A 51,352-nucleotide genomic window follows, 5' to 3' on the forward strand; every position below is an offset into this window, starting at 1 on the left:
CAACTTGCACAAGTCAATCAACGTGATACACCACATTAACAAAATGAAGAATAAAAATCACATGATCATCTCAATAGACACAGAGAAAACATTTGACAAGATTCAGTATCCATTTATGATAAAAACTCTAAATAAAACGGGTATAGAAGGAAAGTACCTCAACATAATAAAGGTCACACATGACAAACCCACAGCCGACACCATACTCAATGGTGAAAAACTGAAAGCCATCCCTCTGAGAATAGGAACAAGAGAAGGATGCCTGCTCTCACCACTCTTCTTCAACATTGTATTGGAAGTCCAGCCAGAACAATTAGGCAAGAAAAAGAAATAGAGTCATCCAAAAAGAAAGGAAGAAGTAAAACAGTCACCATTTATGGATGACATAATTTTATATATAGAAATGATATCAAACCTGAAGTCAGTTTGCTCACCCGTTGTGCAGCAAGCCAATCTCTGACACAGGGTGTAGTGGAAGAAAGGAGGAATTTTATTATTGCACAGCACTGAGCAAGGAGAGAGGGCAGCTAACTCTGAAATCCCAAACTCCCCAAAAAGTTAAAAGGAGGGGGTTTTATTTGGGGTTTTAGGTAGGGGAGGGGGAGCATATGGCCTTGCTGGTCGGAACTTTCCCACCAGCCTGTCTTTGGCCTTGAGACTATTTGCAGAGAGGAGCGAGCCCATGACCTTGCTGGTCAGCAGCTTTCCCATCAGCCTGTGTCTCTTTGCAGGGAGGAGATAATGAACCTAGGTGCTTGTCCTTGGTGGTGTCTGTCTCCATGGAGGACAGTGGATTCTGGAGGGAGGAAGCCAGAGAGCAAGCAGGGAATGAGTGTTTTGGTTTTAACCCCATATATGCTGGGTTTAATGTAGGGAAACTGATATCAGGGTCAGTATCAGAAAACCTAAAGAATCCACAAAAAAACCATTAGAAATAATAAACACAGTAAACTTGAAGGGTACAAAATCAACATACAAAAATCAGTTGCATTTCTATGCACTAACAACAAACTAAAAGAAAGATAAAGAAAACAATCCCATTTACAATTACAACAAAAATAATAAAATACCTAGGAATAAATTTAACCAAGGCGGTGAGAGACCTGTACACTGAAAACTATAACACATTGCTGAGTGAAATTGAAGAAGACACAAAGAAATGGAAAGGTATTCCATCCTCAAGAATTGGAGGAATTAACATAGTTAAAACGTCCATATTACCAAAAGCAATCTAAAGATTCAATGCTATCCCTATTGAAATCCCAATGACATTTTTCATGGAAATAGAACAAAGAATCCTAAAATTTATATGGAACAACAAAGAACCCTAAATACCCACTCTTAAACTTGGGCAATTTATTGCTTATGTAGACACAGAAAAAGACTAAAATCAAACTCCCTATGATCCTTGTCCTGGACACCAAAAAGGACGACACCGATACAAAGGGTCTGGGTGACTGCAATGCAAGTTGTGGGATACCCCATTGCTGAGGAGTCGGTCCTAGACTGCAGCTAAGCAGTTTAATATTCTGCTGCTCTATTGATTTGTTGTTGTTATTGTTTTGCTGCTCTATTCTGAGGGGAGTAGTGAGGTGGGCAGAAAGCCCCATACTTCACCAGAACCTGGACGGTGATGATAAACTGTCTCAAAACAGCCTCCCAAGGTCTAACATAAGGAGGCAAATGGGAGATAGCCTGGCAACAATTCCTTACTGGCCTCCCATCCTCTCATATTCTGCGAGAATCATAAGGCATTCTGCCAAGACTCAGATAAGCTGTATTTCAAACCTTTGCCTGCATGGGTACATGCAAGGTGGCCATGTTGGCATGGTGGAGCCATTCCCTACAACTCTACCCCCTGACTTTTCAGTATCCAGCTAAGAATTCTCAGGATCATAGGCTACCCCATTAGATACACTAATTGTACAGACAGGGGCTTGGACCAAATATGTTCTATTGTCTTAAGCAATATAGTGACAACAACTGTGACTTGCACTAGGCCTAATCTGGAGCCAAGTCAGCTAAATATGTTCTGGCTGTCATCGGGATCAACCTTACAGAGCCATATTACCTTCTTTCTAGGGTGGGAAATGCGTTGCTCTGCTTTCCCTGATTCATTGATCCAAGTGTGGCAAGAAGTGTTGGCAACTGCACATACAGTCCCTGTACTGGCCAGCAGGAAGTCCAGGGCAATACAACTGTCTTTTTACACTCACGCTAGAGAGTTTAGAACAATCAATAGTCTGAAAAACAAGAAAAGAATCCAGAACAGGCTAAAGAAAATCATATCGGTGTCCAAACATGTAAGCTTTTTCTGTCATTTCAAGTGAAGGCTGCTCCTTTCTGAAGTCAGCAGCTGTTGGAAAGTTTGTGATTAAGATGATTGGTTGGTCAACAGTTAAGTTGAGGTGATGGTGGCAGTTTGGGGTAAGTTGGCCCAATGCCAGGCAGGGATAAGAGCTGAGAGAGACTAACGGTCTCTCCCTCTACTGTGACCTCAGAGGGTCTAAAGTGTTCTCTACCCAAGTCAGGGGTGTTCCTCCTCTTCCACAGCCGTATGACTGGCACCCACCAGTCTGCAGCAATCACTTCATTCTTTTTCCAGTCTTCCACATGTCCTACTGACACCATATGGCATAAGTCATCCCTAGGTGCCTCAGCAGGTTCTTTCAACACCTTGTACCATCCTAGAACCTCTTCCACTCCCTGATGTGTGGGCCATGCCAGCACCACCTTAGGAGTCTTCACTTCTTAATCATGATCATTATCATTAATATCCATAATTGCTAATTCCATGAAGTACAACCAGGGAACAAAAGAGGTAGTAGGTTAGAGGTCCCCAACCCCCTGTTCTCCAGGGGTAGGTGTGGGAAGAAAAAAGGTACACTGAGAAGTTAGTTATGTGGATTGTGGTTCTTACAGCCAGTCTGGGCCTCTTCCCTCCTCTCCAACCTTATAATTAAACATTTTATTTAAATGGAAAGTACCATTTTGGAGGAATTATCACATTTACAGCCTAAACTGTCTATCTTAACTGTGTGCTCCACTGGGAGCTAAGTCTTGGTTGTACAATTATCTTTTCCAGTTTCTCTTCTAAGAGTCCATTCCATCTTTCAATGGCACTTGCTGTTTGGGTATGATATGGGGCATGAAGGGTCCAATGAATATCCCACGTAGCTGCCTGCTGCTGCATATTTTTTGTTATAAGGTGGCACTATTGTCTGATTGGATATATTCAGGGAATCCAAACAGAAAACAACACAGTCCATCTAAGAGCCGTTGAACAGTATGGCCCCCATCTGCTGTATCGACAGGGATGGCAGTGCCATACCCTAAAAAGGTGTCTACTGCAGTCAATGCCCAGCAGTACTTGAGTGGTGGGTAGAGAGCCTATATGGTCGATTTTCCAGGACTGGCCACGTCTGGTACCCCCGGCGATGTGTCCCAGAGTTCTCTTTGCTATTCAGCTGCAAAGCTGACAGCATGGGCATATTTGCCAGGCTTTCTTGACCCCTTGTGCTGGAATCATTGTCTCATTTGGGGGCTCAGTCCTGAATTATAGATGGATTATCATGCCCTGTGTGATGGTGTATCCAGGCGGCTATGGTCCTTAACCCGAGTCCTTATCTGAACATCTCATAGATTCCATTGATGTTCATCCTTTTAAGGTCTCTTTCCATGGGCAGCCACATGGTTACAAACAGGGGATGTGGAGTCTTGTACAATCTGCTACCATGATGCTTCATCCCCACACAGGCTGAAACTTGCCATCCAGTTGTCCCACTGCCAGGCACCACACCACATTGCCAGTCCATTGGTGCCTGCCCAGAAGTCAGTGAAAATGTAACAAGGTGCATTTAGAGGAAGGGAAGCACCACAGCCTGCAGCTCCTCCTGTCAAGCAGAATTCTCTTTTCCACGCACAGTTCTAAGCAGTTTTCTTCGAGGCTGCACGGCAGCAGTGGCCCACTACATCCCGTCTGCCTTTAGCTGAGCTGATATGTTCATGAGTCAGACCCAGGAACACTCAGGAATCTTAGTGTACTGAAGCTCCCAAGAAGCCCACGGTGCTGGCAGACACTGCATCTGACATAGCTCCCTCTGGAGGCTGACTAGCCACTTAGCCATGTAGATGTGAGATGCCGTGAATGACCCGTTTGCTTCTTCCTGGCTATACCACTTCCACTTAATAATGGATGCTTGGTGTGCAATACCCACTTTGTGGTTTTCTTATTTCTAACTCATGATAGGGATGTCAGGGTGTAACACAACCTGCTGTTGCTTTGTTAGTCTCTCAGTATCAAGCGACCAATAACTAGCCAATAATTGTCTTTCAAATGGGGCATATTTGTTGTACTAGATTGACTAGTGGCTCCCCAAAATTCATGGGCACCTGGAACCAGTGCATGTGACTTATTTGGGAACACAGTCTTTGCAGATATAATCAAGTTGAGTTCAAACTGTATCAGGTGGGCCCTAAATGCACTATGACTGGTGTCTTCATAAAAAAGGGGAAACTTGGAAACAGAGACATGGCCACATGAGGAGAATGCCATATAATGACAGAGGCAGAGGTTGGAGTGATGTGTCTACAAGCCAAGGAATGCCAAGAATCGCCACCAACCACCAGAAACAAGGAAAAGGCAAAGAAGGCTCCTCGCCTAGCGCCTTCGGAGAAAGTATGGTCCTGCCCTGATTTCGGACTTCTAGTCTTTAGAACTGTGAGACAACAAATCTCTGTTGTTTTAAGCCACCTTGTTTGTGGTCCTTTGTTTTGGCAGTCCCAGGACAATAACATATTGGTTGATGGTGTCAGGTATGTGCTATGTCCAAAACCACCCGGGATGCCATTGCCTAGTGGTCACATCTTTTTGCAACAGGCTTGAGTCTGCATAACTGTCAGTCACTGACACTTGGAGCTCAAAAGTCTTGTTAGGGCTGACTGGCCAGAGTGGAGGGGTGGTCTGCACAGCTTGTTGGATAGTTCCTAGGGCCAGTTGTTGGTTAGTGCCCCTTTCAAGTGATCTTATGTAAAGAGTTCAGCCAGATCCTCATGTGAGGTATGAAGTGCCTTCAACACCCAAACAAGCCTGTCAGATGTTGTGCCTCATTTTTGTTTGTTGGAGGTTTTAAGGCCAATGTTTTTTCTTTAACAAGCTCAGGGCTTTTTCTCTGGGCATCATGAGCCAGTTGGTTCCCAAGAAGCTTACTTGAGTGGTTAGTCCCTGGATCTTGCTGCAATGTTAATCTTCCAGCCCTGGTTCAGATACTGACTCATCTTATGGAAAGCAGTCTATATGCTATCCTCAGCCCTTCCAATCAGGATATTGCTGTCGGTGTAACGGTACGAGGACACCTCTGGTAATATTTTAGCCTTTGCTAGGTCTCAGCCTATCCACAAGTGATGAAGTGTGGAAAGATAAGGCCGCCGGTGGCAACATGATAAAATAAAGGTAATTAGAAGCTTGTGAAGGCAAATTGGCTCTGATCTTCAGCATGCAACAGGATGCTGAGAAGGCATTAGCAATGTCCACCACTGCAAAATAGTCTCCTTCAGTCTGCATTATGGACTCCATGTTTGTTAAAAGTGGAATTGCATGTGCAAGAAAGTCTACCGCCACATTAAGCGTGTGGTAGTCCACAGTCAGGTGCCAAATAACATTGTCTTTTTCCACTGGCCACTGAAGGCTATCATGTGACATGGTTTCTTTAAGGACCGCTGCCTCCATTAGCTCCTTGATCAGTATAGTAACCTCTGACCTCTTCCACTCCCCCTGTGCCCCTTCCCCTGTATCCTATACTGCTTCACAGTAACTACATGACTATACTGGAGAAGACTAGGAGGCTCCCGGTTGTGTACCTGTGCCACTACCACTGATCCAAGAGTGGCATTTCCCCATTGGGAACATTGCTTATGAGCAAGAGAATTATTACCTATAATTAACACAATACATTCAGCAGTATCAATTACAACCACTTGAGTGGGTACTGCCCCAAAGACCCCACCTATAAAGTTATACCAATCCATTGTCCAATCTGAAAATTACTTCCAAGTCCAGTCCAAATAATTTTTTTGATCATGCCCAAGAGCAATTCCTGTCACCACAGAAACTTATGTTCCAATGTCCAAAAGGGCTTAAAACATTTGGCAACCTTGGTCACTGTCAAGTCCCCAACATACCTTGACCAGTGCCTGTGGCCCTGGGTCCCTCTTAGGGAAGGACAGATCTTTGCCTTTACTCCAGTCCTGTTCGTTCTCAAAGTGGGTAAGGTCTTGAAAGAGGGGCAATGTTGAAGGCAGGATCACACCAATCCAAACAGCACAGACCTCCGCCAGGGATTCTAGGTCCTCTGGCTCTTCTTTCTGTTTGTCCCCAGTAAATGCTAAAGCTGGCTGGGTAGCTTGTGCTGTTACAGAAGACAAACATGGACACATCAGGGAAATTCAAATTAAAACCACTACACGCCCCTCAGAAAGGTTAAAAGGAAAAGACATACAATATTAAGTGTGTTAGGATGCCGAGTGACAGGAGCTCTAATACATAGCTGGTGGAACTGCAAGTGGAAAACCACTTTGGAAAACTGGCAATATATCCCGAAGCTAAACATATGTATAACCTGACCCAGCAATTCCCCTCCTAAGAATATATGCAACCGAGATGCCCAAAAGACACAAACAAGAATGTTCCTAGAGCACTGTTCCTAGTAGCCCCAAGCTGAAAACAAGACAAATACCATCAACAATGAGAATAAACTAACGTTATCGATTAATCTCACCAACAGTAGATTTGGTGAAAGAAGTCAAAAGGGGGAAAAGGTGTAGATACAACATGATAACATTTAAAAAGTTCAAAATCAGGCACAACTAATCTCTGTTGTTGCAAGTCTGATGATGGATACCTTTACAGGAGACTGGTAGGGGACTTGTGAGGTGCTAATTACACGGGTTTGAAAATTTATTTACTCTAATGATTTGGGCACTTTTTTGTATGTTACATTCAAAAACAGTACTTTGAACACTTAAGTTTTTTATTTTAAAAAATCGTAAAAACTTTCTCAGGGACAGCAGCACCACCAAACCCCGAGGTCACAAACTGATGCAAACACCCTCATACCGGCAGGAGGGTCACCCCCATGCCCTTCTCCCCAACAGGCCTGGCTGCTGTCAGGGCCCTGGGATGCCTCTCCTTCAGGCTCCTCAGACTCCGCTCTATCATCCCTTCCGCCGGCCAGGTGTTCTGGTCTCCGCGACTCTGCGGCGGACGCACCGCAGCCACCCCTCGCCTGGGCCTGAGCGATCAAGGCCACCCGCTCGGCCCTATGGCGCTCCCAGGCCACACTACACGTCCCAGAAGACCCCGCGGCGGAAACAAACTTCCGGCTGGACCGCGAGAGGCGGTGCCACATCTCACAGCAGCGCCTGCGGCCGGTCGGAGGGATTCGCTGAAGTCGGTCGGGGACCTGCAGGTCGCGGGCTGGCAGCGCCGGAGGATGACCGTGCCGAGACGCGACAGGAGGCTTGGGTTGCCGGCTCTCTCGGGTCTTTCCTGTTCTGGACTACATTTCCCAGAAGCCTCCGGGTGTAACGTCACTTCCTTCTGGGTTGTCAGCGCTGTCGTGCTGGGACGAGTCGGGCATTGCGGCGCGGAAGGAGCGTGGCCTGCTGCTTTCTATCGCGACAGCCAGGAGCGGGCTGGACGCGGGGAAGCGGAGGGTGAGGCGTGTCTCCGCCCCGGGACGGAGGCCGGCGGTGTCTGGAACCGCGGGCCTTAGCACGCCAGCGTGTGTGTGTCTGTGTGTGTGACCACATGAGAAAGTGGCGATTGTCTCTCCAGCCGAGAGAGTGGTTGTGTGAAGCTGTGCGGATGCCCCTTCGTTTAACGATGTCGTTGATTGTCTTTCTGTGTCTGTCCCCTCCTCAACTGTGCCCAGCCGGGAACCGATACGGGGCGGGCACCGGTAGGGTGAGAAATGCTCACCCTGAGGCCATTTGTGGGTTCGAGGGTTTCTGGAAGCTTGTGGTTGTGAGGTCTCTGTGGCTGAGTGCCCCCTCTCCTTGTAGCTACGGGGACCCAGGTTCCCTGGAAATGGCCCCGTCCTATGTGGGAAGATAGAAAGGTGAGTCCCAGACTGAAGATTCCAGACAAAGAAACTTGTCTGCAGGTCACCGACCTGATCTCAGAATGAGAATTTTAGAGCCAGAAACAGCCCCCAGTTCGGGGGTCTGAGAAGAAAGGAGACAGAATCGAGGTAGTAAGGTTCCCGTCTCTCCCCTCGGGAATCCACCTGGGGAGCCCTTGGGGGTTCTCGACCTCCGCTCTGGTTCCCGGAGGGGCAGCTTTGCTCGAGTCTCTCTCTGAGCTTCCGCGGCAGGGCTACTTTAGCTCGAGGGGTGGGAGTAGAAGTTTGTTTCTAACAAGTCGCTCTGGGCTCAAAGAAAGGCTTGGTGTCTCGGGATTCTTTGTCCCTTACCAACTCGCGGCCTTCTCTTACGCGGGTGACCAGAGAGCAAAGGAGGAGCAGCTGTTGGACAACTGAGAGTTTTATCCAGGGTGAGTTGTTATTCTCTCTTCTGTCTCTGAAGTGCTTTCTGGTTATATTTCAAAATACTGTCAACATTTGCATCCTTTTAGTGATCTGGTGCTTGGGCCTTGCTGTTCCCAAGAATGATGGGAGCAGAAGGAATGGACCCAAAGACGCTCTTCCACTCCATCGCTGCCCTTTTGACCTGAGGTACACATACTCATCTGGCAAATATTTCAATTCCGTCTGTGTACTTAGTCTTTTTCCAAGATTTTTGAAAGAATAGAACACATCCCCCAGAGTGAAATTTGAAAGCCTTTATTTTTAGTATTTTCTTCTCAGTTTTATTGTTTAAGAGATAATCCTCTTAAGTATTTAAAAGGTTCAGAGGAGTAGACAGCAAATTCTCCCTCTCTCCTTGCTCATGTGGTTTTCCCACTTCGGTGTGTCTGGTTTCCTGAGTCCTTCCAGGGGAATTCTTTACATACGTTAGTACATGGAGGGTTTCTTCACTTTTTATGGCTGCATACTATACCATACTTCCATAATTTTTACAACTGACCCTTATTAATGAACTTTCAGGTGGCCGTCACTTCTGCTATTATAAACATGGTGGGATGAATATCCTCATATATATGTCATTTAGCCCATTGATGAGTTCCAGTAGCATGAATGCTCGTTTCTGGGCCAACTTATGTGTCGACATTAAATTTTAATAATTTTTGCTATATTGTCCCTCACAGAGGCCATACCATCACTTTTCTAACCAATATTTTCTGATTTTATGTTTTATTCAAAGTATTTTGCTGGTTGTTGGAAAGTTTAAGGAAATTATTAATATGCTCTATATTATAGAGCTTTCCAAACTGTAGGATTATTACCTGATTTTTTAAGTGTGGTAAAGTCAATTTACTGAGCCATGAGCAGCATTTTCATTAACTTTTTATTATAAAAAATTTGAACGTGTACAAAAATAGACAAAATAGCAATGAACCTCTATGTACCACTTTGCTCGGTTTCAATAATGATGGATTCAGGACCATTCTTGTTTACGCTATACCTCTATCTACCCCAGGATTATTCTGAAGCAAATACCAGACGTTACAGCATACCATCCATAAGTATTTCAGTATGTATATGAATGATAAAGAGTCTTTTAAAGAACTTAATCAGATACCATTATTCTCCCTAAAAAAATGAATAATACTTCCTTAATATCAGATACCAGTTAGTGTTTAGATTTTCCCACGGGGCAAATAACTTTTCTTTAATTTTAAATTTTTTTGAAACAAGGTCCAGATAAGATCCATGCATTGTGATTGGTTCATAAGTCTTAATAAAGTTGTTTAGAAATCTGTAGTTTCTCATTCTCATTCTTTCTCTTGCTCTTTCCTTGAATGAAATTGTTGCAGAAACTGAGTGGTTTGTCCTGCAGAGTTTCACACAGTCTGGTATCATTATCATGTTTCTGTATTTCCTGTAGTTTAAAGTTAGATCTAGAGGCTTGATCAAATTCAGGTGTCTTCCTTCCCTTTTTGGGGAGGGGGGCAAAATGACTTCATTGGTGGTAATGTATGCTTCCGTTAAGTATGTCATGTCTGCTTATCTCTTTCGTTATGTTTGCTGTTACTGTTTCATTAAGGATTGCTAAATAATTACATGCTAATTCATGAATTCTGTCTTCATTCCTTAACTGGAATACTTCTGTAAGTGAAAATTCCCTTCATCAACTCATTATCCTGAGGTACAGATTGTTCCAGGAAAGCAGGACACATTCGATCTCTTAACTTTTTAGTTTTCAAAATGAGGAAATAATGAACAATAATGAACTAATGATTTGCTAGCATCGTGTCCTGGGGACCAGTGATTTTTACTATCATTATAAACATTTGGATTTCGATGTGTTTGCGTGTTTCCGTCTATTGCAGTTGTTTTATACCTGTATACTTAAATTAGCATTGTTCCATATTTGACCAGTGGGAGTCTATTCAGGTTTGCTTACGGGTCCCTTTGACTTGATCCTAGCAGTCTTTGATAGCTTTCTCGGTTTTCGGTATAGCTTCTCAGTCAAGAGTTGACAAACTTTCTGCACAGGGCCAGATACTTAATATTTTAGGCTTTATGCTCACAGAGGCTCAGTTGTGACTACTCAACTTTGTTGTAGAGTGAAAGCAGCCACATATAATACATAAACAAATGGATGTGGCTGAGTTCCAGTAAAACTTTATTTCCAAAAGCAGGCAGTGGGCCTACCAAATAGGAGCAGTTTAAAAGCCAAAATTTGCTATCTAATTTAGTGGATGCTAATAGGGATGGTTTAGTTTTTATAAAGAATAGGTATAGGCTGCAATTTTTTTTTAATTGAGGTAACATTGGTTTATAACATTATATAAATTTCAGATGTATGTTGTTATAATTCAGTTTCTGTGTAAATTACATCATGTTTACCACCCAAAGACTAACTACCATCCATTATCCATGTGCCCAGTGACCCCTTTTGCCCTCCTCCCTCCCCGCTTCCCCTCTGTAACCACCAATCTAATCTCTGTATCTATGTGTTTTACTGTTGTTGTTTTATCGTCTATTTATGAGTGAGATCATATGGTATTTGACTTTCTCCCTATGACTTATTTCACTTAGCATAATACCCTCAAGGTGCATCCATGTTGTCACAGATGGTGAGATTTCATCCTTTTTTATGGCTGAGTAGTATTCTATTGTGTATATATACCACATCTTCTTTATCCATTCATCCCTTGGTGGGCACTTAACGTTGTTTCCAAGTCTTGGCTGTTGTGGATAATGCCACAATGAACGTAGGGGTGCATATATCTTTACACATTTGTGCTTTCATGTTCTTTGGATAAATACCCAGCAGTGGAGTAGCTGGATCATATGGTAGCTCTATTAATTTTTTGAGGAAACGCCGTACTGTTTTGCATAGTGGCTGCATCAGTTAGCACTCCCACCAGCAGTGTATGAGGGTTCCCTTTTCTCCACATCCTCTCCAACACTTGTTATTTCTTGTCTTGTTAATTATAGCCATTCTGATGAGTGTGAGGTGATATCTCATTGTAATTTTGATTTGCATTTCACTGGTAATTAGTGATGTTGAACATTTCTTCATGTGCCTGTTGGCTATCTGTATATCTTCTTTGGAAAAGTGTCTGTTCAGATCTTTTGCCCATTTTTTTAATTGTTGAGATGTAAGAATTCTTTATATATTTTGGATATTAACCCCTTATCAGATATATGGTTTGCAAATATCTTCTCCCAATTGTTAGGTTGGCTTTTCACTTTGTTGATGGTTTCCTTTGCTGTGCAGAAGCTTTTTAGTTTAATGTAGTGCCATTTGCTTATTTTTTCTATTGTTTCCCTTGCCTGGTCATACATGGTTTTTGGTGTTTTTTTGTTTTGTTTTGTTTTGGTTTGGTTTTTTTGCTGAGGAAGATTCACCTTAAGCTAACATCTGTTGCCAGTCTTCCTCTATTTTGTATGTGGGCTGCCACCACAGCATGGCCACTGACAAGTGGTGTAGGTCCATTCTCAGGAACCAAACATGGGCCACCGAAGTGAAGCGTGCTGAACTTAACCACTAGGCCACTGGAGCTGGCACAGAGACATGGTATTTGAAAGTATGCTGCTAAGAGCGATGTCAAAGAGCATACTGCCTATGTTTTCTTCTAGAAGTTTTATGATTTAAGGTCTTACATTCAAGTCTTTAATCTATTTTGAATTAATTTTTGTGTCTGGTGAAAGATAATGGTCTATTTTCATTCTTTTGCTTGTGGCTGTCCAGTTTTCCCAACACCATTTGTTGAAGAGACTTTCCTTTCTCCATTGTGTATTCTTGGCTCCCTTGTCGAAAATTAGCTGTCCATAGATGTTTGAGTTTATTTTTGGGCTCACAGTTCTGTTCTATTGATCTGTGTGTCTGTTTTTGTGCCAGTACTGTGCTGTTTTCATTACTATAGCTTTGTAAAGTATATTTTGGAATCAAAAAGTGTGATACTTCCAGCTTTGTTGTATATTCTCAGGATTCCTTTGGCTATTCAGGGTCTTTTGTTGTTCCATATAACTTTTAGAATTCTTTGTTCTATTTCTGTGGAAAATGTCATTGGAGCTTTGATAGGGATTGCATTGAATCTGTAGATTGCTTTAGGAAGTACGGACATTTTAACTATGTTAATTCTTCCAATCTAAGAGCATGGAATGTCTTTCCATTTCTTTGTGTCTTCTTTAATTTCTTTCAACAGTGTTTTATAGTTTTCAGTGTACAGGTCTTTCACCTCTTTGGTTAAATTCATTCCCAGGTATTTTATTCTTTTTGTTGCAGTTGTAAGTGGGATTATATTGTTTTTTGTTGTTGAGGAAGATTGTCCCTGAGCTAAGGTCTGTGCCAGTTTTCCTCTATTTTATATGTGGGATGCCACCACAACATGGCTTGATGAGTGGTGTCTAGGTCCGCACCTGGGATTTGAACTCACGAACCCTGGGCTGCCAAAGGGAGTGTGTGAACTCAACCACTATGCCACCAGGCCAGCCCTAGAGCTGTCCCTTTTTACTAATAATTTTCAGGAATTTAACCAAGGTGTCAGGGCTTTGCACTATGTGTGGGGCAGTGACCCATGCCTTTTTTTGTGAGCTCTTTTGTAAGTATTTGTATGTCCTTAATGAGTATGTGAAACGCATCTCCTCAAAGGAGGATGTCATCAATGTAATATCTTCCCTGTGCTCCTGGAAAAAAGTGGATCCAGTTAAGATCTTGCCTGTAAAGATCGGGTGTAATGGCGTGGCTACTGAGGTATCCATACATGGCCTGGTAAAGCTGTATCATTTTAGACCCTGATAAAGGAAATATTTAGGATGGGGATTTAGTAGACTGCCTCTGAAGGGGAGTTGAATTTTTAGACATGACGTCAAAATTGGATCAAGACAGCACTTGTGAAATATTTTATCACAGGCTTGTACTTCATGCCACACACAAAAATTTACTCAAAATGGACCACTGACCTAAACGTAAGAGCTAAAACTGTAAAACTCTTAGAAGAAAATGAAGGAGATCTCCATTACCTATATTAGGCAATGGTTTCTTTTATATGACCCCAAAAGCACAAGTGATCAAAGGAAAGAATACCTAAATTGGACCTCATCAAAATTAAAAGCTTTTGAGCTTCAAAGGACACCATCAAGAAAGTGAGAATATAACACACAAAATGAGACCCAAAATGTGCAAATCATATGATCATTAAGGGAACTGTATCTTAGGATATATGAGGAATTACTACAGCTCAACAATAAAAAGACAAATAATCAAATTTTATAAATGAGCAAAGAATTTGAATGCACATTTCTCCAAAGAAGATATACAGATGGCCAATAAGCACATAAAGATGTTCAAAATTATCAAGGAAACACAAATTAAAATTACAGTGACATACCATTTCAAATCTATTAGGATTATTGTAATCCAAAAGATGGCGAAGATGTGGAAAAATTGGAACTTTAATATATACGTGTTTGGTGGAATTGTCAGATGATGCAGCTGCTTTAGAACAGTTTCAGAGTTCCTTAAAATGTTAAACAGTTACCATACGACAGCGGTTCCAGTCCTAGGTATATATATCTAAGAGAAATGAAATGTATGCCTACACAAAAACATATACCTGAATGTTCTTAGTAGCATTATTCATAGTACCAAACGGTGAAAACAGAGCAAATGTCCCTCAGCTGATAATGGAAAAAAAAGGTGTTATATCCATACAATGGAACACACTTTTTAGCAATATAAAGGAATGAAGTACTGATCATGTTACAGCATGGATGGACCTTGAAACGTTGTGCTATGTGAAAGAAGCCAGTCACAGAAGACCACATATTGTATGATTTCATTTATACGAAATGTCTACCTAGAATAAGCAAACATAGATAGAAAATGTAGATTAGTGGTTGCCAGGGTCTGGGGAAACGAGAGTGGGAAGTAATTGCTAATGGGTATGGGATTTTGTTTTTGGGGTGATGAAAATATTTTACAATTAGCTAGTGGTGATTGGTTGCACATCTCTGTGAATATACTAAAAGCCACTCACTTGTACTTTTAAAAGGATGAATTAATAGAACATGAGTTATATGTCAATAAAACTGTTATAAGAAGAAACAAATAGGAGGAAGATGCTATAGCTGGTGGGGGCAGAGAATGCTGGTAGTGGTGGTTAAATTCACAGACCTATTTGCTGATCAAGTAAGAGTTAATGTGTATAAAGCGTCCGGCACATAGTGTGTGCTCTATGGAAATTATGTGTTGTACAGCCACTTTCTCAAGTCATCCCCAGCCTTACATTTAGAGGCAAAACGATATTAGGCAGGATAACTGGGAGATGCTGCCTCCAGAATTCCTGAATTCAGGTGAGGCTATGATTCAATACAATGGGCAGTTATTTTCTGTTAGAGGATGCTTTGGACTTATTCCTTGGTGACTTGATGAGTCTTGTGTGACTTCATGTGGCCTGGGTGAAGCCTGTGCTTTGGACTCACAATTCTTCTTGCACCTGGAGTGTGGGAATGAGCCAGGAAAGCACCTGAGGTGTTTAGTGTGTTGGGCCCAGGGGAAAGAGGCAGATCTTAGCTATGGGAAACATTTGTACCAGGAATTGGCCTACATGGGTACAGATCATTTCCAGGCCTGAGGGCCCCATCAGTGTCCTTGAGGTGGGTCCTGCGTGGATAAATTTGAATCAGGGTCCCCTAGGCCATGAAAGATGAACCACTCAGACTAGGTCAGAGAACCCCAACAACATCACAGGGATTGGGGACTGCTTTAGCTTGAAGGAATTCTTCTACATCTGTGTTTTTGGGATTTGGGAAGGGATGAGATTGTTTAGACCTGCAAATCTTCTCAGAATATATGTTGGGATATGGAAGTGAACAGGTGCCATGAAAAGGGGAGGAAATATTTATCTTAACTTAGCTGTTTAGAAATAGGCCTGTTCTCATGGTTTGCCGTTTCTTCCCAGGACTCTGCATTTCTCCACGAGAAGAAGCCGGAGGAAGACTCAAAAGTTGCAGTTCTAAGCCATGCCCCATGTGAGTTGGTGTTTCCTTTTCCTCTCATCAAGTAGTCTTGTTTTCTAGGATATGAATATTCAATATGCTTATCTCCACACACTCTCCCTCCCCAAGTATCTACTCTCCTTCTCACTCCCTTTCTAGGAAATGTGTTTGTGGAAAGAGTAGAACCTCTCCTGTCATAATGTGGTTTGATGAGATGGAACTACACGTGAAAAATTTGATCTTCCTCATTGACCTGAATTTTCTGGTTGATTAAGATGGAAATCGGTATTAGCATCAGAATGTGGTGAGATCTCCTGCTCTGTGAAGTATTTAAGATTGGAAATGTGATCAAATGCAGGATTGAGAACAGAGGGATAGAGGATCATGTCAGGGAATACCTCAGAGATGAATACCAATGACAAGGTCTATTTTGAATTTGAATAGTATGTGTAGGTCAACGGCCACATCCATGTGAGTGTGGCTCATCTTTTCATCAGCTTTCTCTTGCTCAGAATAATCAGAAGTGTGCAGTGAGCAATGATGAGTGGTAGCATGATTAGCTAGATGATTAAATGGTTGAGAATTTTAGAAACAGAATCGTGAAGGACATTATGAGGAGGAGTACAAACCACCACAAAGTAAGAGAGTGATTAGGATCAGACTATGGAACATTATGTAGACTATAAAAATGATGTCCATGAAAGGATTTCCCAGGATGTGGAAGAATATTATTGCTAAATTATTCTGAGACTTGACTTGGAAAGAAATTCTTAAATTGTATGTAGATCTTTTTTTCTTTTTCTAAGATAAACATTTTAAAAGATATTTTGCAATGTGCCCGTTAGGTTTATTTTTTCTTTCTTTTTTCTCCCTCCGTCTTTCCATTCCTGCCTTCTTCCTTCTCTTCCTTTCCTTCTGTTGTTTTCAATTCTTTCAAGAGAAAAGAGGAGGAAGGAACTTGTAATTGATTTGAGAATTTGCATGATTTTTTTTTGAAATTAAGAATTGAAAAATTGAAATTTTGAAGTTGAGAATTTACATGAGAATTTGCTTACACGCATTACTTCATTTAATCAGAACACTCCACTCACTTGCCTTTTGTTCATTCCCATAGCTGTTCTCAAGAGGCTGTGATAGAGTAATAGGAATGGTCAGGAACTCTTCAGGTGCTCTGCATTTGTCACACTCACTTCCTTTCCATTACCTCCCCACATTGCAAGCTTCCAGCTTCAACGTATTTGCTCACTGTTTTGGCCGCTTTATGTAATACTTCTCTCCTCCTCTCATAACTTCTGAAAAATATTGCTTTATTTTGCCGTTTCAGAGGTTGGTGTTGTTCAGGGATGTGGCTGTGGACTTCTCTCAGGAGGAGTGGGCGTGCCTGGACTCGGAACAGAAGGATCTGTACAGAGATGTGATGCTGGAGAACTACAGCAACCTGGTCTCACTCGGTAAGTTCGTCTGCTCCCAATCATTCGACTGCAGTTTTTGTGAAATTTGGGAAATGTTTCAATTGCCTAGCTGAATTTCAGACCACTAGTCCCAAATAAATTAATTGTGCCTTATAGACTTTAAAGTGCACAGCTCCACTGGGTAACTTTATCTCCTCTATTGGTCAGTTATCCTTCCTCTGAACCTCTCTGTAGTTGACCTTCTAGCTTGATGGAAAATCAACTCAGTTTTAATTCTGGATAAGCAGAGCGCAACCATATCCATTTCCATTCCTGTCAGCAGGATTTTCCAGTTCTAAGGCAGACATGCTGTCCTTATTGGAGCAAGGGAAAGAGCCCTGGAAGGTTGTGCAGGATGTGGCAAGAAGTCAGAGCTCAGGTGAGTAAGAGATGGTCAGGCAAGTGGAGGCCATTATGGGTAGAGTCAAATTGCTTAATAAATTGGCCACGCCTTTGAGTTATTAGCTGGAAAGTTCTCCACAAAGACCTAACCAAGGCCTGTGGGGTAAAAGCCTGAGCCATGGGGGGCAGAACTGGTTTAGTATCAGTGACCAAAGGAAGCCTCTTCTTCACCCCATTTACCACTTCCCTGCTTTTCTTTCATTTTCCCTTGTATTTTCGGACAGGGAATAGCCCTCCTTCTTTTCCAGTGATAACCATTTTACCTATATTTTTGATCCATTGAAACCTGTATAAGAGTCTTTATCCAACAGATATTTTTTAAATGCCCTCTATATTCTCAGTATTGAGAATGTAGTAGTGAACATGAAAAGTTCCCTATCCTGTTGATCTTTCCTGGCAGAAGAGATAGTAACAAATAGGAATATACAAGGAGTGGTAAATGTTACGAAGCAAAACAAAAGGCATAGAGAATAAAGGATGAGTTTGTGGAGGTGTTCTTATAGAGAGGGTGGTCAAGGATGGCTCTCTGAGGTGCTGACATGGGGGGAAAGCTATGAATAAAGTGCTGGAGTAAGCCATACAGATTCTGGGAGAAGAGCATTTAAGGCAGAGGGACTAGCAATTGCAAGGGGACTGAGGTAGGAATGAGTTAGATGCTTATGAGGATCAGCAGATAAACAAGTGTGGCTAGGGTGAGAGAGAGAGAACAGAAGTAGTTGAAAATGAGGTCAGAGGGGCGGTGAGGCTAGATCACGCGGGACTTGTAGGCTGTGATGAAGCATTGGTGTTACAGTTAAAGTGTGATGGGATGGTTGGATGATTTCCAGCAGCGGAGTGATGTGCTGAAACTTGTTCTTTTTGAAGAACACTCTGGATACTGTATAGAAATTAAACTGAGAGCAAGAGTGAAGCAGGAAAACCAGTTGGAAAGCCATTTTTTTAGTCCAGATTAGAGATAATGGTGGCTTGGATGAGGGCAGTAGAAGTGAAGGTGTCGTGAAGGGGTCAGATTCTGATCAGATTTTATAGGTAGAGCCTCTTGCTGATTAATTGGAAGTGGTATATGAAAAAAGAGAAATCCAGGACAACTTCTTATATTTATGCCTGAGCAACTGGATATCCTTTTGTTGGTTAGGGAAGACAAGTGTTCAAGAGTTGTGTTTTGGACATGATACTTTAGAGATATCTGTTAGAAATGGGAAGCAATAACGAAATGACCTAGGAAGAAATAATGTAAATAGTATTTAAACCTTAGGCTTGGAAGAAATCATTTATGAAGTTAGAGTAGTTAGAAAAGAGAAGGACTCTAATGTATCTGCAATTTGGCCAGAAAAAAGGAGAAGGTCCAGCAAAGGAGATGAGAAGGAATAGCCAGTGAGCTAGTAGGAAAATAAAGAAAATGTGATATCTCAGAAGCCAAGTTGAAAAAGTTATTTAAGAAGGGCAGGGTCTTTCATATCTGAGAACGTGAGTAAGTTGGGGACTGAGAATTGAGCATTGGCTTTGGTAATGAGGGAAAAGAAAGCTGTAGATTAGTTCAGATAGAAGAGAAGAGAGGAAAATGGGAGATAATGTAGCATAAGGTATGATCAGAAGAATGGGAGTTACATAGACCAGAGTTTCAGCTCCAGCTTTTGTCTTAAGGAAATTACTTTACCAGACTTGAGCCCCCTCATTTCCTCATAGTTTAAAAGGAAAAACACACTCAAGTGATAAGATTGTTGAGAAGATTTGGAATACTAAATGCAAGTACATTACATTAAGCTCTCAATAAGAGATAATTTTTATGGAATAAAAATTACTAGAAATGGGAAAATTGCATGTCTGCTGCATTTTGAAGTATGGACTGAAGATTTCAAAATAGAAGCTGGTAGAACAGCTCCAGTCAGAAAGCTAGACGACATCGTAGGGGCCACTCTCTGCTGTGACTGCCCAGCAATCAGATCCTTCCTGCTGATTCTTCTCCTAACTGAATATCTCTTGATTCTGTGTGCTCTCGCCACATCCCATAGTATTTCTCATCTGGCTACTACAGTAGCCTTCTAACTAGTCTTTACACAACAGACAGAAGAATGTTTTTTAAAAGTATAAACCAGATTGCATGATAAAATGCAAACTGGAAGGCCTTGCATTATCTGTCTTCTGCAGGCCTCTACACCCTGACCTTAGCCACAGTAGACTTCGTTCATTACCTCAGACACCTCTAGTATCTGTGTATCTGGTATCTGTGCCCTTCCGCCTTTGGCATTCGCCCTGGCTGCGTACCCTACTCCCCTGACTAACTGCAATGCTTCTTCAGGTCTAACCTACATATCGTTACATCCTGAGAAGTCTTTCCTGACCCCACTCTCAATAATAACCCATTAGGTTTTCTTACAGTAATTTCCAAGCTATGATTCTATAATCCTTTCCCTAGTAAGACTCACTTCTTTGGCTGCAACACTGCACATTGCTGTCGGTAGAGGAGATCTGCTGAGCCCTGTGTGCTCCTGCTTTATGTGAGCCTTCAAAACCTCACATGCTTTTGATGAGATCTGCCCCTGACAGTCCTCAGCACTGCTCAGCAGAATTTACAAGAGGTAAGATCACTTCCTGTACTAACGTGGTGGTGTCTTACCACTAGAACTGTCTTAAGCAACCAATTGCCATTAGCAAAATTATCCACCTTCCCCTAAGAGATTATTTAAGACTAAGCCCAATTTGTCCTACATCTTTGATTACCTCACTCAAGCCCAGAAGTCCAGGCTTCTAGGACACCAGTCATCGCTGAACTCTTATCATCATACAAATCTGTATACATATCTCCTAATCGGACTTAATTCCACACCTTTTCCTAACACCCAATGCCATTCCACCACGCTGTTTGAAACTCTCTAAGAAATATCCTCCCTTATCATCAGGCTCTTTGTATATTCCTTTCACCTTTTGGCTTAAAGTGAACACTTAGCTGGGCCATAGATATACAGCTTTCCCTTGGAGCACTTGATAGTGGTTGTTTTGTCTTCCCCCACAATCCCTTATTTTGCCTCATCAAAGCCCTTAGCTCCTTTAGAGCACTTCAAAGACTGAACCACCCACTGTGCCTTCTTGTCCTGTTGTCTGCCAATTCCTTCTCCTTGAATAGATTGAACATCAAAACACTTGGCCACTGACTTTTTCCCCTCCACTACATCTGTCACCATTGTTGGTGACTTCAACATCCTTATAATAATACATCTCGATTCCTTAACCTCATTTCAAGTGGTCTTTCTCCTCCAAATTCCTTCACTTACTCACTGTCGTAAGTGATACATAAAACCTTTAAATTACCAGTACCCAAATCTCTGTCAGACACTCTCTCTCAGGGCTACTTCCTAACTTTCCAGCTACCTTATTCTTGTACCATGACTTCAACCCACATGTTGTAATGTCTTCCATATTGAAAAAAAAGTTGTGCTTGATGTCACATTTTCTGCTCCGTTACTCCGGTCTCCTTCATAGCCTTGAATTATCTATACTTTCTCTCCTCGCAGTTTCTTTCCTTTTAGTTGCAGTTATAGCCATTGCTAAGCGCCTTTTCTCCTCTTCCCCTGACAGTTTTATGGCATGCCCAAGAAAATGCTTTGTTTTTTATTAGATCGCAACACATTTCATACTTTAGACGTAGAATAACCTCTCCAATCCCCAATTTATGCCAGACTTCTTCAACAGTCTGGTTCTGTCTTAGTCGAATTCTTTGTGTGGATTGCCATCTCTTCACTTCTTGTTCTGCTACCACACTGGGCCAACTTATCAGCTAAAGGAGAGGAATACAAGCATCAGGTGCCAAGTTTGCTCTGGACTCTACAGAGAGCAGTAGGAGAGTCCAGGGTTTTTACTTAGAGAATTTTCATTTAGAGAGTATTACTAACATTTAGAATGAGAAAACTGTACCAACCACATGATTTTTAAAAATTTATCTTCATAGTGAAATATACATACAAGTACATAAAATATGTACAGTTTGATGAAACCATGACAAGAAATAGAACATTACCAGCACTCCAGAAACACACTATGAATGTATGTATTTATTACCTATGTATATATTTCTAAATAGTGTTATTTAATTTTTTTTTGCTTAGGATTTTAGATGAATGGCTTTGTATGTATTCTTATGTATTCTTTTGTGTCTTGCTTCTTTCACTCAGTGTTACATTTGTGAGAGTCATCCGTATTGGTAGCTCTAGTTCATTCATTTTTGTAAGAATTCCATTGTTTGAATATACCAAAATTAACTCTTGATTTTTAATTCTCAGACTACTCTTGGTTAAAATTTGGGTCATTTCTGATTTTGACTGTTATAAATAATGATGCCATAAATGTCATGAGACATATTTACTCATATACCTGAGCGTGGGATATACATATAACCTATGTAGGGATATCTACATAGAGGTAAAACTGCTGTGTCAGAAGGTATGTGTATCTTTGATTTTACTAGATAATGCCAAACTGTCTTCCAAAGTAATGTCCCAATGTGTACATTCCTCTTGACAGTGTATGAGAATCTGGTTGCTCCACGTTCTTGACCACACATAATATTGTCAGATTTTTTAAATTTTTGCCAATCCTAGTGGATGTGTATTTGTGTCTCATTGAAGTTTTATTTCCATCTCCCTTATTACTAATGAGTTTGGGCTCTTTTTAATATATTTATTGGCTATTTGAACTTTTGTAGATTTCTGTTCAAGTTTTTGGGTTATTTTTCTATTGGGTTGTTAATCTTTCTCTTACTGACTGGATGGATTCTTTATGTTATACATACTGGTCCCTTCTTAATTATATTTATCTTTCAAATATCTTCTCCCACTCAATTTTTCTAGACTCTTTTGACAAATAAAAGTTCTGAATTTTATGCGGTGGAATTTATCAATCTTTTCCTTTATGATGGATATTTTTTGTGACTTATTAAAAAAATAATCCTTCTTTACCTTGAATGCATGAATATATTCTACATCATTATAATTTTATAAAAGCATTTTAATTTTGCCTTTCACATTTAGGTTTTTATTTCACCTAATGTTGATTTCTCTCATGGTGTTTGAAATAGGCGTCCAGTTTTTTGTAGTTGTCTTGGCAAGATTAATTGTAAAGTCCATTTTCTCCCCACTGATCTAAAGTGCTGCTTCTATCAAATATAATTTTCATTTTATTTTCTTTAAAGATTCGCACCTGAGTTAACAACTGTTGCCAATCTTCTTTTTTTTTTTTTCCTGCTTTTTCTCCCCAAATTCCCCCAGTACATAGTTGTATGTTCTAGTTGTGAGTGCCTCTGGCTGTGCTATGTAGGACGCCACCTCAGCATGGCCTGACAAGCGGTGCCATGTCCGCACCCAGGATCTGAACCAGTGAAACCCCGGGGCACCAAAGCAGAGCACACAAACTTAACCACTTGGCTGTGGGGCCGGCCCCTAATTTTCATTTTTATGTGGGCATGTTTCTGGACTTTCCATATTTTAGCCATGTGCTAATGCCACATTGTTGTAATTATCTGTACTTTTGATGCATCCTGCTACCTAGCAGAGAAAATATTCTTACCTTCTCCTTTTTCTTTAAGAATGTCATGACTTCGTGGTCCTGTGTTCTTCTAATTAGCTTGACAGCCATCTCCCCTTAAATGTGTTAGGATTTTATTAAGATTGCATTGAATCTACAAATCATTGTGGGAGAGAATTCACATGTTTACAATACTGAGTTTTCTCAATGTGTTTCTGAATAATGTTTTCATATGTTCTCTCAATAATGTTTCATAAACATTGTATCTCTTTCCATACATGTAGGCTTTATTTATGTTTCTTGTTAAGGATTTAAATTATTCTCCATGCAGGTCTTTTACATCTTTTAGATTTATTCCTAGATAATATTTATTTTTATGCTATTATAAATGGTATTTATTTTTTTAAAATTTTCTATTCCATTTCTTTTTTCATTTGTCACATGGATAAGGGAATAGAAATTATATTTGCATATATATTTTATATCCCAAAACCTCATTTAATTCTCTTATTAATTTATCTATACTTTTTTTGGGATTTTCTAAGGGCTAAATCATATCATCTTTGAATAATGATGGATTTTTTTCTTCCTTTCTGAAGTTTATTTTTCTTGGTTTATTGCACTGTCTGGGAACTGCTGGAGAGTTCTCCGGGATTCCTTTGACAGGGGCACTAATCCCATTTATGAGGGTTCCATTCTCATGACCTACTTACATCCAAAGGCCCCTCCTAGTAGTACAGTCACATCAGAGTTTGGGATTTCAACGTGAATTTTGGGAGGATATTCATTCAGTCCATTGCACCTATGTATACCATCTTCAAACAGAAAAAGTCAAAGACAAAATCTTGAAAGAAGCCATGGGGGGGAAAACACTTTACCTCCAGAGGAACAAGGACAAGAATTACATCAGACTTATTCAGAAACCAAGCAAGCAAGAAGAGAGTAGAATGAAATATTTGAAGTATTAAAAGAAAAAAACCCACCAATCTAAAATTCTGTATCCATCAAAATTATCCTTCAAAAGTGAAGGAGAAATAAAGACTTTCTCAGAAAACAAAAACTAAAGAAATTTGTTGCTGGTAGACCTGCCTTGCAAGAAATGTTGAAATTTCTTCAGGGAGAAGGAAAATGATATAACTCAGAACCTTGGATATACATGGACAGAGAGTAATAGACAAGAAATAAATGAAGGTGAAATAAAATATTTTATTTTTCTAACTCAATCAAATAACACTTTGTTCAAAATAATAGTAGCAACAATATATTTGATAATTAATACCTTATGTATAAGTGAAATGAATGAATGCAGTGTTGTAAGGTACAGAAGGAAGAATGAGGAATGCTATTAAAAGGTACCTGCACTATCTGTGAAGCAGTGTATTGTTATTTGAAAGTGGACTTGGTTTGGTTGTAAATATATATTGAAAACTCTAGAATTGATATGCTAAGACAGGAGAGAAAAATTGAATGATAAAATACTCAAGTAAAACCAGGGAGGATGTAAGAGTGGAAGACAAAAGCAAAACAAAACAAAGAACAAGGTTAACAAATAGAAAATAGTTATAAATATGGTAGATAATTAATCCAACTATATCAATAATCAATTTAAATGTGAATAGTCTAAATATACCAGTTGAACAAAAGAGCCTGTCAATGTCGATTAAAAAAAAACCCAAAACTATATGTTTTCACCAAGAAACCGATTATGAATATGAAGACACACATAGATTAAAAATAAAGGGATGGCAAAAGATGTACTATGCTTATACAAATCAAGAGGAAGCTGGAGTAACTATATTAATTTCAGACAAAGCACACTTCAGAGCGAGGAAAAATTATCTGGGATAAGAGAGGAATTATGTAATGATGAAGCGGTCAGTTCTCTAAGAAAATGTAATAATCTTTAATGTTTATGTGATTAATAACAAAGTGTCAAAATACATCGAGCAAAAACAGATTTTTTTTGGCTTCAAAGAGAAATAGATTGATTAATGCACTTATTATAGTTGGACCCTTCAACACCACTCATCAGTGATTGACAGATCTAACAGGCAGAAAATCAGTAAGGATATAGTTCAGTTAAACAGCATCACCAATCAAGTGGATCTAATTGACATCTCTAGCGCACTTCATCTAACAAAAGCAGATAGACATTCTTCTCAATCTCACATGGAACATTCACCAAGATAGACCTCATTGTGGGTCATAAAGCCCACCTTAACAAGTTTAAAAGAACAGAAGTCATACAAACAATCCTCTCAGATCGTAATAGAATTAAACTAGAAATTAATAACAGACAGCTGGAAAATCCCCCAATACTAAGAGATTAAACAACACACTTCTAAATAACATGGATCCCAGAAGAAGTCTCAAGAGAAATAAAAAAATATTTTAAATGAAAGGAAAGTGAAAATACAACATCAAAATTTGTGGGATGCTGTGAAAGCAATGCTTAGAGGGAAATTTACAGCATTAAATGCATATTAGAAAAGAAGAAAGATTTAAAATCAATGATGTAAGCTTCCACTGTAGGAAACTAAAAAAGAAAAGCAAATTATATTGCAAGTAAGCAAAGGAAAAGAAATAACTAACATTAGAGAAGAAGGCACTGAAATTGAAAACAGGAAAAGATTAGATAAAATCAATGAAATCAAAAGAAAGTTCTTTGAAAAGATCAATAATATTAATAATCCACTAGTAGAGCTAACTAAAAAAAAAATGTATGGGAGAGAGGAAGTTACTAATATCAGAAATGAAAGAGGGGCTATCCTTACTGATCCCATGGACATTAGAAAGATAATAAATGAATGTAGTGAACAACTCTTAGCCCACAAATTTGATAACTTAGATGAGATGGACCAATTCCTTAAAAGGCACAATCTACCAAAACTCACGCAAGGAGAAATAGATTACCAAAAGATGCCTAGATCTATTAGAGAAATTGAGTCAATGATTAATTATCTTCCAAAACAGAACGCAGCAGGCCCATATTGTCTCACAGCTGAAGTATACCAGACATTTAAGGAACAAATGATACCAATTCTCTGCACTCTGTTCCAGAAAATAGAAATAGAGGGAACACTTGCTGACTCATTTTATGAGGCCAGCATTATCTAACACAGGTATTACAAGAAAGGAAAACTACAGGGGCTGGCCCCATGGCCAAGTGGTTAAGTTTGCACGCTCTGCTGCAGCAGCCCAGGGTTTTGCTGGTTCAGATCCTGGGCCTGGACGTGGCACCGCTCGTCAGGCCACGTTGAGGCAGTGTCCCACATGCCACAACTAGAAGGACTCACAACTAAGATATACAACTGTGTACCAGGGGAGATTAGGGGAGACAAAGCAAAAAAAAAAAAAAAAAAAGATTGGCAACAGTTGTTAGCTCAGGTGCCAATCTTTAAAAAAAAAAGAAAAGGGGAAAACTACAGACAAATATCTCTCATGAATGTAGATGGAAAAATCCTCCAACAAAAGTGAAATTCAACAATGTTTTAAAAGAATTCTACACCATGACCAGATGGAATTCATTCCACTTATGCAAGGCTGGTTCATTATTTGAAAATCAGTTAATGTAATCCATCATGTTAACACACTAAAGAAGAAAAAGCATATGATCATATCAATAGATGCAGAAATAGAATTTTACAAACTGAACACCTATTCATGATGAAACCTTTCAGCAAACTAGTAATAGAAGGAAACTTCCTCAACTAGAAAAAGAATATCTATGGGGGAAAAAAAACCCTACAGAGAGGATCCTGGGAAGTTGGCAGAGTAGGAAGCCTCAGGAATCTGTCTCCCCACCTAGATAACAATCGCACTGGCAGAATCTGATATAACTATTTTGGGAATCTTTCAGCTTCCAGGGGAAGACTTGGATGGTAAATTGTGGTTAATTTCTGTTCTTAGCACAGTAGCAACTGTTCATCCCCCAGCCACATGATAGGCAGCTGTGCACATGTTCTTGGAGCAGCTTGCACACATCTTGGGAGAGCCAGAGTGTACAAAAAGAACCCTAGCTTCCAAATATTGGGATCTGTGCTCTGATTGCTGATTGCTGGTGTTGGTCACAGAGGTGCAGAGAGGGAGTGGCCGTTGTTGTTGGACTTTCCCTGATTGCTGCAAGCCCTTCCCCTTAAGGCTGAAGTGCTTTCCAGGGGAATTAAAGGGCCAGTGCTCTCTTTTTCCTCACATTCATTTTTGTGTTTTTCCCATTTTGGGAACCAGAAATTAAAGATTAGGGACATTCAAAAATGACTGCATATAGGGGGAAAATTAGAAAGTGACCGTGCATGCCCAGAGAAGAGCTCAGAAAAGACCTGAGAGGACCTTAAGTTTCCACCTTAGGCTGATCCTTAATACAGACACAGCCCACAACAATGAAAACAGTAGCAAAAATCAGCAAACCCTGGGGAAGGGTGAGAATCTGATTTCCAGTTACCACACTATTAGATTCCAATGTCCAGTGTTCAACAAAAAAGTCAGAAAACATAAAGAAACAGAAAAGTATGGCCCATTCAAAAGAAAAAAGATAAATCAACAGAAACTGTTCCTGAAACCTGATTATACTAGACAAAGACTTTAGAACACCTGTCTTAAAGATGCTCAAACAATTAAAGGAAGATGTGGAGAAAGACAAGAAAATGATATATGAACAAAATGGAAATATCCATGAAGAATTAGAAAACCTAAAAAGAAACCAAGAAGAAATTCTAGAGCTGAAAAGTACAATAACTCAAATGAAAAATTCACCAGAGGGATTCAAAGAGATTTGAGCAGGGCACAAGAATCAGCCAACTTGAAGATAGGCCAATGGAAATTATTGACTCTGAGTAACAGAAAGAAAAAGATTCACAGAAAATGAACAGACCCTAAAGGACCTGTGGGACACCACCAGGCGGCCAAATATATGCATTGTGAGAGTTGTAGAAGGAGAAGAGAAAGAGACAGAATATTTGAAGAAGTAATGGCTGAAAAGTTCCCAAATTTGCTAGGAGACATAAATGTAAACATACAAGAAGCTCACCAAACTGTAAGTAGAACAAACTCAAAGAGACCCACACCAAGATGCATTATAGTCAAACTTTAAAAAACCAAGGACAAAGAGAGAGTCTTGAAAGCAGCAAGAAAGGAGCAAATCATTACACACAAGGGATCCTCAATAAGATTATCAGATTTCTCATCAGAAACTTTAGAGGTCAGAAGGCAGTGGGCAGAGTGCTAGAAGATAACAGCTGTCAACCAAGAATCCTATATCTGACAAAACTCTCCTTTAAAAGTGAGGGAGAAGTTAATAAGACATTTTCAAGTAAAAGCTGAGTGAGCTTGTGACCACTATACCTGCTCTGCAAGAAATCCTTAAGGGAGTCCTGCAAGGTGAAATGGAAGGACACTAAACAGTAATGAAGCTGTATGGAGAAATACAAAACTCAATAAAGGTAAATATGTGGGCAATTATAAAAGCTAGTATTATTGTAACTGCACTTTTTGTTTTCTGTATGATTTAAGAGACTAATACAGTTAAAGAAAAAAAAATAGTCTAAAAGCTAGTAGTATTGTAACTTTGATTTGTAACTCCAAATCTTGTATTCTACATAATTTAAGAGCCTAATGCATTTAAAAGGATTATTAGTGTATGTTTTGGGGCACAAGATGTATGAAGATGAAATTTTGTGACATCAACAATCAAAGAGGGTGGGGACTGAGATGTAAAGAAGTCTAGTTTTCATATGTTATTGAAATTAAGCTGGTATAAATTCACATTAGAGTGTTATAACTTGAGGATGTTAAACGCATTCTCCTGGGTAACCACAAAGAAAATAGCTAAAGGATATACACAAAAGGAAATGAGAAACAAATTTAAACATTTCTCTGATTTCTCTAAAAGAAACGAAAAGAACAAGATGGCAACAGTAAAGCAGGAAATGAGGGACAAGAAAACTATAATGCATATAGAAAACAGCCAAGTATCAGAAATAAGTCTCTTCTTATCAGTAATTACTTTAAATATAAAGAGATTAAACTCTCCAAACACAGATTGGCCAAGCTCTCCAAAGGACAGAGATTGGCAGAATGGATAAAAATATAATCAAACTGTATACTGTCTATAAGAGACTGACCTTATAGCCAAAGACACAAATATATTGGAAGTAAAAGGATAGAAAAAAGATAAGTGCAAAACTGTAGGGCTCCGACTTCCTGATTTCAAAACTACCTGACTTCAAGCCTTCCTATAAAACTACAGTAATCAAGACAATTGGTATTGTTGAAAGAGTAAACACATCAGTGGAATTAAATAGAGATCCCAGAAATAAACTCACAGAGATATACTCAACTAATCTTTGACAAGTGAGCGAAGGTAATCCAATGGAGAAAGGATAGTCTTTTCAACAAACATTGCTGGAACAACTGGACATCCACGTATGAAAAAAAGAAAGAATCTGGACACTGACCTTACACCTTGCACAGAAATTAACTCAAAATTGGTTGTTGTCTTAATGTAAAATGCAAAATTACAGAACTCCTAGAAGTTAACAGAGAAGAAAATCTAGGTAACCTTTGGTTGGGAATGGTTTTTCTATAGAACACCAAAAACACAAAAAGCATAATCATGAACAAAAATAGTTAAAAGTTCATCTTCGTTAAAATTAAGAACTTCTGCTGTGTGAAAGACAGTTATGAGAATGAAAAGAAAAGCGACAGGTTGGGGGGAAAATTTTTTTTTTTAAAGATTTTATTTTTCCTTTTTCTCCCCAAAGCCCCCTGGTACATAGTTGTGTATTTTTAGTTGTGGGTCCTTCTAGTTGTGGTATGTGGGCTGCCCCCTCAGCATGGTTTGATGAGCAGTGCCATGTCCATGCCCAGGATCTGCACTGGCAAAACCCCAGGCCACCAAAGCTGAGCACGCAAACTTAACCACTCAGCCACGGGGCCAGCCCCAAGAAAAATCTTTATAAAACAGATCCAGTGAGAAGATGGTGGCGCAGGGGAACACTGAACTCACCTCCTCCTGTGGACGCAACAAATTTACAACTACTCTTGGAACAATTACCCCTGAGAGAGAACTGAAAACTGGAAAAAAGAAACTCCCATGCATCTCGCCCAGTGGTGTAGTGGTTAAGTTTGAACACTCCGCTTCAGCAGCCTGAGGTTTGTGAGTTCCAATCCCTGGTGCAGACCTACACACTGGTCATCAAGTCATGCTGTGGCAGCATCCCACATACAAAATAGAGGAAGATAGCCACAGATGTTAGCTCAGGGCCAATCTTCATCTCACACACAAAAAAGAACCCCCATGACAAGGGGCAGTGCACACTGAGGTGGAAGAGGCAGAAATTCCTTTCTGGAGAGAGAAATACCATCTTTTAGGTGCAGCACTTCATGGCTGGCCAGGAGCAATCCTAAGGTATGAAGCCTTCCCTGGAGGAGAGAGGGATCTGAGCTGGGGAGCATTACCACAATAAGCAGCTTTTGGACTCAGCACAACCAAGACAAGTGTCATAATATCTGGCTATTAACTACAATAGGGAACAACCCCAGAAAAACCAACAGACATAAGGGGATAAAAAGCCTGCTCTTAAAGGGCCCATGCCCAAATTAACCCATTTCAGAAAGCAATGTAAAATCACCAGAAAGAAAGGAGCACAGTCATTTGGTGAAAAGAGACTCACTTGATAGGCTTTGTGCACATCTCAGTGAGAGGTGAGACCTCACCAGGCTGGGACCACTTCCCCAAGGACTGAGATATTGGTGGCAGCTATTATTGTGACCCAGTTCAGGCATGCTGACACAGGTGCTGGCAGATGCTATTGAAGTTCTTCCCCTGGCCTGGTAGACCAGGGGTCTGCCCCACTCACCAGAGCATTGATTTAAACCAGCTCAGCCTGGGCAGGCAGCCTGCCCTAGGGACTGACCCCGCACAACAGCAAGCCCTTGGGCAACTTGTGGACCCACATAGCCAGGGTTCCTGGAACCTCTACAGCTAAGCAAGTGGGTCCGACTCTGTGGGACAGGGCATGCATGAGAGACAGGCCTGTGTTGATGGAATGTGTGTGGCCTCTGCAGCAGGGTAACATGGTCTGCTTCACTGGGTTGGGGTATGCGCATGGGGCAGGACTGGGTTGATGAGGTGTGTGGCCCTGCAGGTGGTGGGGCTTGGCAGCTGCAGCAGACTTGTGTTTCTCAAACAGCCACATAGAGGATTGGCCCCACCTTCCAAAACCTGAAACAATTGGGTGCTCCCATGCCTGAGGCTGGCCCCACCCAGCTGCAATCCTGAGAGAGCTGACAAAGGCCTTACAGGCTGGAGGCCTACAGCAATTGTAAGCCCCTGAGCCTAGCAAGCAGCCACTCTGGGGGCCTACTCACTTAATAGAAAAACTGCAATAGAAATATGCTATTAGACCTTGCTGCCAACTGTGCTGGGGCTCCCCATGCCTGATAAAGTGACTAAAGGGACCATAGCAGCTACATGCAGCTGAACATTTCAACCAGCTGGCCAGGGGAACAGCCTAACCTCCCCAGGCACCTACAACAAGTGCAACCCTGCCACAACGGAAAGACCCACACAGGGGACACTCCTGGAATATTTGGAACTGATGATGAGAGGAAGCAGACTGCTGGGCCTCATAAGGCATGTCTTACTAAGGCCACCTGTCCAAGATTGGGAGGTGTTGCTTACCTACCTTAATACATAGGTATAAGCACAGAAAAAGAGGCAATATGAGGAGACAAAGGAGTACATTCCAAGTAAGGGAACAGGACAAAACTACTAAAAAACAAAACAGATAAACAATCTACCTGACAGAGAGTACAAACTAATAGTCATAAGGTTGCTCACTGATCCTGGGAGATGAATGGATGAACTCAGTGAAAACTTCAACAAAGAATTGGAAAATATAAAAAGAACCAATTAGAAATGAAGAATTCAGTACTGCAAGTGAAAAATTCACTAGAGGGACTCAATAGTGGAGTAGATAATACAGAAGAATGGATCAGTGAGCTGGATGAAAGACTAGAGGAAATGACCCAAGCTGAATAGATAAAAGAAAAAAGAATTTAAAAGAACAAAGAGAGTCTAAGGGAACTCTGGGACATCAAGTGCACTAACATCTGCATTATAGGCATCCCAGAAGGAAAAGAGAGAGACAAAGGGAGAATCTACTTGAAGAAATAATAGCTGAAAACTTTCCTAACCTGAGGAAGGAAACAGATGTCTAGATACAGGAAACACAGCACTAAATAAGATAAACCCAAAGAGGCCCACACCATGACACAGTATAATTAAGTTGTCAAGAATCAAAGATAAAGAGAGAATCCTAAAAGCTGCAAGAGAGAGGAAACAAGTTACATACAAAGGAAACCCTATAAGGCTATCAGCTGCCTTCTCAGCAGAAACCTTATAGGCCAGAAGGGTGTGGCACAATATATTTAAAGTACTGAAAGGAAGAAACGTACAGCCAAGATTACTCTACACAGCAAGGTTATCATTCAGAATGGAAAGACATATAAAGAGTTTCCCAGACAAGCAAAAACTAAACGAGTTTATCACCAAGAAACTAGCCTTACCAGAAATGCTAAAGGGACTTATTTAAGTGGAAAAAAGAAGACCACTAGGGAATGAGAAAATTGTCCCTAACCACCCCCCCCCCCCACCACCAAATAAAATCACTGGTAAAGGCAACTCTACAGTAAAGGTAGCAGATTAATCACCTATGCAGCTAATATGAAGGTCAAAAGACAAAAGTACTGAAATTATCTGTTTCTCTGATAAGAGGGCAATAGAAACACACACACACACACAAAAGAGGTTAGGTATGATAGCAAGAAGATAAAATGTGGGAGGAGGTGAGTAAAAGAGTAGAGCTTTTAGCAAGAGGTCAAACAAAAGAGACCATCAACTTAATATAGATTGCTATAAATGTAGGTTATTATATATGAACCTCATGGTAATCACAAACCAGAACCCTGTAATAAATACACAAAAAAAATAAGAGAAAGGAACCCAAAATAATACTAAAGAAAGCCATCAGACCACAAGGGAAGAGAGCAAGAGAAGAAGAAATGAATAGAGAAGAACTACTAAAACACCCAGAGAAAAAGTAAGAAAATATCAACAAGTACATTCTTATCAATAGCCACTTTAAATGTCAATGGAATAAATGCTTCAATCAAAAGGCATAAAGTGGCTGATTGGATTAAAAAACAAGACCCATATTTATGCTGCATACATGAGACACACTTCAGACTTGAAGGTACTCACAAATTCAAAGTGAAGGGATGGAAAAAGATACTCCCTGCAAATGGCAATGAAAAGAAAGCAATACTTAAATGAGGTAAAATAGACTTTAAAACAAAAACTGTAACGAGACAAAGAAGGTCACTACATAGTGATAAAGGGAACAATCCAACAAGAGGATATGAGTCTTGCAAATATCTATGCACCCAACACAGGAGCACCTAAGTATATAAAGCAATTATTAACAGACATAAAAGGAGAAATAGACAGTAACATAATAATGGTAGGGGACTTTAACACTTCACTTACACCAATGGATAGATCATTCAAACAGATGATCAATAAGGAAACATTGGGCTTAAATGACACATTAGACCAGATGGACTTAGTAGATATATACAGAACATTCCATCCAAAAACTACAGAATACACATTCTTTTCAAAAGCACATGGAACATTTTCCAGGATAGATCACATATTTGGCCACAAAACAAGTCTCAGTAAATTTAAGAAGATTGAAATAATACCAAGCATCTTTTCTGACCACACTGTATGAAACCAGAAATCAACTACAGGAAGAGACTTAGAAAAGCCACAAATATGTGGAGATTAAACAATATGCTACTGAACAACAATTGGGTCAATGAAGAAATCAAAGGAGAAATCAAAAGATTCCTAGAGACAAATGAAAATATGACATGCCAGAATTTATAGGATACAGCAAAAGCAGTTTTAAGAGAGAAGTTTATAGCAATACAGACCTACCTCAACAAACAAGAAAAATCTCAAATAATCTAACAGTACACCTCAAAGAACTAGAAAAAGAACAAACAAATCCCAAAATCAGTAGAAGGAAGGAAATCAAAATCAGAGCAGAAATAAATAAAATAGAGGCTAAAAAAATAGGAAAAAAAATCAATGAATCCAAGAGCTGGTTCTTTGAAAAGATAAACAAAATTGATAAACCTTAGCTAGATTCACCAAGAAAAAAAGAGAGAAGGCTCAAATAAATAAAATCAGAAATGAAAGAGAAGAAATTATGACACCTCAGAAATACCAAAGACTATAGGAGAATACTGTGAAAAGCTATATGCCAACAAATTGCATAATCTAGGAGAAATGGATAAATTCTTAGAATCATATGACCTTCCAAAACAATCAAGAAGAAATAGAGAATTAAATAGACCAATCACCAGTAAGGAGACTGAAACAGTAATCAAAAACCCCCCAAAAAATAAAAGTCCAGGACCAGACAACGTCCATGGGGAATTCTACCAAACATTCAAAGAAGACATAATACCTATCTTTCTCAAACGCTTAAAAAAATTGAAGAGGTGGAGAAGCTTCCCAACTCATTCTACAAAGCCAACATTACCCTGATACCAAAACCAGACAAGGACAATGCAAAAAAGGAAAATTACAGGCCAGTGTCACTAGTGAACATCAATGCAAAAATCCTCAACAAAATAGTAGCAAATCAAATACAACAATACATTTAAAAGATCACACACCATGATTAAGTGGGATTTATTCCAGGGATGGTTCAACATCCACAAATCATCAACATGATACACCACATTAACAAAATGAAGAATAAAAACCACATCATCATCTCAATAGATGCAGAGAAAGCAATGAGAAGATACAGCATCCATTTATGATAAAACCTCTGAATGACATATATGACAAACCCACAGCTAATATCATTCTCAATGGAGAAAAACTGAAAGCTATCCCTCTAAGAACAGGAGCCAGACAAGGGTGCCCACTCTCACCACTCTTACTTAACATACATAGTGTTGGAAGTCCTAGCCAGAGCAGTTAGGCAAGAAAAAGAAATAAAAAGGATCCAAATTGGAAAGGAAAAAGTGAAACTGTCACTATTTGCAGATGATGTGATTTAATGTATAGAAAACCCTAAAGAATCCACCAAAAATCTTTTAAAAATAATAAATGAATATGGTAAAATTGCAAGATAAAAAATCAACATAAAAATCAGTTGTGTTTCTATACACTAACAACAAAGTAGCAGAAAGAGAAACTAAGAATACAATCCCATTTACAATTGCAACAAAAGGATAAAATACCTAGGAATAAATTTAAGCAAAGAAGTGAAAGACCTGTATACTGAAAACTATAGAACATTGTTGAAACAGATTGAAGAAGACACAAAGAAAGGGAAAGATATTCCATGCTCTTGGATTGGAAGAATTAACATAGTTAAAATGTCCGTACTTCCTCAAGCAATCTACAGATTCAATACAATCCCTATCAAAGTTCCAATGACTTTTCCCACAGAAATAAAAGAAATAGTCCTAGAATTTATGTGAAAAAGCAAAAGACCCTGAATAGCCAAAGGAATCCTGAGAAAATATAACAAAGCTGGAAGTATCACACTCCCTGATTTCAAAATATACTACAAAGCTATGGTAATGAAAACAGCATGGCACTAGCACAAAAACAAACTCATAGATCAATGGAACAGAACTGAGAGCCCAGAAATAAACCTGTGAACAGCTAATTTTTGACAAGGGCCCCAGGAACATACAATGGAGAAGGGAAAGTCTCTTCAATGAATGGTGTTGGGAAAACTGGACAGCCACAAGAAAAAGAATAAAAGTAGACCATTATCTTTCTCCATACACAAAAATTAACTCAAAATGGATTAAAGACTTGAATGTAAGACCTGAAACCATGAATCTTCTAGAAGAAAACTGAGGCAGTACACTCTTCAACATCAGTCTTAGCAGCATATTTTCAAGTACTATGTCTGACTGGATGAGGGAAACAAAAGAAAAAATAAACAAATGGGAGTACATCAAACTAAAAAGCTTCCGCACAGCAAAGGAAACCATCAACAAAATGAAAAGACAGCCTAACAATGGGGAGAAGGTATTTGCAAACCATATGTATGATAAGGAGTTAATATCCAAAATATATGAAGAACTCATATGTCTCCACAACAAAAAAAACTAACAGCCCAATTAAAAAATGGGCAAAAGATCTGAAGGGACATTTCTCCAAAGAAGATATACAGATAGCAAACAGGCACATGAAAAGATTTTCACCATCACTAATTATCAGGGAAATGCAAATCAAAACGACAGTGAGATATCATCTTATGCCTGTCAGAATGGCTATAATTAACATGACAGGAAACAAGTGTGGAGAGGATGTGGAGAAAAGGGAACTCTCATACAACACTATGCGAGTGCAAACTGGTGCAGCCACTATGGAAAACAGTATGGAGAGTCCTCAGAAAATTAAGAATCGAACCACCATGTGATCCATCTGTTTCACTGCTGGGTATTTATCCAAACATGAAACACGAATGCATAAAGATACATGCACCCCTATGTTCACTGCAGAATTATTCACAACAGCCAAGACTTGGAAACAACCTAAGTGTCCATCAAGGGACAAATGGATAAACAAGATGTGTATATATACACAATGGAATACTACTCAGCCATATAAAAGGATGAAATCTGGCCATTCTGACAACATGGATGCACCTTGAGGGTATTATGCTAAGGGAAATAAGTCATATGGAGAAAGTCAAATATCGTATGTTCTCACTTATAAGTAGAAGATAACAACAACAGCAAACACACACATAGAAACAGAGATTGGATTGGTGGCTACCAGAGAGGAAGAGGGGAAGAAGGAGGGCAAAAGGGGTAATTAGGCACATGTGTATGGCGATGGATTTTAATTAGTCTTTGGGTGGTGAACATGATGTAATCTACACAAAAATCTAAATATCATGATGTATGCCTGAAATTTATGATTTTATAAACCAATGTTACTGCAATAAAAAATAAAATAGGGGCCAGCCCAGTGGCACAGTGGTTAAATTCACACACTCCTCTTCAGCAGCCTGGGCTTTGTGGGTTCAGATCCTGTGTATGGACCTACACACTGCTCGTCAGGCTATGCTGTGGCAGTGTCCTACATACAAAATAGAGGAAGACTGGCACACATGTTAGCTCAGGGACAATCTTCCTCAAGCAAAAAGAGGAAGATTGTTAACAGATGTTAGCTCAGGGCTGATCTTCCTCACCAAAAAAATTAAAGTAAAATAAAATTGAATTTCCAGTAAAAAGAATCTTTGCAAAACAAATATCTCATAAAGGACTTATATCCAAAATATACAGAGAATTCTTAAAACTGAACATGAGAAAACAACCCAATTTAAAAGTGGGCAAGTGATCTGTACAGATACCTCCCCAGAGAATGTAACCTGATGGGAAATAAGTATATGAAAAGATGCTCAGCATCATATGTCATTAGGGGATTGGAAAATAAAACACCATGAGATTTAACTACACATCTATTAGAAGGACTAAAATCGGAAACGCTGACAGCTCCAAATGCTGTAAAATATGTGGGGTAACATGAACTCTCTTTTATCGCTGGTGGGAATGCAAAATGGTACAGCCACTTTGGCAGACAGTTTAACAGTTTATTACAAAACTAAACATAGTTTTACTACTTGATCCAGCAGTTGTGCTCCTAGATATCTGCCCAAATAAATGGAAAACTTTTGTCTACACAGAAATCTGTACACAAATGTTTCTAGAAGCTTTGTTCATAATTGCCAAAACTTGGAAGCAACCAAGATGTCCTTCAGTCAGTGAATGGAGAAATAAAATGTGGTACATCCATACCATGGAATATTATTCAGCAGTGACAAGAAATAAGCTATCAAGCCATGAAAAGACATGAGGGAACCTTAAATACTCAGCATATTGCTAAGTGAAGGAAGACAGTTTGAAAAGTCTACAAACTTTATGAGTCCAGCTGTATGACATTCTGCAAAAGGCAAATGATAGACTCAGTAAAACCATCAGTGCTTGCCAGGATTTGGGGAGCGAGGAGGAATGACTAGGTGGGGTACAGGGGAGTTTTAGGTAAACTATTCTGTATGATACTGTAATGGTGAATACATGACATTATGCATTTGGCAAAACCCATAGAACTTTGTAACACAAAGAGTGAACCCTAATGTAAACTGTTGACTTTAGTAGTAATAATGTTTCAATATGGTTTCATCAACTGTAACAAATGTACCATACCAATGCGAGACATTAGGGTAGTAATCATAACAGAAAATGGGGGGGGGCGGGCAAGGAAAGGGGACATGTGGGACCTTTCTGGACTTTGTTCAGTTTTTTGGTAAGCCTAAAAGTCCTCTGAGAAATAAAATGTATGAATTAAAATAAAAGATAAACTATAGTATGAATTCATACCAATACGTCCAATTTAAATTCTGAACTGCAGGCTTTTTATTTAACTTTTTAAAATCTTACATCTGCATCTATTTTCTCTCATGCCAGGAGTCCCAGTTGTCATGGCACTAAGAGTGATAGAACATCACACTTATTTTATCCCACATCATACACACATCCCTGTAAAGTAAGAAGATCAGCACTACCACCAACAATATGATAATCAAAACAGTTTGAGATAATTACTTTGGCAGTTCTTTTTTTTCCCCCATGTAGTGTGTATCTCAGTCAAATTACTGTATTTGGAAGTTATGTGAAATAGTTTCCTGTTATGGGTATGCCACCAATTGTAGATGCTGGATTTTTTTATTCAGTGTTTTCAATTTTTAAGCTATGCTTTCTTATAATTTAATTTTGCTTTCTAATTACATAAAATATTTATTTAGCTCCAAAGTCAAATCTAGAAGGCAAGTTATGTTGAAAGAAGTCTGACTTCTATCCCTGCCCCCTCCACCTATTCCTTCCCCACTCTGTAACTATGGGGTCATCCCTGCCTTTTAAAAATAATGGCAAATGTGTATTATATATCCATACTTCCTCTCCATCCTAAGATGAAAAGCATAAGTATACGTACTTTTGTCTATATCTTTTTACAATTAACAATGTATTTTAAACAGCACTCCATATTAATATAAAAGTATATTCCCTTTTTAAACTGTTGCATAGTACTCCATGATGTGGATATACTATGAATTACTCAACCAGCCCCCCACAAGTGGACAGTTGGGTTATTTTTTATTTTTTGCTGTAACAAAATTGTGCTTCAGTGAAAACCTTATGCATGAGAATTTTTGAAATTTTCCTAGTGCCATTTTGGGATAGATTTCACATAAGTCATGTTGCTAGACCAAAACATATCTAATTGTGCTAAATATTGCCACATTCCCTTTCATAGGGTTGGTATTCATTCATATTCATACTGGCAGTGTATGAGAGTACCAGTTTCCTTCAGCCTTGCCAACAGACTTTGATGTCACATTTGGAAATTCAGTATTGTAAGAGGTGAGAAATAGCACCTCAGTGTAACTTTTTTAAACTGCTTTATTAAGACAATTCACATACCATACAATTCACCCATTTATAGTAGACAAATTGATGACTTTTAGTATATTCATAGTCTTGTATAGCTACCACCACTGTCAATTTTAGAACATTTTCATCACCCCAACACGAAACGCAATATCCAGTAAAAGCCGTTTCTTATTTTCCTCCAACGCCCCGCCCTGTGCAACTACTAATCTTTCTGTCTCTATAGATTTGCCCATTCTGGACAACTCATATAAATGGAATTATATAATATGTGCTCTTTTGTGACTGGCTTCTTTCACTAAGCATATTGTTTTCAAAGCTTACACATGTTGTAGCATGTATCAGTATTTCTTTTTGTGGCCAAATATTTCATTGTATGGACATACCACAATTTATTTATCCATTCATCAGTTAATGGACATTTGAGTTGTTTCTACTTTTTGCTTATTATGAATAGTAATGTTGTGAACATTGTTTACAAGTTTTTATATGGACACATTTTCAATTCTATTGGGCATATATCATGAGAGGGATTTGGGGTTATTTTGGACATTTCTGTTGGGTATATAACTAGGAGTGAAATTGCTGTATAATATGGCAACTCTATATTAACCTTTTGAGGAACTGCAAAACTGTTTTCCAAAGCACCTGTACCATTTTACATTCCCATCAGCAATGTATGAGAGTTCCAGTTTCTCTATATCCTCCATGTTCTCCATATCGTCACCTTTCTGGAGTTTTAATTTGCGTTTATCTTAAAAAGTTGAGTATACTTTCATTTGGTGAAAAGCCATTTACATTTTTTATCAACTGTCCGTTTCTCTAGTCCATTTTTATATAATGTTGGTAGTCTTTTTCTTTCATCTATTTTTAGAAACTTTATGTATTAGGGATATTGCACCTTCGTAAATATTTTTTTCCCAGTTTGTCATTTTACTTACCTTATCGTGTTTTTGACGTGCTAACCTTTTTTTTTTCTTCTTTAAATGTAATGTGGACATTTTTATCAAGTTATGATTAGGAACATTTTCCCCATTCCTAGGTTACAGAAGAAGTCACTAAAGTTTTATTCTAATTATTTGTATGTTTTCACTTCTGTAAATGTGGATATCTGGTCCATTTGGAATTTATCTGGCTGTATGATGAGGAATTAATGCAATTTTATCTGTTTCCTGTATGTTTATCCTTATGTTTATCACTTCATTGATTAAAAAGGGTCCATCTTTTCCCTACTTAGTTGAGCTGCCAGCTTTATTGTGTACTAAATTTGCAGTTATAATTGTGTCTGTTTCTGGATTTTTCTTTTCTTCTACATTGGTTCCATTGACATTTTATGAGTATGAATATAATATTCAGTTAGAATCTAACATTTCTAGCTTAGAAGTTTCATTTTTCAAGCAGTATGAAAATAGCATTTGTTTACTTTCTTGTTATCTTACAGACTTAGGATCCAGGTGTAAGAGCAAGAACCTCTCATCAAAAAGAGAAATTTATGAAATAGAATCATCTCAATGGGAAATAATAGAACAACTTGCAAGCCATAAGTGTGAGTGTAAAAGTTTTCGAGATGATAGGGAATGCAAAGGCCAGTTTGAAAGCCAATTAGGAAATAAAGAGGAACTTCTCAGGCAATTAGTCATCACTTATGAAGAAATTCCCAATTTTAGCCAGACTGATACATCCCTTACATTAAAACAGAGAATTCATTCTATTGAGAAATCCTATGAATGTAAAGCATGTAGAAAATACTTCATCCATGGCTTTCAATTGACTGAACATCAGAAAAGTCATTCTGATGAAAAGTTCTATGAATGTAAAGTATGTGGAAAGGCCTTTATTCGAGGCTCACAACTTACTTACCATCAGAGAGTTCATGTTGCTAAGAAACCATATGAATGTAAGGAATGTGGAAAAGCCTTTATTTGTGCCTCGCAACTTACTTATCATCAAAGAATTCATACAGGGGAAAAGCCTTATGAATGTAGAGAGTGTGGAAAGGCCTTTATTCGTGGCTCTCATCTTACCCAGCATCAAAGAATTCATACTGGTGAAAGATCATATGAATGTTATGAATGTGGGAAGGCCTTTTTTCGTGGCTCTCAACTTACTTACCATCAGAGAGTTCATACCTCAGAGAAACCATATCAATGTAAGGAATGTGGAAAGGCCTTTATTCGTGGCTCCCAACTTACTGAGCATCAGAGAATCCATACTGGTGAGAAACCCTACGAATGTAAGAAATGTGGGAAAGCCTTTAGTTATGGCTCACAGCTTACTCTACATAATAGACTTCATACTGGTGAAAAACCCTATAAATGTAAAGATTGTGAGATGGCCTTTATTCGTGGCTCACAACTTACGGAACATCAGAGGATCCATACAGGTAGGAAACCACATGAATGTAAGCAATGTGGAAAGGCCTTTAACTATGGCTCACAGCTTCTTCGACATCAGAGGATTCATACTGGTGAGAAACCCTATGAATGTCAAGAATGTGGGAAATCATTTATTCGTGGCTCACAACTTACTGAACATGAAAAAATTCACACTGGTGAAAAACCCTTCGAATGTAAGGAATGTGGGAAAGCTTTTATTCGTGGCTCACATCTTACTCAGCACCAGAGGATTCATACTGGTGAAAAACCCTATGAATGTAAAGAGTGTGGTAAGGCCTTTATTTATGGCTCGCAGTTGACTCAACATCAAAGAATTCATACAGGTGAGAATCCCTATGAATGTAAGCAGTGTGGGAAGATCTTTATTTGTGCCTCACAACTTTCTCTACATCAGATTTTTCATACTGGTAAGAAAGCATATGAATGTGAGGAATGTGGTAAGGCTTTTATTCGTGGCTCACAGCTAATTTACCATAAGAGAGTTCATACTGGCGAGAAGCCCTATGAATGTAATGAATGTGGGAAAGCATTTATTCGTGGTTCACATCTTACTCAGCACCAGAGAATTCATACTGGTGAGAAACCATACAAATGTAATGACTGTGGGAAGGCCTTTAATCGTGGCTCACAACTTACTCAACATCAGAGAATTCATTCTGGTGAGAAGCCTTATAAATGTAATGAATGTGGTAAGGACTTTAGACGTCATTCACACCTTATGCAACATCATAAACTTCATAATGGAGAAAAGCTGCACCAAAATCTTAATTTAGTAAATCCTCTACCTGTCTGCCCATGACATTCAGCTTTGGAATATTAGACACTTCAGGTTGTGAATGTGGGAATCCTTTTTTAATTTTCATTCATAAGTAATTCAGAGAATTCACAGTAAGAAAGGCTAGATTAATATAAATGCAGAATTACCTTTCATCTTATTTCAATCTTTGTTAGACATAAGTGAATTCATTACAAGAGCACAACCCTAAAATGTAGGGTTCTCTTGTTCAGCATCATTCTCTTGTCCAGCATCACCTGAGCTCCACCATTTACTGTGTTCGTGTGTTCCTTTGGGGAAGTTTCTTAACCTCTGTGTGCTTTAGTTTACTCCTTTATAAAACATTAATATCATATATCTCATCTTAGTGTTCTGCAATTTAAAGGAGTAAATACAGTTAAAGCCTTAAAGCAATGTGTAATACATTGTTTATGCTTAATAAATGTTAGCTATTATTGTAAACATTTTTATTTGGTACTTTAAACACATACTATTACAAAATTCAAATGAGAGGAAGATTTAAAAAATAACAATACATAAGGTAATCTTTTTGTCACTTTTACTAAGCATCAGATAAACCATTTTGGAACAAAAGTGTCTATTATAATTAATGTGAGGTTATACCTTGTCCTAAATCATAAAATTCTTACCAGAAGGGAACCCTAAGGAAAAAAGTATTTGGCTGTTACAAATAAAGTTGCTTATGAACATTTGTCTATAGGTTTTTGTGTGAAAGTAAATTTTCATTTCTCTGGCATAAATTCCTAGCAGTGCAGTTTCTGACTCTTATAATAAATGTATGTTTTCTCTTATAAAAAATGGACAAATTATTTTTTCAAAGTGGCTTTACCATTTCACATTCCCACCAGGAACATGTGAATGACCCAGTTTCTCTGCATCTAGCATTTGGTTGTTGTCACCACTTTTTATCTTAGCCATTCTGATCGGTGTGTGGTGATGTCTCTTTGTGGTTTTAATTTGCATTTCCCTAATGGCTAATGATACTGAACACCTTTTCGTGTGCTTATTTGCCATCTGTATATCCATCTTGGTGAAATGCCTTTCCGTGTCTTTTACTCATTTTTGAATTGTAGAGGCATACCTTAGAGATATTGCGGGTTTGGTTCCAGACCACTGCAGTAAAGCAAATATTGCAATGAAGCAAGTCACGTGAATTCTGGGGTTTCCCGGTGCATACAAAAGTTATGTTTAGGGGCCTGCCTGGTGGTGCAGTAGTTAAGTTCATGTGCTTCTCTTCGGCAGTCCAGGGTTTCCTGGGTCAGATCCCAGGTATGGACCTCCACACCGCTTATCACACCATTCTGTGGCAGACGTCCCACATATAAAATAGAGGAAGATGGGCACAGATGTTAGCTCAGGGCTGATCTTCCTTGGGGTAAAAAAAGTTATGTTTACACTATACTGTAGTCTGTTAAGTGTGCAGTAGCATTATGTCTAAAAAAACAAGGTACATACCTTAATTTTAAAATATTGCTAAAAAGTACTAACCATCATCTGAACCTTCAGTGAGTCATCATCTTTTTGCTGGTGTAGTGTCTTGTAAGAAAAAAAGCAACATCTGCAAATCATAATAAAGTGAAGTACAATAAAATGAAGTATGCTTGTATATTTTTTTACTTTCGGGTTTTGAAAGTGTGCTTTCTATATTCTAGATGATACTAGTCCTTTGTTGAGTATGTGGTTTGCAAATATTTTTCCACAGGGCATAGCTTAGCTTTTCATCCTTTTAACAGGGTCTTTTGAAGAGCAGAAGTTTTCAGTTTTGATAAGTTCTAGTTTATCAGTTTTTCATTTCATGGATCTCGCTTTTGATATCAAATCTAAGGAGTCCTTGATTAGCCTTGGGTCCCAAAGATTTTCTCTTATGTGTTTGCATAAAGTTTTCATGGTTTTATGTTTTACATTTAAGTCTATGATCCATTTTGAGTTAACTTTTTGTGTACATTGTATACTTTAGCTTGATATTCTTGTTTGTTTTGGCTTATGGATGTCCAATTATTCCAGCACCATTTGTTGAAAAGAATATCTTTCCTCCATTGAATTTCTTTTGCATCTTTGTCAAAAATCCATTGAATATATTTGTGTACATCTATTTCTGGGTTTTCTGTTCTATTCCATTGACCTGTGTCTATCCCTCTGCCAATACCACCCTGTCTTGATTATTGTTACTCTATAGGATGTCTTAATGTTGGGTAGAGTGATTCTCCCCACTTTATTATTTTTCAAAATTTATTTAGCTATTCTAGGTCTTTTGCCATTTCATATAATTTCTAGAATAAACTTACCTATATCTACAAAAAAAGCTTACTGAAATTTTAATAGGAATTCAATTTGGGGATAATTGACATCTTTACTATCTGAGTCTTCCAATCCATGAACATGGTATGCCCGTCCATTTTTAGGTATTTATTGAGGGTTTAATTGTGTTCTCCAAAACGTTCAAGTCCTAACTCTCAGTACCTGTCAATGTGACCTTATTTGAAAATAATGGTCTTTGCAGATGTAATCAAGTTAAAATGAGGTCATATTGGATTAGAGCAGGCACTACTCTAGTAATTGGTGTCCTTATAAGAAGAGGGAAATATGGATACAAACATAGGAAAGGCCATGTGATATCAGAGACAGAGGTTGGAATGATGTCTTTATAAGCCAGGGAGCACCAAGGATTACTGGTAACCACCAGAAACTGGAAGGGGCAAGAAGGGATCCTTCCCTAGAGCCTTCAGAAAGAGCATGGTCCTCCCAATACTGTGATTCTGCATATCTGTCCCCGAGAACTGTAAGAAAATAGATTTTTCTTGTTTTAAAATCCTAAGAAACATTCAATCTTTCACCGTTAAGGATGTCAGTAGGTTTTATGTAGATGCTCTTTTTTAAAATGAAAGAGTTCTCTGTTCCTTAGGGGTTCTTTTTTTATTTATTTTTATTTTTTTTGAGGAAGATTAGCCCTGAGCTAACATCTGCTGCCAATCCTCCTCTTTTTGCTGAGGAAGACTGGCCCTAAGCTAACATCCATGCCCATCTTCCTCTACTTTCTGTGTGGGATGCCTACCTCAGCATGGCTTGCCAAGCAGTGCCATGTCCGCACCTGGGATCCAAACTGGTGAACCCCGGGCCTCTGAAGCAGAACTTGTACACTTAACCACTGTGCCACCAGGCCAGCCCCAGGAGGTTCTTTTTTTAAAAAAAAAATCATATATGGATGTTAGATTTTATCAAATGCTTTTTCTGCAGCAATCAATATGATCATAAGATTTTTCTTCTTCAACTTGTTGATATGGTGGATTACCTTGATTGATTTTTGAATGTCAAACCGGTCTTGTATACTTGAAATAAATCCCACTCAGTCATGTTATATAATTTATTGTTGCAATTGATTTGCTAACATTTTGCTGAGGATTTTTCTAAGATTATGAGAGATATTCTGCCATTTTCTTTTCTTTCTTTTTTTGTCTTTGTCTGGTTTTGGTATCAGTGTAATAGTGGCCTCATAAAATTAGTTGGGAAGTGTTCCTCTGTTTTCTGGAAGAAGTTGTATAAAATTTGTGTTCATTCTTCAAATATTTGTGAAAATTTGCCTGTGAAACCATCTGGGCCTGAAGATTTCTATTTCGGGAACCTTACAATGATAAATTCATTGTCTTTAATGGTTATTCAGTTATCTGGCTATTTGGGTTATCTGTTTCATCTTAGTTGAGATTTGGTAGTTTGTGGTTTTTGAGAAATTTAGACCAAATAGTTTTAGACTTGAAATTTTCCATCTTTCCTCCCCCAAAAAACTTTTTGAAGCTGATTCTGTGAGGCTAGTAGCGTAGCCCTAGTGTCAAAATAAAATAAGACCAGATTCCCTTATGATGATAGATTTAAATATTCTAAATAAAACATAAGCACTATCTGCGAGATAATTAAAAGATTACAGGGGAATAGCACTTGTCCAGAATGTCCAAGATTTAATCTTTGCTAGATTAATTACAATTCCAGAGTTTAGAAATTATATTTCGAAGAGGTGATTATGATGGAAAAATGATAATGCAGCCTCAAGTCATTTCCGTTCTCTCAGTGTATGGTTTTGGTTTATGATGTGTTTTTCAAGCCTCTTTGAGGGTGGTCCAAATGAAGAAATATATTTTACATCACAATCCAATATGTACAAAATTTAAACAAATATTTCATAGTACCATTACTTGCAAAAGTTCATTGAAAACACATTTTGGCTACATGCTTAACAGCCATGTTTTAAAATTAATATTTGCCTTAAGACAAATGCACTACCTATGGAATCAACTTCTGGCATACAAAAACAAATCTGAAATTTTATTTTTTTATGATAGATTTTGTTAAATAATTTAAGAGTTTTTCTCATCATGAAATTTTGAGGCATTTTATATGACATTTTGCTTTTAATTAATTTTTACAACATGAGAATTCCCAAATAGGACTTTTTGTTGAGATTAATAGCCAAAGTGAAATTAAGATTTATATTTGATATTTGTTATTCAAACTATCAATGCTAATATCCCAACAGTTCTACAAAGACTTCAATTATGATTTAGTCTGTTAATTTGCCTTTTTGTTATATGAATTCTAAATTCATTGGCTCTAAAAAGATAACTCTTAAAGTTACCTGGCCAAGGCACACTCCCTTAATATTTTAGTTAATTCTTATCTGTCTTACTGTTTAACAAAATTTAAATCATTGATACCCACAATTCAAATACACTGTGACTTGCTGAGTTAAGTTCAAAGTTTAGTCATTACACACCAAAAAAATATTAGAGAATCATAATTCATGCATCAGCAAGATGGCTGTGGAGTCACAACAGCCTGCCTTTGTTGTCTGGACCACCCAGCCTGTTTTACTCACGTTTTGTAATTCATTACATCATAAATAAACCTTTCACTGTGGCTTTCGTAATTGCCACATATGAAAAATGTTTTTACAATGATTTAAGAGTAATGTACCTTGTGCTAGCTTAAAATTATTTGTTTCTAATTCCTTTACTTAGGATCATATCTGTGTGTTAATAACTGAATTTCAGAGATGATATGTTAACCTAAAATTCCCCATAGTATATTTCAAGTCATGTTAGAACTCAGATGATATAGGAAAAAAAGATTCTGTGGTCAAACAAGCCTATAAATCATGGCATATTTCACGTCACTTCTTGGAGCATTAAGTTCATTTTATTTTTTCAGGGCTGTAATCAGTATTGCAGCAGCCAGCCCAGTGGTGTAGTGGTTAAATTCACGTGCTCAGCTTCAGTGGCCCGGAGTTCTCAGGTTTGGATTCTGGGTGCGCACCTAGCACCACTCATCAAGCCATGCTGTGGCAGCGTCCCACATAAAATAGAGAAGGATTGACATAGATGTTAGCTCAGCGCTAATCTTCCTCACAAAAATTAATAAATAAATATGGCAGTGAAGCTTTTTTACTTTAACCCATCATGTGCCAAACTTATTTGACCATGAGTCCTTTCTTATAATACCTTTTAATGTTTTATATGTGAACTGTTTTTGTAAACACTGCTTTAGCTAAAAGAAATAACCTCAGGGGTGGAAGTTCTAAACATTACAGCTGATTGCCAACTAAGTTTAGGAGAGAGCAAGGTGCCTTCTCTGTAAACCAATCGCATTCTTTTTCTACATATAGGACCCTTGTCCTAAAAAAAAATCCTTTGCAGTCCTTTGTTGCCTCCCCCACCCCTTCATCTTAGTTCAGCTTAATGAAGTATTAAAAAAAAAAAAAAAAAACAGCTTCCTGGAATTTTAAAGGTGTAGTAATGAAATAGCTTTATCACAGAGATATTTAGTCCATAAATCAAGTTTTCAGCATTGGAGACTGTCTTCTAAGGTAAAATATACAACAAGCAGAAGAATAAAGATGGTCAAACGGGCCATTATTCCATTACTTTGTTCTCTAACAGTTTTTGAGCTATTCTCATAAGGAATGTTGGAAATTAAACATTTTTATGTACGCATTCATTCTTTCTATATTTGACTAAATTGCTCTTCTGAAATTGCATGATGCATTTCCCTCCAAAACAAGAAATTATAGCAAATATACATAAAGGAAAAAACCTGACTTCCTAAACTAACATGTTAAAAGCCTCGTGAATGCCTCTCCATAGCTTTCTTTATGCTTAAATGTACACATTTATAGGTGGGTCCGTTTTTTTCTTCGTATTTATGTATTTACAGGGTCACTGTATGGACATCAGTGTGCAATGTTTCCTGTAAAATACATCATGCATATCTTTCCAGGTACATATAGATCTAGTAACTCGTTTTCGTATTGGTAGCTGCAGAATACTACATATGTAGAGTGTCATGTGTTCATATTGTTCCTCTGTTGATGAACATTCATGTTGTTTCCAGGTTCTTTGCTATGTCAATAAACATCTTTACACACAAATACTTGCATATGTGTGTTTTTATTTCTGCAAGATATTTTCCTTTATATCAGGTTTGTGAATCAAAGAGTGTGTGTTTTTTATTGTAATAGTTTATAACTGATTATGTTTGGGAGATCGTACATTCAGTCTCATCAGCAGTGTGTCGAGTTGCACATTTCCCCACAATCTAACAGCACTTGGTGCTCTTTGTCAGTGTGTCTGATGAAAAAAGTATGTCATTGCTTTAATTTGAATTCTTATAAATATTAGGTAGACTGAGCATGCTTTCATTTGCTTACTGGACATCTGAATTTTCTGTAAGTTACCCATTGATAGCCTTTGTGCTATTTCTATTGTATTATTTTTCTCTTCATTAATTTGTAGAAGTTTTGTGTGTTTAGGGCCCACCCCAACATTATTAGCATTTTCCTAAATATTCTAATATTGTTTGTATTTTGAAGTCTTTTTTAGCTAAATTTTCTTCTAACTTTTTCTTTTGAAGTTTTCTAAAACCACAGAAAAGCTAAAAGCAGTGAACACCCATCACATCCTAGGTTCACTAGTTGTTAACATCCTACGACATTTTTTTATCTTTACCAACATTACGTTTCACTCTTCAATACTTCATGCATCATCTAAAAATAAGGAGATTGTCTGAATCACAAGACCATGACGTTAGAAAATTAAAAATAATTCCATAATTTCCCAAATTATCTCAAAACTAACTTATAAAATGTTGTGTCTCCAACCTAGGATCTGATCAATGTTGTCAACTTTTAATTTATTGAGGACTGTCACCACCACCACTTTTTTTTTTGACATTACCATTTTTAGAATCTAGCATTAGTAGAATGTCCCACTTTCAGGATTTGTCTATTTCGTCATGTTTAAATGCTGGAGAAGCAGTTTTGGCAAGAAAACGACATGACTGATATGTACTGATTATTACAGCAGGAGATGTACTGTGCATAAAATAAAGCATTAAATATGTCATTATATAAATAAATAAAATAAGTTGTCCCAGTGTTGGCGTTGGTAAGTTTGATCACTGATTAAGGCAGTGATCAGCCCTCTCCATTGTAAATGTAGTAATTTTAACTTTCTAATCAGTAAGCACTGTGTGGGATGGATAAACGTTTTTTGAATAGTTTTAAAAATAGGACAAGACACTCATGTATTACCAGGCAGAATTAATACATGTTAACCTTGTATGTCTGCTTCATATTTTATAGTGAAGATATACAACATTAAAGATGAATGCCAAAAACCCATTTTTTCTCAAGCCTATTTCCTTCTTATCCCTGAGGCAGCCCTATCACAGACTTAGTGTCTTTAATTCAGCCCATATACAGGTATCTATCCTTTTTCTCAGATCTACTGTATTCTCTAAGTGTGTTGGATCTCTAAGTTTTCAAGAGCAGCAGCCTATATTTCATTACCTAGCACTGTGAATCTAGCTGATCCCCAAACTCTAGTTTCTTCAATGCAACTAAAACACTCTTAAGTATCTATAAAATCAGCCACTAAGGACTTCTGATTAACATAAAGCATTTAAACATTATGTAATTCTTTAACAAAAGAAACTCAAAATTGTTTTCCTTTTATAATGCAAGGGACATGTTTTATAGTGAAACTAAACTAATAAATAATGTTAAAAAATACTCTCTAAGTTAAACAAGGTTAGTAATGCTCCTAGGCACCTAGCAGAAGTGACCTGGATTCACGAGTGGGTAAATTCTTGGAGAAATTATAGTGACAGTGTACACCATGTTTAAACAATAGAAGTGGGAGGTTCAAACAAATGGGGAGGTTAGCTGAGATGTGACCACAGTACCCTCTACATCCTCTCACCAAGACTCGCTTCAATTTAAACTTTTTACATGGTACAAGAATCGAGTTAAATTATTGAGGGGTTTTTATTTAGATAGCGAATTTTAGGTAAAAAAAATGCGTAAACACTCACAGTGAATATTTGGATAATACATATTCAAATAATGAGATACATGTGTACCTGTAAACATGTTATATTGCATAGTTTCTAATTTCCTCAGATGGTATTATCTCTCCATAAATTTCTTTTATTCATTTTTTAGACCTATTCAGGCTGAAATATACAGATAAACTTCATTTATTTTTATGTCTGTCTTAGTATTCCATTATATGAATATATCACAGTTTATTTCTCCTTCTGTCAGTTAAAGTTTTTAGTTCATAGCAGAGTTTGTTGTAGCTAGTTTAAGTAGAAAGGGATTTACTAAAGTATAGTGGA

General features: G+C 38.4%; 2 protein-coding genes across 13 annotated transcripts; one reads left to right on the top strand and one right to left on the bottom strand.

Annotated features, from left to right (window-relative positions):
- Positions 1-467: 467 nt before the first annotated feature.
- Positions 468-13,359, bottom strand: LOC138916027 (uncharacterized). The gene is made up of 5 exons (XM_070225602.1): positions 13,292-13,359; positions 7,592-8,097; positions 7,115-7,546; positions 6,181-6,407; positions 468-796 (listed from the first exon to the last, which is right to left on the bottom strand). The coding sequence occupies exons 1-5, from the start codon at positions 13,357-13,359 to the stop codon at positions 659-661; spliced, it is 1,371 nt and encodes a 456-aa protein (XP_070081703.1). The 3' UTR covers positions 468-658.
- On the top strand, positions 7,379-48,090 carry LOC100062286 (zinc finger protein 345). 12 transcript variants are annotated; one of them, XM_070224187.1, is made up of 8 exons: positions 7,607-7,713; positions 8,505-8,551; positions 8,633-8,732; positions 15,536-15,605; positions 15,732-15,876; positions 16,897-17,023; positions 17,307-17,402; positions 40,941-48,090. In XM_070224187.1, the coding sequence occupies exons 6-8, from the start codon at positions 16,990-16,992 to the stop codon at positions 42,692-42,694; spliced, it is 1,884 nt and encodes a 627-aa protein (XP_070080288.1). In that variant the 5' UTR covers positions 7,607-7,713; positions 8,505-8,551; positions 8,633-8,732; positions 15,536-15,605; positions 15,732-15,876; positions 16,897-16,989; the 3' UTR covers positions 42,695-48,090. The 12 variants fall into 12 exon arrangements, with proteins under 12 accessions (XP_070080284.1, XP_070080287.1, XP_023507059.1 ...); XM_070224184.1 differs by lacking the exon at positions 15,732-15,876 and having other exon boundaries at positions 7,595-7,713; XM_023651292.2 differs by lacking the exon at positions 15,732-15,876 and having other exon boundaries at positions 17,304-17,402.
- The last annotated feature ends 3,262 nt before the right edge of the window (positions 48,091-51,352 follow it).

This window comes from Equus caballus, chromosome 10, assembly GCF_041296265.1.
Source record: "Equus caballus isolate H_3958 breed thoroughbred chromosome 10, TB-T2T, whole genome shotgun sequence".
Classification (NCBI taxonomy): Eukaryota; Metazoa; Chordata; class Mammalia; order Perissodactyla; family Equidae; genus Equus; species Equus caballus.

Bases quoted from the DNA above. Each gene is read 5' to 3' on its own strand.
- LOC138916027 (XM_070225602.1), bottom strand. From the start codon at position 13,359: ATGATACAGCTTTACCAGGCCATGTATGGATACCTCAGTAGCCACGCC. The intron at 8,098-13,291 runs GCAAGATCTTAA...CTTCCCACATAG, and splicing joins ATTACACCCGATCTTTACAG to GACGGGGCCATTTCCAGGGA. The intron at 6,408-7,114 runs GTATGAGGGTGT...CTTCTGTAACAG, and splicing joins TGGGGGTGACCCTCCTGCCG to CACAAGCTACCCAGCCAGCT.
- LOC100062286 (XM_023651291.2), top strand. The intron at 17,024-17,303 runs GTAAGTTCGTCT...CATTCCTGTCAG, and splicing joins CAGCAACCTGGTCTCACTCG to CAGGATTTTCCAGTTCTAAG. The intron at 17,403-40,940 runs GTGAGTAAGAGA...GTTATCTTACAG, and splicing joins GGCAAGAAGTCAGAGCTCAG to ACTTAGGATCCAGGTGTAAG.